The sequence below is a fragment of the Papaver somniferum genome, chromosome 10, assembly GCF_003573695.1.
Source record: "Papaver somniferum cultivar HN1 chromosome 10, ASM357369v1, whole genome shotgun sequence".
NCBI classification, from domain to species: Eukaryota; Viridiplantae; Streptophyta; class Magnoliopsida; order Ranunculales; family Papaveraceae; genus Papaver; species Papaver somniferum.
This window is the reverse complement of record NC_039367.1, coordinates 36,417,990-36,490,078: the sequence shown is the minus strand read 5'-3', so window position 1 is coordinate 36,490,078 and position 72,089 is coordinate 36,417,990. Positions and strand designations below refer to the sequence as shown.

The 72,089-nt window shown below is 36.9% G+C and overlaps 4 protein-coding genes and 1 long non-coding RNA gene across 7 annotated transcripts; 4 read left to right on the top strand and 1 right to left on the bottom strand.

The window, feature by feature from the left end:
* The first annotated feature begins 4,667 nt into the window (after positions 1–4,667).
* On the top strand, positions 4,668–8,793 carry LOC113319093. 2 transcript variants are annotated; one of them, XM_026567380.1, is made up of 2 exons: positions 4,668–4,910; positions 7,872–8,793. In XM_026567380.1, the coding sequence occupies exons 1-2, from the start codon at positions 4,745–4,747 to the stop codon at positions 8,006–8,008; spliced, it is 303 nt and encodes a 100-aa protein (XP_026423165.1). In that variant the 5' UTR covers positions 4,668–4,744; the 3' UTR covers positions 8,009–8,793. The 2 variants fall into 2 exon arrangements, 1 of the variants encoding a protein (XP_026423165.1); XR_003345079.1 differs by lacking the exon at positions 4,668–4,910 and adding an exon at positions 5,553–5,926.
* A 21,037-nt stretch (positions 8,794–29,830) lies between these two features.
* On the top strand, positions 29,831–32,113 carry LOC113317707. Its single transcript, XM_026565853.1, has 4 exons — positions 29,831–29,945; positions 30,277–31,122; positions 31,248–31,323; positions 31,855–32,113. The coding sequence occupies exons 2-4, from the start codon at positions 30,889–30,891 to the stop codon at positions 31,881–31,883; spliced, it is 339 nt and encodes a 112-aa protein (XP_026421638.1). The 5' UTR covers positions 29,831–29,945; positions 30,277–30,888; the 3' UTR covers positions 31,884–32,113.
* A 511-nt stretch (positions 32,114–32,624) lies between these two features.
* Positions 32,625–34,345, top strand: LOC113317704 (F-box protein At1g52495-like). Its single transcript, XM_026565851.1, has 2 exons — positions 32,625–33,950; positions 34,078–34,345. Exon 1 carries the CDS (start codon positions 32,948–32,950, stop codon positions 33,797–33,799), a length of 852 nt encoding a protein of 283 aa, XP_026421636.1. The 5' UTR covers positions 32,625–32,947; the 3' UTR covers positions 33,800–33,950; positions 34,078–34,345.
* A 130-nt stretch (positions 34,346–34,475) lies between these two features.
* Positions 34,476–38,521, top strand: LOC113317706 (probable LRR receptor-like serine/threonine-protein kinase At1g56130). Of its 2 annotated transcripts, XR_003343873.1 has the most exons (5): positions 34,476–36,322; positions 36,908–36,966; positions 37,285–37,453; positions 37,544–37,742; positions 38,383–38,521. XR_003343873.1 is itself a non-coding variant. In XM_026565852.1 (4 exons), exons 1-4 carry the CDS (start codon positions 36,280–36,282, stop codon positions 37,648–37,650), a joined length of 378 nt encoding a protein of 125 aa, XP_026421637.1. In that variant the 5' UTR covers positions 34,476–36,279; the 3' UTR covers positions 37,651–38,360. The 2 variants fall into 2 exon arrangements, 1 of the variants encoding a protein (XP_026421637.1); XM_026565852.1 differs by lacking the exon at positions 38,383–38,521 and having other exon boundaries at positions 37,544–38,360.
* A 52-nt stretch (positions 38,522–38,573) lies between these two features.
* On the bottom strand, positions 38,574–39,665 carry LOC113317708. The gene is made up of 2 exons (XR_003343874.1): positions 38,935–39,665; positions 38,574–38,817 (listed from the first exon to the last, which is right to left on the bottom strand). It is a non-coding gene; the product is annotated as an uncharacterized LOC113317708 (long non-coding RNA).
* Positions 39,666–72,089: the final 32,424 nt, after the last annotated feature.

Below are 72,089 nucleotides of genomic sequence, written 5' to 3'. Positions count from 1 at the left end.
AAAAATCCGGACTTATGCAACCTGAAGTATAACCTAAATTATTATTCACCTCACAAATATAAAACCTGTGGAATCAAAAAATTTTGGGACGAAGAGAACTTTGATGATTTCTATCTATCTTGATCAAGTGAGTAGCTCAACACTCGATCAAGATACAAGACACACGAGTTATCTAGGAAAGATAACTATACATGTCTTCACGAATCCCTATGAAGACTTTGTAGTCGCCAAACCCTAAAAGGGTTAGGAAGAGGACGACTCTAGATACAACTAGGACACACCAAAAAAATAGTGTCGGGATTCAAAGATCCTAGTTGCTTGACGTTCCCCTTTTATAGACATTCAAAGCGCAGGTTTCTTTAGGTTTAAGCTAAGATAGATTTGGAACCAAGCAAACAATATCCACCGTTAGATGAATTTTTGAATTTGATTCACATAAAAAAGATATACACTCTGATTAGGTAAAACCGTAACCGAACCGTGTACAAAGACTATGTTCAACATGGTTAGCCGAAACTAGCCGGTTGAACTTAAAATCTTAATCTTGATTTTCATAAACACATAAGACATTTACTCTGATTCACAAACATGTGATCAAATACGTCTAGTGTTTTTAGAGAATTAATCAAATTCTAATTATCTCGTAGAAACAATTTAAATGCACTTGAAAATATAACAAACATGATTAGTAGATGCACAAGGTACAAATATATAACAGTTGGTGAGTCGGTTCAGTCATAATACGCATACCGGTTTGTAAACATTTAACCAAACCGAGTTCCGGAGTTCACATAACTTTTTAAGTTTGCGTACCAGTTTGGAAACCTTAAGACTGTCATTGGTTCTGGAGTTCACCGAACTAATTGGTTTGCATACCGTTGAGAAACGCTTCCGAGTTCAGGAACACAAAACGGTTTCAATTTGCGTACCGGTTTGGAAACTAAACCCGGTTCTGTAACCACAGTTCAAAAATGGTTTGCATCTGAGTATACATACCGATCCGGTTCACGAGTCAAACAGATTTTCATATGATATTCATAAGAATATGCATACCAGAAATCTTAAGTCGATATGTATAGCTACTCCGCTACGTGTATGAGTACATGTAATACGGGTTCAAACTTGTAACAGTTTTCCCAATAAGACTGATACCACTGTCTTGTATATGAATCTATAGTAGTTATATATTTCTCTCTAAATTGATTCAAAACATTCCTGAATAATATCAATGACACGTATAACTGTTCCAGGCTATTTCCGAATGATAAACTTGAATCATGATTTTGATTGCGAACAATAAATTGTCCTTAACCGAAATTCATCAAGTATGAACAAATGTTTATTAAGTTTAGTCATTATATTTCGAGAAGTAATTACCAACATAAATCTTACCTCGAAATTCTTGTATATGCATAATAGTCTAATTAGTTGTGCGACATCGTCTCAAATGATAGAAAAGTTAGTATAACTTAAGATATCGTTGGTTTAGTCTTCACTTACCTTTTGTTGATGAAGTTCTCCAAAATCTTCGGTTGATGTTCGCCTTTAAACGGTAAAATCAATGATGACTTCCGTGATAGACTGTATCTCAGCTACATTTCCATCCTGATCCGAGACTTAACTAATTGGAGACTAGAAATCAAGATATAGTTTTGACAACTAAATTTGAAAACAAACTTGAGATAGAAACACTTGTGAGTTCCACCGAGCAATGCTCTAACAAGTTTATTACTACTAACATATTTAGAAAAATTATCTCAGGCCCTTGTGTAAAATCTTTTGGAAATGCAGAATCTCAATCAAAGGTCCATCTCTGATTGACGATGATGATAGTATGAGAGATTTCGACTCTAACACAAACAATATGAGGAAATTGATGTTGTCAAATACTCGTTTCAAGATAAAAATTAAAATTTTGAAGGTTGAATCATTTTCGGCAGTCATAACTTCTAGGTTTCTTGTTTGTGAAGGATCTTTGGTAGATTATTGTTCAAAATTTTTGTTTAAGAGTATGTTCAGTTTGCCCCTCCGTGGACAAGATGCTTTTCCTTTTTACTTTTTTTCTTCTTCTTTTCTTTTGTAACTTTGTTGTCACTCTTGGTGACCTGACATTTTTGTTTTTCAATTATATTTGCTCTCTTCTAATAAAAAATAATCTCAAACTCTGAACCTTTATCCTAGAGGTTTGAATTGGGATTATGTTTGCTCTAACATTAGGACAAAAATTCTTCAAAAATTTAAACAAATACTAGGCCGAGCTGTTAGGGCATGTACTGAGCCAGGATATTAAATTTTAGGGAGAACCCGAACCCACCCATTTAAACTAACCAGGCCATGCAATCCGTGACGGGCTGTAACAGGTTTTGGGGTCATTCGGGTACAGGCAAGCGCAGGCGTAGGGTTGCACATGGGTCGGTTTTGGCCTCACCCACCACCCAACCCACTGATAGCGGGTAACAGAAGTTATCACCCGCAACCAACCCAACATCACAATGGGTCGGTTTTCACCCGACCCACATTACGGCGGGTTGGGTGGTAGGTTACCCACCATAACATAAAATGAACATTACATATTTACAATAATACAGTTACAGTTACTGACAAAGTGTTTACTTAAAAGTGTTTACATATTAAAAATCCAGTGAAGTAAGAAATTGATGCAAAGTTGCAAACTCCAAAGTGATAAAGCTAACAATAACAAGAACATAGTTCAATTGTTCAAAGCTCAAAAGATAAAAAAGTGCATTACTATTGAGTATTTCCTACTATACTAAAGCCTAAGATCATATAAAGTGACCAACAAAAAAGATGTGGATGTTTTACCTATGAATGTGCTGAAAGCCTGAAATAAAACGAAGTATGTAAATTAGTTACAATAACAAAGATGAAACAGACAAATAATGAACTCAGAAAGATCAAGCTACTGACAATGACCCTTGGCGTCATTACCTTGTCTAAGCCAATAGGAATCAATCATCTATGACGATGTAAGAAGCAGTAAGGTCACCAAATAGCTCTGCAAGTGAAATGAACAATTAGAATGAATGAAAGGGGAGATGAATTTCTTGAAACAAGTAAAATAGCTCTGCAAGCGAAATGAGCATTTTAGTTTATCCATCAACAACAACAACAAGTACAATCATACGGGATAAAAACCTTTACACATTCAAAGACCTACAAATCTCCATAATCTGGAAGTTTAACTTTTAGTACAGGATGAAATTTTTCCAGAAATGTAAAATTCAGCAAGTCATTGGTTTCTATCATAAGACACACAAGCCTAACTCTACGTATTTCTTAATCAAATTCAGCAAGTCATTGGTTGCTTAGTTAGCACATCTTTCAACAAGGGCATCCATAAACAACAATTGAGCAGCAATTCTAAATAAAAATGTAGAAGTACTAAACCAATTTCGAAGTGGTATCTGATAAAACTCACAATGTCATGGAAAACAATAGAGCCAAGAAAAATTTAGACATACCAAGTTGTGGCTTTATTGCTGTCTTCAAGACTCAAACTTAGAAACCACACCAACCTAAAGTAATCAAAGACATGCCAACACCATCAAAGCCAATGCAGAGGAAACAACAACAATTTATGGAAGCATGCTAACTGAATACAGAGACAAAATCAGAGACATCAATACAGACACAAAATCAAACCAATCTTGAAAGCATCAACACAGGCATGCTAACTGAATCGTTGTTGATGACTGACCTATATCTGTTTCAGTAGACAAATTAATCGATGAACCTTTGTTTTTCAATTCCAAGACTTTCGGTCTTCTTCAATTCTAATCCAACTACCATGCGCACAACAGCTAGCACACGAACATTTCCATATCTGTAACAAAAAAAAAATCAATGAATCAAACAAGAGACTGAAATTGAAATCACCAATACCCTAATTGAAATAAAAAACAAGTAATTCATCACACCCTAATTGAAATAAGCATAGTATAAGCACTCAGATTACATAAAGCAGATAAACCCCAAACTGAAACTAAAAAACAACACCCTAAACAGATAAACCCTAAATTGAAAATCACATAATCAAAAAATTACAAGTTTACAATGGTTCCTGGTCTTACCTTCCGTTATTGGTTTGCTTCTGGTGATCCACAAAGCGAATCTGATTTGACAGTTGAGAGTCTGAGACTGAGCGAAGAAAAAAGAATGGAGTCTGAGAAGGAGAGAAGAGGCGGAAGAGAAGGGTTTCGTGAAATATGCGATTAGGTTAGGTCTTTTACTCATCACTTCAACGGCTGCGATAATTCATTCTAGGTTAGAATTAGATAATCTAAGGGTTAGGAATCCTATGTTAGTTTTGGGCGGGTGGGTCGGTCGGTTCGGGTGACGGAAGTTTCTACCCGCAACCGACCTAACATACGGTGGGTTCTGGCGTGCCTCACCCATAGTCAACCCATGCCTAGGTGGGTTGAATCGGGTGCGCGTATTTTTCGACGGATGCGGGTTGGGTCGGATATGTGCAGCCCTACGCAGGCGAGATACAGACCGGCCGAGTATTTTCGGGTATTATTTACACCCCTTCTAAATCCAAAAATACGGTTACAGATATCAACACGCGACTCGTGTCGGGATCCGTTTTTCAAACATCATTCCGATTTTGTCTCCGCAAACTGCAACAAAAAGAAAAATAGAAAAGAAAAAACTTCCTCCTTCGAACCCTAAACTAGGGTTACTCTGAAAATCCCTTCTCCTCAACACAACGGGGAATTTCAATATGCTCCCATTCGAAATCATTGCAGAAATTTTATCTCGTGTACCAGCAGAATCTATCCTTGAGTGCAAATCAGTATCAAAACCTTGGAGAAATGTTGTTCAGCATCCATCCTTCTCACAAAAGCACTTGAATCATATCAATGATCTCGATTCTGATGATTCTGCAGGTAAGTTGAGTTTGATTTTGTATACAAAATGGTCTGGTGAAGAAGTAGAACCGTTTTACTATACTGAGTATGATGAAAATTTAAACCATTTTACTAGAACAACAAGGATCAATATAAAACCTCTGTTTGGAATATGTGATATCCTTCATTCATGCAATGGTTTAATCTGTTTCAATGCATTCCTTGAGAATTATAACCCGCAACCTGCTTACATCTGTAATCCCATCACCAGAGAGTACATTGCCCTTCCAAAAACTGAAGGGAAAGCCTTGTTAAATGGGTTTGGCTACAGTCCTTCGACCAATGAGTACATAGCTGTTAGAATTTTTAGTGACAGAAGAGACCCAAATTATGGAATTATTCAGGTGTACACTCTTGGCTGTGGCATTGGATGGAGAAATGGTAGAAAGATGGACTATGATGCGATGTCTTTTAGTCCACGTGGTGTTTTTGCGAATGGAGCTATTCATTGGGTGGATGGCAAAGAAACCATTGTTGCCTTTGATTTGGCTGATGAGGAGTTTCGAGAACTTCCATCACTCCCTTTTTTGCCACAACTACAAGCTGGTAATCAGCTAATTGTTGTTGGACTGCAGGCTCTAGGGTTTTTTTTTATGTGCGTGTTGTCACAATGATCAAATTTTTGACATATGGGTTTTAAATAAGAATAAAAATAGTCATGATGCGATTTGGAGTAAAGAGTTCAGTAATATCAATGGCAAACCATTCTCCTTTACAAAGAGTGGTGGGCTTCTATGTTACGATCATCGTGAAAGAAATGTCTATCCTTACGCTCCAAAAGCTTCATCTTCAAGAATGCTTGGGAATGTTGGAAAGAATTTTAAATCTGGAGTCCCTCACAAGAACACCTTAGTGTCACTGAAAGCATTAGGGGAAGAAGATACGAAACTTATGGATTCAAGTGAAAGAGTAACATCTTGTGGGGAACAAGAAACCAGTGATCTTTCTCCAACAGAAAACAAGGAAGAAATAGATCTCTAAACGAAGATATAGCGGTATGTTTCCTTCTGATTTTTAGCTCTTACAGGAATTAGATAACATCAAGTCTTTTCTGAACAAAACTTAATTGCCAATTTGAATTATTGTTAGCTTTTAATTAACCTAAAATGCTGTGTTAATTCCAAATATTTTGTACAAAGATGATGTTGAAGTATATGCAGGAAAAATCATGCAAACTGATAGCTTTCTCTGTGGTTCTTAGACATATAATGTTTGGTTCCTACTTCTTAGCATCACTTCATAAAATGCTATCATTTTGAGATTAGTGCGTGATTTTAAGTTGTTGAATTTGATGAGTATAATAATATATGAAAGCAGCTGTTTGAATTGAAAAGGCATTTTTATCCCCATTCATAAGTGAATGATATAAGATACAAATAACAAACTCTAGCAGGCAGAACCTTGTCATTGTATAGATATGTGGTGATGCTTTTGGATAAAGACAGTAGATTTTTGGAGATAATCCGTAAACATGCTTGGTTTGTCTAATACTGCTGAGTTTAGCTGTTAGTCTTAGATTAGCTTTTTTGGTGTTTAAGGCAAGATACCTCAACTCTGCCTACATAAGGATCTGTGACAGAATTACTTTGGCAGAGAGTAATTGGGATATCTCTTTTGATTGGATAAGTTCACCCGTACCTATTGGATATTCACATATTTTATCTATGCTTTTACCGTTGTATATGCTGTGATATGAGAATCTTACATTCAACAACTTCTATATACTGGTTTGTCAAGATTGTATGTGTACTTGTATGGGCTTATTCTTGCTTTGTGTGGTTGTGATTATTCTGACTAGCGTCTTTTTTCTCATGAACATGTTATTTCTTATAGTAATGTTGTTTGAAGAAATCCACTAACCTTAGAAAATCCGAATTTAAACACCATGACCTGCCTTGCATTACATCATTTAAGAGGATAATGAATACTTCGGGCTATTCACATTCAATGCAGGACTTTACTAGCTCAAATGAAACCTAGTATTCCAACTTCAATGATTGTTTGCATTTCCTTTACACTCTCATAAGTACCTTGCATGCCACCTTAGAATCTTATCCTCTAAGTTGAGCATACAAAACAAATGTGATAACCACTTCTGTTAGTTGTCACCAAGTTGGGTCACCTGTTCATAACCCTTGTTTGGCAAGGTAACAATGATTGTTTTTATGTTAACGTTACATGTTTTTGTTTCATTAAACTAAATGCATTAGAGGATGTGATGCAGACTTAAGTAAATGCAAATTCTCTTATGCAAACAGAAATGGATGAGTAGATGCATGGATTTTCTTTAGAAAAGTAGCATCCATAGTTGCACTATAGAATCTATTTGGTTCCAAATTGTGCTAGGCTACTGAATTTAGTTAAGTACTTCATTCGTGATCAACTATCTGTATGTATAAATGGTGATTGTAGCTTTTAGTAAGTTTAGCTGAATAAGATGCTTCCATGTGTTCTCTGGCTGTTGGTGAAGTACAATGAAGCTTAGTATTGTGTTGGAATACTTTATGTTGATTTTTAGGTAATAAATTTATATGATTTTAGGGAACAATGAAGTTATGGCTTTGTTAGAAAGAATAAGGAAAGAATGGGTTTGTTCGGAGGAGTATTGGATTTATATAGGCAGCTGAAGCAATCTAAGTATGGAATTTTAAAGGAAAGAGCGGTTGCTGGTGATGCATGGAAAGTCTCTTGTGAAAGTGATGGAAGCAGATGAAGTAAACAGGAGAAAGCCAATATGGTCCAATTTTTTATGTTTTTGTATGGAAAGAAGGAAGTTTCCTGCTGATATAAATTTGGAGTTAGTCTCCCGAATTACGTTTTCTTGAGCATGAATAATTGACTGTAGCCTGTAGGAAGAAGAAATTTTATTGGGTTACCTACTTTAGTTTTCTTCTATATTTGGAATTCCACTGATTTGTTTTTTTTTTCTGTTGTGTGTAGGTCTTTGCTGGCTACTTCCAGGAAAGTGGAGTAATATCTTGGTGGAAAGTCAAGCGCAACACTTAGAGATTTCTATGCCACAGTGCAATCAGTCTTACAACCGGGAGAGAGGGGATCCTGGGTTTCTGCACGATTAAAAGGGCCAATTAATATCGATGGTAATGGGAAAACATCCCTTCCGTCAACTTTTCCGTTTTTTCCTTTCAAGGTTTGCAACTTTTGTATATTAGGCTATGTCACCATTAGCAATACTTGCCAATGTATGTCTCCTAAGAGAAGGTTCAGTTTGGGGTCCCCAAGAACACGGCTTATCCCCCTTAATCTTTAGAAAAGTAGCATCCATAGTTGCAGAATCTATTTGGTTCCAAATTGTGCTAGGTTACTGAGTTTAGTCAAGTACTTCTTTCGTGATCAACTATCTGTATGTATAAATGGTGATTGTAGCTTTTAGTAATAGTAACTCAATAAGTTTAGCTGAATAAGATGCTTTCATGTGTTCTCTGGCTGTTGGTGAAATACAATGAAGCTTAGTATTGTGTTGGAATACTTTATGTTGATTTTAAGGGAACAAGGAAGTTAAGTTCTACTACAATGTTCTATGACTGTACAACTGGGATTATGCAGCACAATCAAATATTCAGTAGCTAACTCTAATGGAGGTAATGGAATGAATGGCTTTGTTAGAAAGAATAAGGAAAGAATGGGTTTGTTCAAAGGGGTATTGGGTTTATATAGACAGTGCTGAAGCAATCTAAATATGGAATTTCAAAGGAAAGAGCGGTCCTGGTGATGCATGGAAAGTCTCTTGTGAAAGTGATGGAAGCAAAGAAGTAAACTGGAGAAAGCCAATATTATGTATGCAAAAATAGGGAAGTTTCCTGCAGATGTTTTTGGAGTTATTAGTCTACCAAATTGCGTTTTCTTGAGCACGAATCATTGGCTAGGAAGAAGAATGGTGAACCGCGAAAACCGCCACTATCAATCCCTAATTCGCTGGTCCCACTAAACCCACCCCAGCTGTCCTGCGTGGGGTCCACTGGGATCCATTAAAAAAGATCTATGAGTGCTTATCCGACGTTCGGTTTTTGGATGGTTTTACCCACACAGTCTGTATAGAACCACTGAATTTTTATTCGGTTACCTACTTTCTTCTATAATTTGGAACAAAAGCTCTTGACTAACCTTGTGTTTGAACCACACGAAAACTACCAAGACACGACAACTTCCATAAAATGGGATCCCCTGTTATCCTTTACGGGCCCTACCGGAACCATATCCAAAAATTTGTGAGAGAAAAAAGCTGAACTCGGCTTTGGTGTGGTCCGGTGCGTCGGTATGTCCAGAACCATTCAATTTGGAAATCCACTGGATTTTCACCTGTTATTTTCGGGGAAATTAGGGGGAGACCCAAAATAAATAATATTCTCATTGTCAGGCCCACAATTAATTTTGGATACCGTGACACCCATAATTATTTTCGTGACACCTATAATTATCCGAAATTATTAAAAATATCTACATGACGGTTTATGCATCCGCATGATGGGTTATGGATACTATTTTTTCAGGGATAACACGTTATGCATCCTAAATTTTCAGGGGTATAATTGCCAACGCAACTTGGATATAACATATCTAAAAATCCGCGCCTTAAAATTTTACAAATTTTATTTCGTTGGAAATCATTTTAAGAGAGCTACACAACGAGTACAAACAACAATATCAAGTTTTTGTTTTTCACGAAAAAAATCGAAAATGATCATCATTTTAGGCAAAATTTTCGAAAACTTGATACATAACCATTATGTAGCCACCAAAAAGGATGCATAACGCATTATGCAGACGTATAACGAATTATGCGACATTTTCTCCACTGTATAACAAGTTATGTAACCATTGCTTTAGTGCATACATAAAAAAATAGATGCATAATGCATTGTGCATTTATTTTCTCGATGCATAAAAGATTATGCAACAATTTTCTCGATGCATAATACATTATGCAGCCGTATTTTCGGATGCATAACAGGTTATGCCTCTATTCTCGCGACTGCATGACATGTTACGCTGTATTTGTTTTTGTTGGTTTTAATAGTGACAAAAAAGTTGTTGCATGATGTATTATGCAACTGCTTTCTGGACTGCATAACAGATTATGCAAAAACTTTTGTAGATGCATAACAGGTTATGCAACCGTTTTCAGGCATTTTTACAAACACCCTTTGCACATCTTGTTGGTAATTCAGAGACAACAATTTTTCCGTTGGATGAGTTCTCTTTAACCTGCAATTTTACATTCACTCGTAACCCATCATTCATTTTCTTTATAAACTCCTCACTTCTTTCTTCTTGACTTCAAATCTCTTTATGGCAGCACAAAGCAATCACAGACAACATCTTCATATGTACCACCATATATAGCAACCGAATGTTGTTATCGTCTGCCTTAACATCTCATAAAGAAATCACCATATTTATCGTCTGCCTTAACATCTTTATATTCGATTCCGCCAAAAAGAACGCTTGTAATTTGATATCTCTAATGAGACTCACCAAGATTTTCTTTTTGTTATCGAAGATTCTTACATTTCGTTCTTACCATATGTACCACCATATATAGCAACCGGATGTTGTTCCATATTCGACTAAGTCTCTCATCTCCCCAGTTAAACTTCCAAGCCTTTATAGATGTAGTGACACTTTGGTCCCATGTGCAACGAAAGTGACACCCTCCAACAAAGTAATCTCATATTCTCTGGAATCTCCAACATTTATAGAACAAGTGCGAGCTCGTTTCAATATCACATCAGTACTCGTTAGCAAATAGCAAGCTTCAGACTCCTCGTCCACAGGAAATAAAAAGTCATGCATACGCATCTAATAAAATCTTAAACAAAGTTTTTAATTAACACTTAATGTTTCAAGCTAATGATATTGGATTAATAACATCAATAAGATTTTGGAAGTATCGGGAAGTGAGTTAGTTGCCAAAATTGAAGAGCGTCTGAAAATGAAATTGTGGTTTTAAAATCTGCAAGGCAATTGAAACTATAGAAAACCTGTCTCATTCCGTTAAAGATTCAAAAAAACATTTATTTGAGGAAATTATTGTGGCTTTCGGGCCATTCCATGTTATTTTAACAATGTTGATTGTACATGAGTCTCATATTCGGATAATCTTTAGCATTATGGGATATTGGGCACGAACCGATATATATTTACTATATTCTTTTTTTGAGGCCACTTTATTTTGATTTTCTTTCTTTGCCTCTACAAAATAATGAGAAGGATTCTCCAAATACAGAAACATAAATGAAATTAAGGTTCTAGCTTTGTTCATGATGCTCTCCCTATAAAGGCAAATCTATTTCGAAATATGGATGGTTTTCATAAGACTTGTGTTTTATGTCATTCTAATCAACCTGAGGATGTAGATCATTTATTTCTTTACTGTTTTTTTTCTCAAGCTATCTGAAGAAAGTTTCTTCCTCAACATTTTTCTTCCATAATGCAGCGTACTACTGTTTTTTCTTGGATACAGAATTGGCAGAATCAAGCTTCTACTATTCAGATTCTCACTAATGCCACGACTATTCACATTATAGTTTGCATTATGCATTTCATTTGAAAACATAGATGCAAAGTCATATTTGAGAACATCACCCCTAACCATACTCTGTCAGCTGTCAGGTTAATTTTTATATGAATTATCATCATTTAGATACTGCTTCTGACAATTTTAATCATGCTATTAGAGTTAGGTCTTCAGAGCATCATGTTTGGCATCCTCCTTCTTTGAATGTGTTGAAAATTAATATTGATGCTTCTTTCAAATCTAAAGATTTGGTAGCTGGTATATTGGTATATAGTTAGAAATCATGCAGGGAGATATGTCATGGGAAAGGGATCAATAAAAAGAGCATCCAATGTTCATCAGGCAGAGACTTGGGAACTTGTAGAAGCAATGGAGTTAGAAAAGATTAATAGCTGGTATGAGGTTATCTTTGAGACTGACAACATTAATATTAGTTCTTATATGTGTTGGGATTTGTTCCGTATACAAAACTACATGGCTGAAATTGGACTTTAGGTAGCAGTTTTTGGAGCAGAAAACAGTGATCTAATGCTATCAAAACCGTGGCTAAAGGCCTATTTCGGGATTAAAGTGTCTACGAGGTTTGTTTGGATTAGGAAACTTGTATGACGGTTTGGAGGAGTGTTTTCCAAGTTTAGGGGTTTTCTAATTAATGTCTGAGTCTATTTTTAGGAGTTCTAAGACTTGGGGAGCAAGGATTTGTCTACTATATAAGAGGGCTTATATTGTGAGTAGAAATCTATTCTCTTGGTTAATTCTCTTGTAGAATCCTCTCTATTTATGAGAGTGTTTGGGTCACAACCATTGTGTCCTATAATGATTGGTGATGGGGGAAAATCCATGTGAGAAGAGAGACTTGTAGTGAGAACGGGTATAGGAGAAATCTAGGGTTTCTAGGGTTCATATGGGAGAAACTAGAATTCGTGATGTTCTTCGTGTTCTTGTCTAAAGTCGAAGCAACCATGGCGGTAGAGGTTTATGGAAGAAGAAAAACAAAGGAAGAGGAAAACTCTTCGTAATATGTCTTGTTGTTTCTAACGTTTAGCGCTAGTAGGTTACAGAACTAGTTGATTATATGAAGTGTGTCTATGTAATAACTTGTTATGACAATGAAGATTCTCGGGGTGGTTTTGGCCATGGATGTAGCCTACAAAGGTGAACCACGTAATATTTATGTCGTGTGTGATTGTCTATTATCGTGTTGATTATATATTCGTGCTAGTATTATTCGATCATGCTTATCTAAAGTAGGATGTTTCATGGAATTGACTTCTACGAAAATATGCCGGTTCGAGATGAACGTAATCTCGGTTTCCCGACGATATGAAGAATCACTCTACTCTCCCTCCCTGGCAGAGTGTTCCTCTACTTAGGAAATGTATAAAAATCTATAATCTTAATGTAGTGTGGCAGTGTGTTTTTGTTTATAGAGATTGTAATAAACCATCTGATGCCTTAGCTAAGGTTGCTAGAAAATATAATCTTTGTGAGGAATGGTGGAATGATCCATCTGACTTGTTAATTTTTCACCTGGATCATGATGTAAGATCAGTTTCTACGTAGTAAAGTGTGCTTTGTTTAAAAAAAAGCTGTAGTGGATTTGTGATAGCGGAGGTGATGCTCCAGCTGGTGGTGGCGGGGTGTAAAAATTGGTACCGGTAGATCAAAGCCAATAAACACGTCACACGCTTAGAACGCGGCACATTTTCAAGAATTTAGGACATAAACACGTATATATATGTTCGATGACTATGATATAATTATTTTGTACATATACTGAAAATTTCGATAGTTATGTCATTTATTCGAATCCTAATTAAGACTGTATAGAATAAATAAGGATTAGCACATTCCATATGTGAACACCTTACAGGCTTACACCCATGGCCATGACTATCACAATGATCCATCTATATATATATACACGCGTCTAAGATTCCAGGGGTACTTTTGGTAAGTGGTGAAACAAATCTGTGCCGACAGCTCGGTACTTCAACTTGATTTCATCTCCTCCGTCGTCTTCGCCCAACTCTCTCCTCCTCCTCCACTACCAACAGCTTTCGTCCCTTCCAAATTGAAGGATTAAGCATCCAACATTTTGATTACAAGTCAAAGCAAAGCAAAGTAAAAGAAGGGAAAAACCTTTGGAATTGGGGTTTAAACGAATATTTTCTTTTAATTTTTAAGTGATTTTATCCTAAATTCAAATTATTTTTCCTAATTTGTTTGGATTTTTCTTTGTTAACTCCTCCCTGTTTCGGAAGTTTAAACTTCCATTAGAACATCTTTTTTTCTTTTAATGGGAAAGGAATTTCATTCAACCATTGCTGACTAATACAGAGTTTTCCTCTAACGAGGGCCTCTAAGCTGGGACACCATCATCCCATAATTTAAACTGGACACTAGTACTAGTATTTTTTTTGCTAGTTCATGTGCTATACTATTTGCTTCTTGGAACATGAGAAACAAACCGCTTATTGAATTTTTTTTAAAAGATAACGATAGTCTCTAATTATTGAACTAGTTGTCCAGTTTATGGGTCCTTGAATTCCATTCAACGCACTGATTACATTAAAGCAATCTCCCTCAAGATGCAGATTTAGGAGACCTTTCTTCTTTGCCAATTTTACTACCTCATATGTAGCTAACGCCTCAGCTTGCTCCTCATTTTCAGCTACCAACGGTATACTCCATGCCCCTTGAATTCCACCTGCATCATCAATTATTATTAGTCCAGTTTTCATTCTTTTAGTCAACTTATAAAAAGAGGCATCAAAATTAACTTTATAATATCCAGACTACGGAATAGTCCACAGTATCCCATTAACAGAGGGACTAGTCAGACTTCTATTTGACTCTAATCTTCTTCTATTCTCTTTTTAATTTACAATATCGTTCTTTATTCTTGTCACTAGATTATCTACCTGAATTGGAGCAGAATCCAAAATTACAACACACCTCATCTTCCATGTGTGTTAGAGAGTGTATCATGCAATAAGTATCATATCATACATATTCCCATTAGTATTACCTAAAATTCCAGAATTTATCCAACTTACAATCCAGTCATTCAAAGTATTCGTGTTAAGCTGTGACAAGAATAAAGGGTTCATAGCAGACCAAACATGTTTAGTAACATTACAATTCACAAGTAAGTGATCATGTGTTCCAGGCACACTATCACATAAAACACACATAGAATCTATGTTATTAATAAAATTTGATAATTTATCCCTAAAAGAGTGGCAACCCTGCAACATTTCCACAAAAAATATAAAATTTATGGTGGAAGGTATAACTTCCAAAATTTTTTCATCCTTGATTATTTAGACATGCATTAGTCACCTGGAGATTATAATCTTTATCTGCAGCCTTGTAAGCACACTTAACAGTGAATATACCATCACTGGAAGGTTTCCAAATGACTCTGTCCTCACCGCTAATAAATATTCTAATTTTCATAATTTCTCTAACTAATTCACTATCAAAGAGAGCATTTAATAATTCAATATTCCAGTCAGAACTATTAGGTAATATTAGTTGATAAACAATACTCAGACTAGATGGAGAGAAAGTACTTGATAATAGATTGTCTAACATGGGACCCACTTGTTCTTTCAAATTGAGATTTTAGTACCATTTCTTACCTCCCAATAATAATTCTCCCTAATCAATTTTGGACCTCTACATATTCCCCTCCAAGCCCATGATCCACCTTCCCCGATACAATGAAGTGGGTTATGGTCAAGGAATTATGATCCGAGCCTAAGGAGAACCAGGATCGGTTTCTCGAAGCTAACTTAGCAAGGAGTGCCTCATTTAATACCAAAGTTTTTTCTAATGTTCATACCTCCCTGTTCTTTAGATGTTGTTACGACATCGCACTTCCTAATGAACAAACGTTTTTCATCATGTTTTTTATTCCACCAAAAGTTCCTTTGAATCCTATCTAACCTGTCTGTAAGTTTCTTAGGCATAGGAAGCACATCAAGGTGGTGAGAAGAAAGAGTACCAAGAACAGATTGCACGATGACAGTTCTACAAGGTTGGTTAAGATTCTTACCTTTCCAGCATGCTAGCCTCACTGGAAAAACACCAGATAAGTGGATAAATGTCTCCATTTTGTTCTACTGTATCAACAAAGGAACACCCAAATACTTATCCTTTAAAGATAAAGTTTTGATATTTAGAATCTCAGTTATCCTATGTTTGACTGCACTACCATTTCTGGGATAAAAGCCATCCCAGATTTATCTAGGTTAATGGACTGACCTGAGTATCTACTAAAATTATTTATGATACTATCCAGAGTCTTGGCACCCTTAATGGTTGCTTTAGAAAATAAGATACAATCATCAGCAAAGACAAAATGTGTAACAGGAAAGCAAATCCTACGAGTTTTAACCCCTTGGATTAAGTAATCATTCTCAGATTAATAAAACTGGCCAGATTAGAGCATACCCAAATTAATTGAGGTATACAAATTTTGTTCCTAACCAACACAATGGGGTAAGGGGTGTCTAAAAAGTATAGAGTTACCTTATTGCCCCTTTTTCTTAGATTGTGACACGTGTCTTTCATTTATTTATTTTATTATTATTATTATTATTTTAGAGCATTGCTCGGTTCAACCCGCCAAATCTTAGAAGTCGCTTGATTAGAATTACTAGAGTCAACTTTGTTATGTTAGACTAGGAAGTCTAGAAATATTGAGACATACAAGTATTACTCTGAAGACATGGAATATTCTGAAGACATATCGACATTAGAGAAGACATTATCCTTCTACTTGAGGTTAGTAATACAAGAGTTGACTTTTTTTTCATTTCTATATCATTGCTTCCAAGTCGTTTAGATTGAAAACATAATATGCGAAGTTATATACATGAAACTCTAGTATTAGATACTTGATCATCTTATTATGATCAAAGTGTCAAGGAAGAATATATAGGTTGTTTTACAACTTAGGTATATTGGATTACGAAGTATAATTCTTATCTTTTGAACTTCGTAATTTCGACATAAACATAATTTTTATAACTTGTTTATAAGATTGTGTAATGAACCTAGGATTGGTTTCATGCTTAGAAAATTATGTATGATTACATGAGTTTTAAAAAGTAAACTTACGAACTTGTTTCATAGTTGAAAGTAATCAATATGATTGGTGGTCCGGATTTCATTGGAGATATATGGAAGGACCGATCCATTCTTATGTTGGGAACCCTGTTATTACCGATCCTTACCTATGTTGGGAGTCAAGGTAGTACATATCCTAACCTATATGGGAATCAAGATAGAACCGATACTTACCTACATTGGGAGTCATGGTAGAACCGATCCCCATATGCAAAACTGATTTCTCTAGTCACATACATTTTGGGGTTTGTGTAATTTTGAAATTTGGTTTTGGAAAATAAGGAAAGTCCAATAAATTGACATAGTGAATAATTTAAACATGTGCATAAACCTTATATTTTATTGTTCAAAGATATTCCTTGATACTTAAGGTGATGTGAGGTGCCAAACATGAATGTTTGAGATTCTTTTTGTTAAGATTTTTGAATATATATACGTTGTTTTTCTAGCAAGAAATACATACCTATGGAAGACATATTAGTCAAGAATCTTGTATGCTAGATAATATTGAATGGTATCCAATAGGGATTTCGGTTATCCTGTTGGATATTGGTTGAATTAGACAAAATAGAATCTAGGTGCTTTATTGCATATCTTGAGAATATTTTCGGTTATAAAAATTCCTTATTTCCAAAACTACCTTGGTCTATAAATTGTGATGTTTGTTCTTCTTACAAAATTATCATGAGGAAGATACTTGATGTTGTAGTCACTGTGGTAGCCAAAAAATAGTATTACTTATAATACTATCTTGGATAGAAGAGTAACCTAATTAGGCAAAATATCTTACGTTCCGCTAGTTTAAAGACTTCTTTGGGATCAAAAAGCGTCTACTAGTAGCGTTGGTGGTAAACTAGAATCAACATTATTAAATTAATTTTCAAGTTATTTATTTGATTGACTAATGGTTGTTAACTCTTGACTACACATAGTTTGGTTATTCTTGAGAGACTTCTCTTGTGACATAAGGCCACTCAAACAGGAACAATAAATCGGAGGTAGTTCAAATATGTCTTTGGATCTGATATTGACTTGTCATCATAAATTGTTAATAAACTCCGTTCTACGCGTGATCGATCATAACTTGGAATTAAGTTTGGTTGGGAAGGGACAATAGATATTGGAAAATTGAAGAAAATAATACTTCTTATTGGTTTCGTATCTTTGTGATTTGTTTCGTGCACAAACTTGATTGGTTGGTATTAATGGTAGATTTTTGACGAAGGCTAAGGTTGTAAAATTTTAGTTTTGTATATTTTGACCTAACTTCAGATAAATGTATAAAATTCATATTTTAGAATTTAGATATGAAAGATCATGTCATGATGATCTCTAACTGAGTGTGCAGCCTCTTCAGAGTATGCATGAATATGTAATTATCCAAGTCTCTCAGTTGAGCTTTCAATATTATGCATGTTTTATCGTTTATACTGAGCAATTATAGTATACACTTCTGTGTAGAATCGAGAATGATTGGACGGCTTCTAAATGGATTAACCAATATTATATAGAAATAATGTCTTCATGATGTCGCAAATGTTCTCTGACTATACAGAATAAATGTTCAGAAAAAATATGAATCCTCTACATCTTGTACCTCGACTCTCGAATAAATGTAATGCCCCTATACAGATTGCCTGCTAGTATATGGCCATATATTAATTAATTCTAGTGCATTATTCTTAAACTGAATTCTTAGAAAATATTTTATTCTCACGATAATATTTTATTACTTGAATTCACGGCTTTTCTCAGTTGAATCTCATGGATTAGTAATGGATATTCACCTTTCGAGCATATGGGCCACCACCGAGTAAGCATCGAGAATATGGCGCGGGTGTACTTAGTAATAATGTAAAAGCAGACACTCAAAATATAGGAAAATGAGGTATGGAGGGCTAAGCAGAAAAAAAAAGGAAAATAATAATAATAAAAAAAGGCGCGAAACTAGGCCCATTGGCCGGCTAGCCATGCCGAGGTCGTGGTCGGTCCCACACCTTTCTACTTCTTTTATCTTATATTATTATTTCATATTTCTTGACTCCCTCGTTCGAAAAAACCCTCATATCTCCATATTCTGTTAAATATTGTTCAATTATTCAAAAAATCAAATGATCCCACGACCATTAGATCTTTTTTTACCACTAAAGATTAAAATATTATTATTTTAATATTCCAAAAATGTTAGACGTTCAAGCTAGAATCCTACTTGCTCATTCAAGCAAAATTGATACTTTCAGTCAAGCTTAAACTCTTTTGAAAAACAAAATATTATACAAATGTCCGACAAAAAATACCAAAACTTTCAGGATTGGAAGTTGGTAGGCTGGGGACTGTGTATAAAAATGAGAGCAAGATGGGAATGTATGAGAAGCCTACAGTGATAACCGCAAGTGCACGGTGTCGATTGTGGTGTTGTGCAAATACGGGTCATTCCACAGGGACTTGGGTGTATGTTTGAAGATTTCCTAAGCTAAAACAGTGGCAGTTGAGAACTTTGAGCTGTGTTGAGACACAACTCAGCTGAGGACAGTGAGATGTCAAAATGTGTAGGAGTGAACAATGGTTGTAACTGAACTAGTGAAGGTAGTGAACTAAGGTTGTTGAATCCACAACCTAGATGCTTAGAAATCCCTGTTTTGATACCCTAGTTCTCTTCTTCAATCAAGGAGTATAGAGGTTCCAGCCTCAACTACCTTGAAGGTGTGATAAATCACCAAAATGTCATGAATTAACCTTAAGTTAATAGTCTGTCAAATCCAAGAATTGGCTGTCTGATTAAGGCACAACCAAGCAAATATTGAACTAAAAATGCCAATTCCTAGCATTACCCATCTGTTTAAAGTATGGGCAATCACAAATTGAGCTAAAATCATTTTACTAAGCTTGAATATACATCAAAGTGTTAACCTAACTACCTAGGATGCATGACATACTAGGTGAGAGAAAATCAATGTGTATTCAGGGGTTAAAGCATGCTTTTCCTTCTAAGTTCATGGAGCAACAGTGAATCAAACAGGGGATTCTTATCAACTAGGGTTTCATCTAAACCTTAACACAATGAATTAGAACATGATAAACATAGAGAGTAATTGAAATTGAAATTTAGAATTAGAATGAAACCAGAAAATTACAAAACCTAACAGTGGAGAGCACTGGCTAATCCAGGCCTCCAAATGGTGCTCTGGCTAATCCAGGCCTATCTACAACACCCACACACCCCTCTATTTATACCCAGAAACCCAATTAGGGTTCATACACTATTTCTCCCCAAATCCCCAAATCAGTAAAGTTAGGGTTTTGAAATATCACCAAATTTGATGGGATAACAGCTCCATCTCGTCGACCCACTCTTCTTCTGCCTCTCCTGGTCCATCTCCATGCTTCAATTGCTTCTATAGACTCACCTATTTTATCAATTTCTCACCTAGGGTTTCAGTGAGATGAGAGATGAGAAATTGATGAAATATATGGCTAGAGAGATAGGGGAAATGATGGTTTTCGGTAGGTGATAGCCATGATGGCTTTTGGTGGGGGTTGTGGTGGTTGAGGCAGTGGAGTTGGCGGATTTGGTGGTGAAGGTGAGGCTGTTGCAGACGGAGTGTAGAAGATGGAGTCGATGGAGAAGAGATTAGGTGTTGTTTGGTTTAGGGTATAGGTGTTTGGTACTCAGGTGTTGAGCAGGTGGAGAGAATCTTGATGATCAGCGAAGATAAAGCGTTGGATGCAAAGATGATGGATTGATCCAACGACGAGATGGAAGGAAGCGAGGAGCGACCGTTGGATGCGGAAGTACAACGAAACTGACGGCTCAAGATGGAGTTAGGTGCTATAGTATTTTTCAGGATCTTCAGATTTTGATGCACTATGATGAAGCGACCGTACGATGCTCAGATGATCCAATCCGACGGCTGAATATGAAGGCGGGTATGGATATTGGAAATGGGTTTGGGTGAGGGTTTTGGGCCTTGGGTATGCCAAGCCCATATCTTCTTTAAGAACAATTCTTCCTCTTCAAGCCCATTTCTAGCCTTTTGGTCTTGCGCACAACATTCTTCGCGGCTTCCTTGTGTGATTCCTCTTGGCTTCCACCACTTTTCTGCTCTTTTTGCTCCGCTATTCATCCAAACTTTATTTATTACCTAAAAATGCAAAATTAATTAATAAAAATATTTATTCTTGAAAACAAAGAAAATACAGAATATGGGATAAAATGTAGAATTAATGCACAAAAGATGAGTTAAATGCCAAGAAAAATATATAGAAATATGCACTTTTTAGCACTCATCAGAAGTCGCCGACATGGTTTTTCGTGCAACACCATGGCCGAACTTGGCATGTCCACTTGGCCACCATGGAAACTGGTCCCACGTTCCTTAATCCATATTTTGGATAATCCTCCACATGGGATAATCATCCATATTTTAGATAATCCTTCATATCTTGGATAATCCTCCAATCCAGAATCCTCCATAAACCGCCTAACCGGTCCCTCCACCACCAATGGTTGTTCTTCATACCCATTGGTTGGTCGGTCTCCCTACCAAGGACAGTCCTCCATCTCCTGGACCCATGGTTTCCTAAAATTAGGTTATTAGACTCGATAACAGTTTTGATCGAGTCTGCGTATAAATAATTTTCATATTGATCCAACTATTAATATTTTAATTAATATTTAATGTTCTACCAATATTTTTGTTGCTCGACTGTCCAAGAAGAAACATGACATTGGACGATTGGCCGGCCATCCAATATTTCATTGGACGACCGTTGAGTCCAATACTTACTAGTACTCGAATTCATACTTTGTCATTCGACAACTCATGACATGGTGGATCAAGAATGGGTATTCTATAATAACTCAACAATATTTGATTTTCTATCAAATTCTTGACATATCAGAGTAGGTCATGATCCAACAATCTCATTAGACCAACATTCATCAATCCAAAACATCCGAGTATCAATGATGCCCCAGCTGGCACAATGATATGTCATAAATTAATCAGACTTGACGTGTATGCATTATTGAAACACTTTCAACAGACACCTTATGCTCAATTCATGATTAACTCAACTTAACTTCTATCAGTCGAACTTAACTGAATAGTACTCAATCGATTTGATCAGAATTTACCGACAGTCCACCAAATTTGCAGAAGTATATAACTCGGAGAATTCAACACATCCACAACCCATGAATCACCATTGATCTCACATAATTCTCGGCTTCCCTCCTGTGGATTAAGCCTCATCCCTATTTGTGACCGAATTGACTCTGAAATGGCTATTGTTTTGGTTTAGGACGGAGTTATACAGATTGATCTCTCGAAATCAAAGCACTCTCGTGAAGTGTATTTGTTAAAGGTTTAGGAAATTTTCTTAATTTAGGATCCCTCTGACACACAACTCTCCACTTTCCTCAAAAACAATCAAATCGTGTTTTCCCGTCAACAGCTGGGATCTAACTATATGTCGTTTGTCTTTGATAGACGATTGATTGATTAATCGAAATCGTCAAGCTATCATTTGGTGGTATTTTTCAGTATTTGAATCTGATATCATGTAGATTTAGATCATATTATTTCGGTAATCTAGAGCTTGATTGATCTAAATCGGACAAGGGGGTTTATTAGTTTATACGGAAGAGGCTTTATCGTACTCAACATAAATCTTGAACCGACTTCTTGAGGTTGAAGATCGGTTAAAAAAAGATTATTTCTTTACTGTTTGGAAGGAGATCGAAAGAGTTGAGTGCTTAAAGTCCTTCACAGCAGCTGAAGCAACTTAAGATAGTGGACTCTATCCAAGGATTCACGTGCATTGGCCAGATTGGTTTTAGGCGCAGGGATACTAAGGAAACTAGGTAACTATGGGTAGATTACTTGGTCTCAACTATACAAAGTTGGTAGTATTCTCTATATTGCAGCTCAATTATGAGAGTATTCAAAACTGGACTAGGTCCCGAGGTTTTTATGCATTTGCGGTTTCCTCGTTAACAAAATCTTGTTGTGTGATTTTACTTTGATTTTTGCATTATATTATTCTTTAAGTTATAATTAAATTAATTCCACATGTACGTTACAAAATTTAAACACTTGGGTTGATCTCTATAGTTTAAGGTTTGGTTTCAGACTTGTACTATATACCATGTGTATACCTTGTGGTTTGATATCTTTTTGAAAATCTCTGTCTATATAAGATCACGGTATCAGAGTAATAGGTTGATAACAAAAATATTGTGGTGTACTTTATACCCTCGTCATTTCATTTTTTTTGAACGTTCGTCATGGTCTAAGTAAAAATACCATGGCGACTTTTCACAATTTTTTTTGCAGAAAAAATTTGATACATGAAAAGTCGTCACTATATATTTATTAACTGATATGGCACAAGGGGAAGAGATAAGAGACAAGGAGAATCCACTCCTTAATATGATGATAAAAACTCCAATCCAGGAGTAAAGAATCCAAGAGTTAAAAGAGACAAATAATGGTTTTTAACCAAACAAACTTTAACTGTTTCATTAATCAATAAAGAGATCTAATCCAAGCTACCTAGAATGACAAGAACAATAAATACTTATAGTTTAACTAAACCCTAACAAACCCTTGACTAAAGGGAACTTCACATACTTGTGAAGTTTATCCAAACCATCTAACAAAATAATAGTAAATCCTAACACATGATACGACTAAATGGATAACATGACTGGGTCCAAGACTCATGATAGCGATCCCATACATGTCCCGTATCATGATCCCCTACTGCGATGAAACTTGTCTCGAGTTTATAACAAATAATGCAAACCAGAAGATACAAGTCATTTGACTTCCCTTGCATTGATGATTTAGTGACATAGCTTGATCTTGAATTGTGCATGGGCATAACAAAACGGCTGAAACCAAATGGATGTTGACAGCCCATCCCTTCATGCATACAGAAGTTGAATTGATTCTTTTGAGTAGACCCACAAAAGGAGATTAGAAATTCCATTCCAAACAGAGATCCTACATAAAATATGGGTTGTGTTTCGCAATATGTAGGAAATGGATCTTTATAATAATAGGAAATAGATAATGCATCATCCATTGGAAGTGACTTCTTGGATGCAGAAACGCTAATATTTACCGATTTTGAGACTGATTCACACTCCCCACATGTTTTCCTATGTAAATCTATGTTAACCGATTTTGAGACTGATTCACACTCCCCACATCTCTTATTATTTAATAGTCTGTCATTGCGAATCCTTCTTCTCGGATATTATGCATAAGGTCTTCAACTTCACGTCTTCATCTTCTTCGGAAGGTCTAAGACTTGGTACAAGAATTACCCTTGTCTTTTCCCATAAAAACTCATATATATATTTCTGCTACGACTGCTACATACAGCTCCCACATAAAATAACCACAGTCTACCCAACACAATATCACAAATATTCATGTCAACTACCTCGCAAATGATTGAGTCGGAATAACACTTAGTAAATTAAAATGGAAATCTGCAAACTCCAACACAAGTAATAACTATATTGTTGACACATTGAATTTGATCCAGATATGGGTACCAGTCCATTTCGAGACCCAATGCCTCTACCATCCTTCTCGATACCAAATTATCAATGCACACTCCATCGAATGTAAACTGACAGATACTCGCATTGACGATTCCAGAAAACTTAGGAAACCTGATTTTCTGATCATATGGATTATAACCAATGTCCATACTGAAAATATCTACTTCATATAGCCATGGTGATAAACCTTAGACGTATAGAGTGGATAACTTTGAGGAAAAAGAATAAGAGTGGCATAAAATTTTACAGACTCAAAGGTGAAAGGGGGTTTGGCAGGCGGATTTAAGTATATGGTTTGACTTAAAAAGGAAAACCTTCTAACCAGACAGGACCTTCTCAAACTTTTGGTAATCAGATTCTAGACCTTGGTTTCAAATAATCCAAATCAAAAGGCAACAGAGAAGTTACAGTAGATCTTACCAAACTGTGACGAACGTTTTCGACGAAATTTAATGAATTGCTTATATTCAACTTTCCAAACGAAGATCAAACAACACGATTTTTATATCTTAACCGAACAGATCTCTTTTCATTCCCACTAGTAACGAACTAGGGTTCCTGAAGTATATCAAAAATTGAACAACATAAGTGTGCACGAAATACTTACTGAATAAGCAGCGACCAACGATAAAAAGTGTTTGACAAAGTGATGAACCCCAAACTGGATGAACTCTTCAAACAAGATCAACAATTTATTTATATATATATATATAAGATAAAATATCTATATTGTACCGGAATCCACAACCGATTCTTCTAGACAAAATCTCACAGATGAACAACAATGACAGGAACGAACGGTAGCTCTGAATCCACTTGATATGACACAAACGGAAGCGATAAGAGACAAAGAGAATCCAATCCTTAAGATTATGATAGAAACTCCAATCTAGGAGTAAAGACTCTAATCCAAGAGTTAAAAGAGACAACTAATGGTTTCTAACCAAACAAACTTTAACAGATTCATTAATCAATTAAGTGAGCTAATCCAAGCTATCTAGAATTACAAGAATAATAGATACTTATAATTTAAATAAACCCTAACGAACCCTTTACTGAAGGAAACTTCACATACGTATGAAGTTTATCCTAAGCATCTAACAGAATAATAGTAAATCCTAACACATGATATGACTAAATGTATAACATGGACAGGGTCCAAGACTCATGATAGCGATCCCATATACGTCTGGTATCATTAACCATGACAATTTTTGCAACAGTCGTCATGATCGATATCTTAGGACCATGGCGACCATGTCTATATTTCAACCAGAATTAATCAAATTTTTTCCTTACGAGTCGTCAGGTCCAACTTTTATAATTTGACGACACTTAGTCAGTAGGTATGGTCGATATTCAATACCATGACGACACCTTAGAAAAATATATGGAGTTTTTTCTGTCATCATGGTCTTTAATTGATACCTTGATGACTCTTGTAAATTTTGGAACAAAAAACAAATTTTGCATTAATTTTATAGTCGCCATGGTCTTGAATTTGAACCATAACGACTTTTACAAGTTTTTCTAGAAATATTTAATGCTTAAAAATTTATCATGGCTTGTTATTTAATTTTAACATTAATGACTTTTCATGATGTTTGAAAAGTCGTCATGGTTTGTAGTTTAAACCATGGGGACTTTCATAATAATTATGGTTGAAAATCATTAACCATGATGATTCTGTTGGAAAAAAAAAACTAAAATAATTTAAGAAAATAAAAAATGTTAAGATTTTTTTATATATAAAACAATTACAATTTTTTAATAAAATCATTGATTATGTGTAGTTCTTTGTAACCGCCTTGGTATCCCTTTATTTATTGCAGATATTCAATGTGCCTTTTGTGACCGAGATATAAATTGCTTTGTGAATCATGCTTGCATAGTGCTCACGAGGTGGAGATCGAATTTTGGCACGTTTTGTCTGAGATATTATGGCTAATATGTGCTACCGGTCTGGTATGGCATCTAGGAAGAAGGTTTCTTTGGGATTCTTGTCTAATGATGATACATATGCATCTTTCTTCTTTTAGGAGCTTAGTAGTCCTCAAATTAGATTGCTGGATATAATTGTACTTTAGGAGGGAATGCTGATTTAAGATAATAACCTAGATAAAGAAACATTCCTATAAAGGGAAATATACTTAGAAAATGAACTTTTCCTAGAAGGTTTGAGAAACCAAACCAAAATCTGTAAATAAAGATGTTTAGCTCATAGCTAAGGATATATAGAAAGTATAGTTTGACACCTAAAAAAGGAGATTTAATACACAGACCTAGAGAAAGCTTGTCGACAAATACTTGTGTCATTGTCAAAAGCAAGCTTAGCAAAAAATTTAAGGTTGATCCACTGTTTAGAGAGATTGCGAGCGTAGCAAAGAGACAATTGCAATTGTTTCCTTAGTCATAATCTAAAGAGGATATATTTCTTCGAATTACTTATTTCGGTTATGTTTTCTAAGTTTCTGTCTATTATTTTTATGAATTCCGCCCCTATAATAATAATCACCAAACTATTGAGATCATACGTATCAAATGATGATGGGGCTCTGAGACATGCAGATATTCTAGTTTACAAGTGGGATAATGGTCGCAACGTCTGTTTAGATGTGATTGGGGTGTCACCTTTTACTGGTGGAGGAGTTCGCGCTTTTTACCCAGATTTAGCTTTGAGCAGCAATAAATGCTTGACTTAAGGTTTTGGTTTCGACACTTTAGCCTTTACGACATTCGGGGAACTTGGTGAGGGCACAATTAATATTTACAAGAGACTGCACAATTACTTGTGTAGGTTCGATGTTTATGGAAAGAATTATAATTTATTTTTCACAGATTAGGGATGATCATACAAAAGGATGTTGGTACCCAGATGGTTGCTATGATTCCAACTACTTACTTGTAATCATCTTTTGATTTGATTTTATGAATTATAACATAGATAAAAAAATGATTATTTCCAATTTAGTAGGATTAATTCTAACTTAGTTAAATTTACTAATTAAATAAGGATATTTTAGCCATTTTCTAAAATATTTGGCTAAGTGGCTTTGGGTTTAATTCCTAAGAGTATCACAATCATGGAGTAAAAGCTCAAATTTAAAACTAATCACAGTTGAGCAGAATATACCAAACTTGGTCGGATTTTTTAAGGTTTGAGACTCAAAATGATTTGTAACCCTGTCCAAAACTAAATATGGTCAAGCGTACGTAAACCTATTAGACGGACATATAATTAAAGTCTGGTCCGATTTGAAGGAGCGACTGAGCGCCCCGTCAGATAGCACGCTTGTGTTAATACGTTGTTATTATGTTCGCCCCGTGGGGGCATGGCTTATAAAGGGAGAATTTATAAGCTTCCTTTGAATATGCGCGAATGTAAGCAACGTCTGTCAGTCGGGTGCAGGTATAATCTCCGCCTCACATCAGACACATGTATAATCCCCGTCCCACACCAGACACACAACGCCTTTACAGAAATTCACTATACTGACGCCTAGTTGTTAGATGCAACTTTGACTCGTGCTCATGCTCGAAGGTCTATTATACGAGTGCCTGATCAAATTTTGGTCTTTTCCCGTTACGCTCGAACACAATCATTGCCAAAAAAATAATTAAGGTTTACTTTTGGTACTGGTTTTTGGTCGATTTTATGATCGTGGACGCTCGAATGACCCTTTTTTATTTTATTTGGTATTACCATAATTAATACGTGTATATCCCAATCTCGCGAATTTAATAACGAAGTAACCATTATTTTGTATGAAAAATTAATTTATTAGATTCAAATTAAATTGACGAAGCGAAAATTTCAAGAGCTGAATAGGTAACCAGGTTTTCAATTGAACCTTGTTTTACGGCATACATAAAACTTTCAGGGCATACTGAATAAAGACAAAAACTGATTGGAAATAGTATAATCAAAATCCCCTTAACCAAATATTTTTAGTAATGGAAAATCTATCCTTTTAGTATTAGCGTTAATAATCTTGATCAGTGAATAATTTAGCTATAAAAGTTTGTGTAAATGAAAAATTTTGAGGAAAAAAAAATTAGTTTTTTTTTTAGAAGGAGAGGGTGAGTTTGAGAAAAAAATACATATCATCTAAAACTCATAGGAAAATACATATCATCATCTCGTACTCAAACTCATGATGATGATTTTTATGAGCCAAATCCAGATGATGAATACATAGATGAGGAACTCAGTGCTTCTAATACACATGTGCACTTGTATCTTATGTTTAATCTCACTTTTGTAGCTTGAAATTATCAAAAGTTTGAATTTTTACACCATGGTTCGGCGAACCAGGAATATGTTCGGCTTATATTTATCATCCGAACCCACTTGTTTCTGTACAAATGAAGAACTATTCTGTTGGTTGTAACTTTTTAAGTTAGACGCCGAACCTCTATTTTGTAACTTCGCGCCAATTTGCTAGTTCACGGTTCGGATTATTTGGAAGTTTCATAACAAGACGAACATATTCCTGAGAGTTTTGGAAAAAAAACATGTTAATGGTTCGTCTTATTTAGTGAATATCGTACGTGTTGAACCTCTTTGAAGTATCTGGTTCGGCTTGTTACTTAAGTAGTATACATGCTGAACATTACCATTAATAAACCTGAGAATTGGTAGGTTCAGAATTTGTTCATGGTTCAACACATATTGTGAATATCGTAATAGCTGAACCTTCTAAATGTATTAGGTTCGGCCTGTGTTTTAAATATAAAAATACTTTCAAGCCGAACTCATATACTTATACGATTTATGAAAATGAAACAACATATGTTTGGCGTAAAAAAGTTTTACCGAACACGCCGAACCCCCTATGAATCTCTAACTGTGACTAGGTTCGGCTTAAAATTTCTTGAACTTTCATGACGAACTGTTCATATAAACGTACAAGAAGCTTTTGCGAAGAACAGTTCGGCTCAAAACGCAACTCAATTTCGAGCCGAACCCAGCACTGTTACCATCAAAAACCTTTTTTTTTTTGAATTAAACCCATTTAATCGATGAAAAATAACAAATAAGATATTGGGTTTGTAAAACTTAATTTCTTATCCTCATTTCTGGAGTTGGAGATGCAGTTGGTTCAATTTCTGGTTCGATTAGTGGTTGATTTTGAGTTTCTACACCTTCATCTTCAATTGGTTCTTCTTCTTCAATTGATAGATCAGAAGACGATTTGTTTTGCCTAGTCCCTGCTGTTTTCTTTGTACGAGTCATTATGTAGTTGAGTTTAATCGACGATCAATTTTTTATGAATTGAGATGAATCACGACGATGAAAAAAATTTCACTGGAGAAGAAAAGTTCGGCTAGAGGAGGAAGAAGAAGAGATGTTAGGAAATTGATTTTGATTTTTTAGAAAACTGATTTTAGGTTTTTGATAAGGGTAGTTTAGTTATTGAAACAGTTCAAGGGTATAATTGAACTACCCATAGGGTACCCCTTATAAGATCACCCGAGATGGAATTATTGTTTTGTATGCCCTAAAAGAGGGTTCTTTCAACCGGGTCTGCAAGTAATAGTTACAGTTCTTTATTAGCGCTAATGGGTTGAGCCGGGCTCGCTGACAGCCCAACTTACAAGTTCTAGGAGGTGAATCGGCCAGGAAAAGACACTATATATTCTCAGTAGGATTTGAATTTTCTAGGGATACAATTTTGAGTTTTACGAACACGGGAGAGAAAGAAATCAACCGGCACAGAGACTTGATTTCTGCTCTATAAACCACTTGTTCAGCTCTCGGGTAAATCCGATTTCCTCTTTTCCTTTTTGTAAATCTTGGTTGGGCTTTTGTTTTCATTTAGCCTGGTAATTTTTGCTATTCATCGATCTAGGGATTTGATATTTGATTCAGTTTTCCTATATGATTTCTTCGATAATTAAAAGAGTTTTATGGTTTCTGTTTCGAATTTGCCTCTCTGTATGTATATCATCGATCTAGGGATTTGGTATTTGATTCAGTTTTCATGTATGATATTTTCAATAATTAAAAGAGTTTTAGGGTTTCTGTTTCGAATTTCCCTCTCTGTATGTAAATGATTTGGGTTCATTTCGTGTTTTTGCTCTGTTTGTAGGTGAAGATGATCTCTCGCGAGGAGATGATTAGACGCGGTAAACAGATGGACACTTTGGAGTATAAACCTGTGACCCTTAGAGCATCTACAATGGTGCGATCAAAAACCAAAAATCAAAGACCAAAAACAAGGATCAAATTTGAGTTTAGTCCGTAGTGGTATCTTAGGATAGAAGAGTAAATCTGGTCAGGATCACATATAATATTTGCCCCATCACAATGATCACATATAATGTCGGTCCCATTTGGTCAGGATCACGTATAATGTCCGCCCCATCACAAGGATCACATATAATGTCCGCCTCATCACAAGAATACTTTATACGTTCGTCCCATCACAGGATCACTTTATACGTTCGCCTCATCACATGATCACTTTATACGTTCGCTCGACTATATTTGGTTTTGGTCTTGGTCCCAGACCAAATATAGCATGGGATTTGGTTTTGGTCCAGCTTTTACTCGATAGTCTGTCCCACTGTATCTCGTTCATTGACCAAATATATAGGTTTGATTGTCCACTGCAGTTGCTCTTAAGGAGTATAAGCCTTATTGGGAGCCACTTCCAATCATGATCCCCAATCCTGAGGGTTTTTCTTATAGCCTTATCTAAATGCCCCCCTGTTCTTTACCCTCTTTCTCATTTTTACCCGATGAAAAACCTGTTTCATTTCGTCTCCCAACCAACGATAAGCTCCCTTTTGGATATAAAGAATTTGCTTTATTAGATAGTGGTTATCATCCTCTATCCCAGGAAGTAGGGTACAAAGAAGGTTGGTATGATATGACCTGGGAGGAGGGACCTTGCGACTATTCCAAGTATTATCGTGATCCTAGTAAAGAAAAGGTAGGAATTGTTGGAATCCTCTTGTGCAATTCATCAATCTGCACTCTGCTCTCCAGTTAAGTTTTCTTGGTATCGTTTTTATGTTGTGCAGTAGTTTAACCATAGTGCATACAACTATATTTCAGCCGCATTTTAAGGTTCAAATAGCAGGTCCAGAGGATTATCCAAGTTTGAGGATGGCAGAGGCTTCCATGTCGTCCTGTAAGTTTCTGTCCTCATTGAGTCACTCTACTATATTAAAGACCCACATACAATCATGCTTAAATACCTAAAGAACTACAGGAAGCTTAGACAGCCTTAAGAGAACCTGCTGTGCTTCCCTTTTGTTATTGCTTCTTTTGCAAATTTACCTTTGAAACCTGAAGTTTGGGAGTTGGTTTACTGTCATTTTTACCCTGATAAAGTCTTTGCGATCCGTCCTTCTTTTTATGGGATATATCCCTGTTGATTTGTTTGTTTTTGTCAAATGTTCTGCGTATGATTTGGTATAGCCTGGTTGACCACAGTTGCCTCCCTCTTTGACTTGGGAGTTGCCTTATTGTTCATTCAGAACCAAGAATGTGAAACCTTATTTTGTATTCCAAGAATTATTAAGCTGAAAGAATTTCTAATTGAACATTTTGACCCAAATCCTTGCAACCACCATCATAATTCATAAATTAGCATTGGTTTACTTAAGTATGATTTTCAAAGAATCTTGTGTGTCTGATTCTTTGTTATCTTCTTTTGCAGCGACTTTATCTACTTCTACGAAGGAATGACGGCTTCTGACCAGGGTATGGCAGAAGAAGGGCAGAACTCTCCTCACAGTAGCAGGGTTTGAATGACCCTCTTTCATAGCTTTGTGTGCTAACTCTGAAGTAATATCTTTTGTTTTTGACTCACTCTCTAATTAAGGATTTACTTCTCCGCTGCCCACAAAGATTGTGCTCTAAGGACACTTAAATTTGGGTCTGAAGCCTTCATTTCTTAATGATGTGTTTTTGGTCTAGCCATTAGGCTGTTCTCGGGATGCATCCCTCTGGTTATATATATATATATTTGGATCATGTTGCCGATACATATCCTGCTAAGTAAATAGAGTGAACAGCTTCCACGCAGTTAATTGTCATGCCAAGTTGTGTTTCTCATGTTAAGTCACTCATGGATGGGGAGAATTTCCATGGGCGCAGTAAGGTCCTCATATAAAGCAAAAAAAGAATCTTGAATAACCCTTCAAGAGGGAAATGTACATTTGTGAGAAAAAATGAGCCAGAGATTTTTAGTAATGTGATTCCGCATTCCCCTGTTAAGTGCAACATGTAAGCATAATTATAAGCTGTGTATAGCCTGAACAGGTAGATTCATAAGAACCCGAAGGGGAACACACCATCCAAGCAATTTGATATGACAGGATCCAAACAGAATGTACCATATGGAACATCTCAAGGAATTAGACCTACAGATGAGATTATTTCTTTTTGCCAAAGTTTAGCAAATGTTATTCATCAGCAAATTTATCAGCAAGAAAGATACAGTTTTCATATCTTCTCGCTGCCCATGATACAAAAAAAAATCCAGTTAATGAGGAAATTCCCACTAAGTCCATGAAAGATTCAAAGGATTGTTTAAGGAGAATGCAGATATTTCTCTAAACTTTCATAAAAGATTCAAAGGATTGTTTCAGAGCACGTCTCACATTTGGATATGGCTGCCAAGATACAAAATGCGTGTGTGAAGATAACAATCCATTCTTCATATATGGCTCAGTTTCTGCTTTCCTCTCTCTACTCTATCCATCACTATTTCTCAAACCCTAAAGAAGAAAATTTTCAATTTTTCGTTCATGGATTGTTTCAGGAATCTCCCGGAAGAGATCACACTAGAAATTTTGACTCGCTTACCCTCTCATCATCCATTATTCTCCAAGATGCATTTACATCGTCTCAATCATCCTTCTGCTGATGATGATTCTGGTAAGTTGGGTTTTCTTGTTTTAATTTATCAGAATGGTGCGAATGAAAATTTTCACTATATTGAATACGATGAGAACCATGAGTCAACACCCACTCTGAGAATTACAAGGATTAATTTAACCCCTCCGTTTGAGGATACCACTGTAATGGGTTCTTGTAATGGGTTGATCTGTCTTGCTGAAGGGCTATCTGTTTGTATTTGTAACCCCATCGTCAGGGAATATGTTATGCTTCCAGAAATTAGCAGAGATTCTTGTGATGATGTTGAACGGTATTATGATGGGAAGTGCAGCTTTGGCTATGTTTCTTCAACCAATGAATACAAAGTAGTAGGAATGTATGAGTCGAAGACCAGTGTAGAAGTCCACATATACACTCTAGGCTCTGGAAATGGATGGAGAAACCTTGGAAAGTTCACTTTTAAGTTTGATATCTATACTTGGCATGTAGCTGGTATCTTTGTCAATGGAGCACTTTATTGGCTGTCTGACAAACTAGAAAAGATCATCGTCTTTGATTTGGTTGAGGAGAAGTTCTCTGAACATCTTTCACCACCTCCTTTGCCAGAGAGTGACTGGTGGTATGATAGAATAGGGGTTTTGGATGGATTTTTGTTTCTTGCTATTTGTCCACATAACGGAGGAGACGGATTTAGTGACATATGGCTACTAAAAGACAAGAATAATAGTCGTGACATGAAAGAGCGAGATGAACGGCAGTGATTGGGTTGGAGTAAAGAGTTTCGGGTTGACGTTAGAGACTTATTAGCCATTACGAAGAGCGACTGTGTTTTAAGTTACAGGGATTATTGTCTCCACAGTTACCACAGAAAAACCTCAACCTTGATAAGGCTTATGCAGTTTAAGGATTGGTTTTATCAAATATCCCCTCACAAGAACACATTAGTTTCTTTGAAAGAATTAGGGGTAGAAGATACAAAAACAATGGACCGAGGAGACCAGAAGCCGTGACTATCCTTTCAAGCAGCTAGCTCCAGGAGGATGCGAACCCTGACGACTACATATACTAAATTATTAACTGGTAACCTTCATTGAGTTTTCGAAGTAGTATTCTTATTTCTATAGACTTAGTAAGTATCATTTTGAAAATGAGTCACGAGTAACCATCCTGTGTGAGTATCATTTTGAAAATGAATCACGAGTAACCATTCTGTGAACCTAATGCTTTTGGCACTGTCTTAGCTTGTTATATATTATACGGAACTTTTATTCTGTCTTTATTCATAGATCCAAGTTTACAGTGGTGTTTTTTGTTTGAGTTAACTATTTTGCATTATTGCTTTGTTAATTGTGCATTTTGTTAGTCACTCGACCTTATTTCAATGGTTATGCTCTAGTGACCTTATTTCAAGGATCCAAATTTATATTTTCTAATAGTGTTTTGGTTCTGCTATGTTAGTGTTATGATTACTATCATTTTGCAGAAAGTGGTAGTTTGGATAGGAAACTGTAGTATTAGTTCTCTGTGACAACTTACATGAGTTACGTTTCCTTTCTGTTGCTAACAACAACCAACCTAATTGTAAGGCTAGTTTTCCATCTCTGCGGTATGTCTTCAATTAATGCTAGTTTTCCATCTCTATGAGAACTAGAAGGATCAGTTGGCAAGGTACTGTGTAGACTGCTAGACAGCCAGTGAAATGTTCAGTGATGACTGGAACTAAGAACAGGTTGGTACAAGTCTGTATCGGACCATTCTAGTGCTGGAAATTCAAAGCTGCATGCTTTAGTCCTAGTTTAAAGTCCATGACCTTTTGAGAAGACTGCAGATATTTGCTGCAAGTCTAAAATTGCTGTGGCATGTGAATTTATCTTATATGTTCGGAAGTCCTAATTTCGCTTCCTAATGCATGCGGATGACGGAAAATTACTGAATGAAAGAATGTTAAAATTTTGTGGAAGCCATGAGATCACTATTTGGTGAAAGCTAGCAACTGTCAGTAAATTTCCTCTTCCATACATTAAAGAACACAGATTCTGTTTCGTTTGTTTTGCAGTTAAATTTCAATTCATAATCTGCTAAGAAGTAGTCTATTCTGCTCTTACATACAGTAGCGATCATTGACAAGACAGATAATTGATGTATGCGGTTTTGTATTAACAATAGCTTATGGTATACTGCTCCTCCAGTAAACATCATCAAGTAGAATTCAATTTCCATCTTCATCAAACCCTGCAAAACATGTTTGAAAAATTTAAATCTTCATGAATTGTGGAAATGCATATGATCACCCAACTATGATAAAATAGATCAGTTGAATTGGGCTTTTTTGTCTCTTGTTTTGGAAATCACCCAACTATGATAAAATAGATTTATGGCTGTGTTAGTTTGTGGATTTTCAAACCCTTATTGAAGGATCACCCTGTCAGCATTTTAGTTCTTATATATAATGGCATTAAGCTCAGTCTCAGACTCATAAGGAAATATAGGCGTCAAGTTAAGTCAAAATTCAGGTAAGTGCCTTGGGGTACCTATTCAGAATGGTCATGTTAGTCCGTCTTATTTCCAGATTTTTTAAATAGCATCAACTCTGGCTTGGCACATAGCCTCGAATTTCAACCATGTTTTGACACAATTATCAAAGGCTAAGTATTTCAGAAAGGATGATTTTTGGACCTGTAGCATAAGATCAGGGTTTTCTCATAGTTGGAGAGGCATTCTTCAAGGTCGAGACTTTGTTCAGGATAGTATACAGTGGGCTACTGGTACAGGGGACACTGTCAACTTTTGCACTGACCCTTGGGGTCCAGTCTTACCCTTTAAATGCCTTTATGGATATTCCTTGAACTTGTGATCCTCTTCTTAAAGTTCGCCAAATATGGATAGGTCGAATTGGAATTGGGACTTAAATGATTTGAAACAAGTTATTCCTGCTGAAGTTTGTAATGCTATTTTTGCTATTCCTGTACCTTCTTTTGCTCATCCACAGGATAAATTGGTCTATTTGCGGCATAAATCAGGTAATGCTACTGCTAAAGCAGCCTTTTGGCATAAAGTTTCTCGAATCTGTTGTCCTAAATGCTCTTTTCCAGATTACGGGTACTTTAGACTCGGACCTGTTTCAGACATCCAGTATATCAAGAGGATCACTAAGATACCATGGCCTTGGTCTTGAGAATAGAATGTAATATGTTAATCTGCAATTTGCGAAGATAAATTATGATAATCCCAGCTCACTCACATGGCAGAGTCTTGGAAGACATGCTTTCGATATTTTTCTTCAGGTAGAATTGTGGTTATACAGTCAATTTTTAGGCCATTTTATTTTGGTAAGCATCTTACTGCATCTAATTAAAGCTTTGGTTGTTTGCACTTGATCAGAGTGCTTCTTTCAAGCTTGAATAAAGCCAGGGTTCCTAACTTATAAAGCATGTGTACTAGAAAGTTCACGGAGCACGATATCTTGAATTGTTACAGAACTAGGAGAAGTCTACACCCTGTGATAACTCTGAATATGACTAATCAATGATAACAGATACTGATGGCAGTTCGGGTAGTATCTCCACACTATGTTGTAAAAGGCGAGCGCCAAAGGCGCACTAAGTGTAGGGCCAGCGCCCCGCAAAAAAAAGGCTCCCAGGCGCCAAACCATGATTTTTTTTTGGGGCGCCTAGGGCGCTAGGCGACGGGCTTGGCGCCTCGCCTCGCCCAGCACCCTTTACAACATAGTTAACACATATATGCATGAGTATCTCAAGCTAATGATTTATGCCTGCACCAATTCTGGAGTGTCTGTTGACTGGTTTAATTGTCGGCATTGTAGTTGCGGTTTTGAGCTTTATCGCCATGTTTGTGGTGTCTTATTGCAGAAGGAAAAGGTCAGATATCGATGAAGAAGAAAGTAAATGATACTCTTATCTGGAGTAAGGTTTGAAGTTCAATTATGCTTATATGTAAGTAATGTCTGAATACAGGAATCACAAAGCCCCGTTGAGTTTCTTCCCATATAATACATGATCAGGAAAAAGCATTGTCACAAAAATTAGGAGGGATAAAATTGAAGTTCTTAAAAAGTGTTTTATTTTGTCAAAATTGAGCGATAGAGAGTGGTAGTGTACAGGATACTAATGAGAATGTTAAAAACAATAAAGAATAGGGTTGTATTTTTTTTCAGCAATAATTTTTGTTTTTGATGAAAATCTTAGCAACAAATGTCCAGTTATTTATTAAATTGGGGTACCTGCAGGGCACACTTTCTGATGGAAGAGCAGTTGCTGTTAAACAACTTTGTGTAACTTTTCATCAAGGAAAAAGCCAGTTTATGGCAGAGTTTGCTGCCATATCTTCTGTTTGTAAAATGTATGGGTGCTTCATTGAGTATCCCGAACACAGAAGCCTAAATGAAGCACTCTTTGGTATGACATGATGTTATTATCATTCATATATATGTGGATACTGTGTGGTCTTGATCATTCTTGTTAATAACCATCACCTTGCACTTGCAGGAAAGAGTGGTTTACAGCTCAGTTGGCCAACCTGCTATGGGATTTGCTTGGGACCAGCAAGAGTCGTAGCTTATCTTCATGAAGAGTCGGGACATATTGTTGATTAGATTGCTATATCTTAGCTTGCGATATTGTACCAAGTTATCAAGTGGAACGCCTAAAAATTTCATTTCTTTTGCGCATGGCGGCAAGACCGCATGTAAGTACCAGCTAGACCACTTTTCATCTCACTGAGCACCTTTGTTTATAGGTAGTGTGTTTGGGCGGCAACGGTTTTCGTAAAACAACACACAATACCTTCTAGGGACAAACGGGGAAAGAGATGTTAGACCTCCACTCTAGAGTCTAGAATAGTCGGTCGTGTGTCGTGCTATTCTTTTTCATCTCTCCCACTGTCATATCACGAAAGAAAAAAATGGTGTAATTACCATGACTGCTAATCGAGTAGAGAGCAGCATAATTACTGTAGTACCTAGCTAGCTCACTGCTCATTGATAAAAAGTAAGCAGCATTAAGAGATGTAATGTTAACGGGTTCGCCGTAAATGACAGTGATTGGGGTTTTGATAACTCTATACAGTGAAAGGAACTTGAACGATCCGAGCAATGACGCTTGTATTCTTGAAGTTGAACTATGTTTACACTCAAATCCTAAAGAGGCTGTTGGTAGCTTGTTGTTCCTAAACTAATAGTACTAGTTTTCATCCAAATTAGCCTCAATGTTATGAATAAATGCACGGTTTGGTTTTGTGTTCCAGGAGTTGTTGCACTTACGATTACTACTTTACTAGCTAGCATCGTATGTGGATAGCAATTCACCATGGTGGTGTTTTTTTTTAGGAAGCTTGACTTTTTATTGGCCGTAATGTTTATCTCTGCCTAGTCAACCATGATCGGGACCCAGTATATCAAGGTTGATGATCGGAACCCAGTATATCAAGGTTGATCGTGCTTAATATCCAAAATCACTGGATACCGAACTCGACATTTACTTGATATTATAGTTGTTCGACAAGGGAGTAAGCAAGGAGGAGGGGGGAAAGTAGGCAACTGCATTGCGTTTGGGTTTGATCCAACAAGAAAAGAACATTAAGTCATTTGTGTAGCATCAGGTACATTGAAGAAAACATCTGGTAATATCCCAGTTGCGCCTGAACAGAATGCAGCAGCTGATGCAACAGTTGTTGAAGTCTAGACTACTGACAGAATTATACATATACGTGCAATTGTGGCAGTGTTGTTTCCCATACTTTGTATTCAGATCCATTTACTTGCCTGCAATATGGTTCTGTGTCATATATAGTAGCAGTTTTGTTGTTCCTCAGCAGATAAGTTAATAAAACAATGACAAGTAAATGCTAATTCATACTACTTTGAATCAATAAGCCATACCAATTCTTGAAGACAAATCGGAAAAGAAAGTTGATTAGCATTCATTAAGTTCGTTTTAGATCCCCAAATTCAAACTACTTGATTACCAAACACCTGCCATGGACCTGTGGCAGCAGATCTGAATTTCTGGAAGTTTTTCTTCAATGCATCTCCTCCTCTCCATAACCTTCAGGGTGTCAATCTCTTCGTTTCAACTCAGATTCCAACTCGGAATGCTTCAACTTGTTTGTCTCTCCTCTTTGAAGTAATTTCCTCATAAGTCATACCTTCCCAGTGCTTAGAAGAATTAGTAGTACTTCCGCAGGAAGAGATCACAAAAATTCGGGAATGGCTCACGAAAAATCAAGCTAAACTCAGATTTTCTTCCAGTTGGTGTTCTATTTTCCAATTTTCGAGATCGCTCGTACCAAATCAACCCAACTTCTTTTTCTTCTTCTTCTTCTTCTTCTTGTAATTCTGTGTTTCAATCGATTCTTCTTTATCTAAAGACTGAAACAATTTCTCGGATTCAGTAACAATTTTTCTTCTTCTTCTTCTTCTTCTTCTTATTGCCATATCTTCTTCCTTTCCTTAATCTCAAAATCTATTTAATTTCACAACGTAGAAATCAGATTTGGATCTCACCATCTGGATCTAATATTTTGAAAGGAGATCTTACCAAAACCAAGGTCTCTGGGTGAGGTGTTTGGACTAGTGATGAGGTCCTGAGCGGGGTACTATTGTTGTTGAGGTATTGAATGACGCATTGGGATTTAAAAGTAATTTGCGGAGTCCAGTGCAAGTACAAAGGGTGTTTCGGGAAAAAATGGGGCCTAATTTCAGTCGTAGTAGTTGTTTTCTTATCTCATAGAAGAGGCAAGTCTTGAAACTTCATTAAAGTGCCGATTCAAGATCGGAATTGTTACGTGAGTCATATCTTTTCTCCGTAAACATTAGATATCATATCATCCAGGGAAGCACCGACACGGATAGGGGACACGGATACGACACGATACGGACACAGGGACTTTCAAAACTCAAAATCGTCAGGAGACGAACACGTTAATATATTTCCTCTTTTTTTGAAAGACCGTCCTCTATTTCATTTTGGTCTGTTTCAAAAATGTGTCCAGTTCTGTTTATAGTCATATTTTTCCAATGAAGTCTCTAACATACGCTTAAGTTTTTTATATTCATAAATTCTTTTTTAATGAGACTCAATTTAGAATATTAATGAAAATCTGTATAATTAAGGAGAAAAAATATATCCTTTAAACCTTTTTGAAGACAATATATGTATGGTTCCAAATTAATTTTTTTTTTTAAGGTTATACTCCATAATTTACAATCTTTATTGATATTGTTTCTATAAATCGATATATTTTAGTTTCCTTTTTTTTTATTTCCTATTTACAATTCTAATACAATTTTTGGTAGTTTTTATTATTAACATATTTATTGAAATAAATCAGGCAAGTAACTAAGGGTAGAAATGTAAACTACTATAGCCTCCTTAATATCTTGACAAAGTCAAACCGGACAGTCTTTTAGAAACAGAGGGAGCATATACTAATTAAATAATTTTTATATACTAAAATCAAAATGTTATGGTATATCAAATACGTTAATCACACAATTATACGATAACAACTCAATTTTATGTTGTTAGATTAGTCCACAAGTAGAAAAATTAACTATTATATTAATTTTCATGACACACGAGACTACCCAACTAGTAAAATAGAGTATAGATTTGCGTTGTGTCGGTGTCCCACGGTCCCATCCCGTCCTGCATCCGACGCGCGTCGGACACGGACACGACACCAATACCGACGTGTTGGTGCCTCACAGAATAAAACTTCAAAGACCAAGGTAACAACATTATCATATGATTTTCTCCATAGATATTGATCATAGGAATCAACCTTTTTTTACCAATTTTACCATCTCAGGAAACAAAAATTAGCGTAACAAGAACATGTTAAATGGTCTTACTTGTTTTGTACTAAACAAAAACAAACTACACATAACTACAAAATGAAGTGGTGTAGGTATCATGAAATGATCCAACCATTTCATGGGGTTTTTAATCCAAAATTAAATATCTAAACTACAGTAACGACGGTTGCTGGATTGGTTGGAATCGGCGTGAACATATCAGAATCTGCATTTGAAAGGAGTTTTGGTGGCTGTTGTATCTGCCGGTGTCTTGATGTTTGATATTAAAGACTTGATTTATGTTGTTGTTGTTGCTGCTGACGTATGAGATGTTGCTGGTGATTTTGATTTTGTAGCTGGTGATGATGATGTTACCATTAAAGATAGAGTTATTCAGGAGAGAATCAAAATCCAACTCTTATGTTTCATTATCATGATTCAAAATCCACTAAAGTCAGAAGAAAAAAAAACTATATATAATTCAGCAACGATTCTATACAGACAACGATTCTAGACAAGGGGAGAACCGCCACTCACAAAATTTATGGACCCCACCATCCCAAAAACAAACAGGAAGTCCCATTAGTGTTTTGTGTGAGTGAGTTGTTTTGCCATTGTTCAAAATGGCGGTTCATAAAGAATTTTTGATAATTCAGTCGTGGTAGTGATGGATGCCATTTACAAGTTACGAATTCAAAGTTCGCCATGATAATTCTCAGTATCCGGTGTCCACATTGGTTGCCAAGTGAAATCTGCTCTCACATGTTCCACAAAAAGGCTATAGATACCTGCTTCCGAACCAACTCTATTGCGAACAACCAAGTAAGGAAACGAAAAAAATATGAATTTAGGAATAGTTGCTCAACTTCTGATATGGGGATTGGGGAGGAAGGTATGGATCCCTCGATTTTCGCGTTATAGTTTCCTTTTCCTAGTTGGCAAATGCATGAAGCTGAAATGCATTAACATACAATGTGTTTTTGGTTGGGAGAATCATAAGCCCCGACTGCCCCCCAAATCACCCTAAGTGTACGTCTTTGGTCGTTTTAATTCAACTTTTTTTAAGAATCCTATTATCGGAGCTCCCAAATGCCAAAATAGGCCTTGTAAAGTAGTAAAGTTCATAACCTATTTCTTATAAGGACTAATTTACCCTTTATTAGATCAGTGTTACCTATGACGATTAACTAAACTAGTTATGATTAATGAATGAATTAGGATTTAATCATTCCACTGATTTTCAAAATATCAAAACTTTTTTCTCATCAAATTTTATTTTCTCTTCTAGTTTTTTTTTAATTAAATAGGAAAAATGACTGTTCCAGATTCAATTCGGTTATTTTATTATATTTTATATTATTTTGTTTCTCTTCCTTTTTCTAGTTTGATTAAACTTCCATATCCTTGTTTTTCCATATTTTTGGAGACTCCGTCGAGCATTATTACTAAATAACCCATACCTTTTACTCGAGACTTACTCAGGGGCGTCCTTTATGCCCAAAGGGACAATATCCATTACTATTTCATGGAATTCAGTTGAGAAAAACCATGAATCCGAGCAAGTGCATATTAGGGTTTAATTAGCATATTCTTCTTGGAATTCAACTTATGAATTCAGCACTAAATTCGATTAATTATTTGCTCTATACTGGCATGCAATATGTCTAGGAGCATTTAATCGGTTCAGATATGATGTGATCAGCATCATATTAGTTTCTAAATATTATTCTGAGTAAGTTCAGCCACCAGAGATGAATTCTGAATTCAAATAAAAGTGTTGAATCTTTCAGCTTATCTTTAAAATACGTGAAATATTAAAAGTTCTACTTCAGAAACCCTAATATTGTTGTCATATATTATCACATTCTATATGGCTGCAGAACTAAAATTCATCTTTCTTACAGCAAGAAAAGACATGAACTTCTTATGCTTCTGATTCTGATCAGAGATGTAAGACTTCTGATGGATTTAACGAATATGACCTTCGTCAAAAATCCACCAACAACAACTTATTTCTTGTTATATGTTTTTCCTAGACAAAATGATTTTGTTTCCACGTCTTTAGAGAATTAGGGTGCATTCTATTGAGATGTCACGTCGTCCCAATTGACATTATTGCAAATTTCATAAACGGTAGAAGTGGAACTTAGAAGTTAGTTAAATTGATGGCTGCGCTACTTTTCCTGTAATATTATTTTAATTATAATTGTTATCTAAATATTATTTTGTTAACATTATACTTGTGAATTTATAATACTTAATTTGTATATAAAAAAATTAAATTGTGCTAGGTGAAATAAGATATAAAAATTAGAATTTTTGGTTTTAGTCTCTTTCCGATCTATAACACTTCGAGTTCAAATCTTCATACGGGTTTGACCACGATCTGGAACTCGAGGTGTTATAATTAATGTCAGGTATTAACTCCTTTATTATCTCATATTAGCAACAATGTTATACATAAATCCTTATTACCCAAACCCCCTACTTCAAGTGTAAGACAAAAGAACACTTTAATTGATAATTGATGAGATTATGTTTCTTACGAAGATCATAACTAGACCAAAGAAACCTTTTGAAGATGCATTTTAATTCACTAATGGCCATTTTTGGTAGAATAAAACAAGAAATCAAAAACTCCACCATACGAATTAACACTTCCTTTATAAGTCTAACTCTCCAAGCAAAAGCAAGATATTTAGTTTTCTGAGACTTAACTTTAGCTCTCACTCTGAAGATAAGAAGTATACAACATGTGTAAGACAATCTAGTACAAAGGAGAGGCATTCCAATATATCTAACGGAAAGAGAGTTAAAACACATAATCAAGACAAGCAGTAACATCAGACAGAACAGAATTGATCAATAACAAAAGCAAAGAGAGCAGTCTTTTTCTTATTCACCTCTAAGCTAGAACAGTTGCTAAAGTTATCCAGAATAGCCTTGAGCACAAAAATAGCTGTAACCGTTCCTTTGGAAAACACAAGAACGTCATCAACAAAACATAAATGAGTGAATTTTGTTAGGGAACATCTAAGATGAAATTCATAAGAGGCCTTCTCCATATTTTTCATAAGGATATTTGTTTGTACCATGTATAAAGTACACGGGAGGCCCGCAAATCAATACAAGGAGCCATGCAAGGAAGGTTAATGCCAGGAATTATGCATGGAAGATTAATGCATTAAGTTTCATCCAAAATTAATTTCAGGATGTTTCATGCAAAATTAATTCCAGGAGGCATGCAAGGGAAGTAAATACCATTTATATTTACTCACAATGAGGGTAAGACTGGAATTCTGAATTGTATAAATAGAGGGAATGTAATCCTGATAGGAAGGGAGAAAAATACAGAAAAAGTCATTGTAAATCCATTGTAATCCTAAAGATCAATAAAACATCACTCCTCAAGGGGAGTTCACCCGTGGATATAGGAAAACCATGCCGAACCACGTAAAACCTGTGTCTCTTTTATTTGTTCTTCAATTCGTCTCCTAGCCCTAAATACACACCAAATCATTGATTCAATCGTGTTTCATGCCTGAAAATATTTCTGAGTGCAAATAATATTGTTAAATATTTGCACGACAATAAACATATATAGGGTAAGGGACACCCTGCGAACCTCTATTATCCCCAAATAAATAATATGAAATCCATTGATAAGAATATAATATCTTGCCGTCTACTGATGATGGATTTTCAAATGATGTAGTAATAGTGGTAAGAACGGATTCTTTTCAGACTTGTGAAGGTAATGGATTTTTAGATTTATAAAAATTATATACAAAAATATTAACAATGGGCGAGAGGTACTAGGACTAAGGATTTTTCCGAATTCACAATACAAGGTTCATTCATATATTGTTTAACAATAAAATTACGTGGACTCTGATTTTGCCAAAGTAGATTTTCAAAACATTGATTGTAAGTCCTAAGCATGATGTATCAAAACACCTAAGCTAAGCATACATCATCAAATTAAATAACAACCAATTAATTCAAATCATATTTCAATTTTAAATTAATGCAAAATTCATAAAAAAGAATTAAATGAAATTATCCCAAGTATGAAGTTTGGCCTCCTCCGTCGTCCCAGTGTTTGGTTTTAGCTCATCATAGTAAAAATGCTCTCAAAATAATTTATTATGGCTCAAAAATGGTTCACAATGATGAAATGGAGATAAAATGGTGAAAATCGAGCGTTTGCAACGTTTATAATGTTGCAAAACAATGTTACAAAGAACGATAAATATGAAATGCAGTAGTCTTTGGGAAACTACGACCCACATGAAATTGTAGCTGTCACTGTTGATAAACGACGATTCACTTTGGTCTAATGTTCTTCGTGTTCTTCATCTTCATCAGCAGCAGAAAACAGCAGCAGGAAGCTTGCTGTTCATCTTGATTTCTCGCTCCTCACCTCTCCTCAAGCCCCCAAACTCTTGACCCCCATTCTAGTCGACCCAAAGATCATATTTATACTCAAAGACACGCTGAAATCCCTCGCCAGAACTCCAAATAATTCTTCTTTACTCTGCAGTGAATAACATTATTTTCGAATATTTTCTTACCAGATTTGGAATTTCACACGTAAACTTCCTCCCAGCACGCTCCAAATCGATTTATCACGACCCAAAGTGTTGCTCGAGCCATCAAACATGAGCATAACACTTCCAGAACTCTCCATAATGCGTGATTATCTTATCCCTGTGTGTGTGTGTGTCTGTTTTGAGCTCGTGAATTGTCTAGAAAATTGTAGCCAATTCTGGGCTAAACGAACACTCACGCTAGCTTACTTATGTCATATCACAACTTCCCACCAAATTTCAGCGATTGAATCGCACTAGAACACCTTCATTTTCTCGATCACAAATCTGCCAATTTTGAATATATTTTTCCCGCCAAAAAGCTGCTTTTGAATTTAAAGAGAAGATGGATGCCCCTTAACCAGAGCTTGGGTGCGAATAGCAATTGGTGTGGAAATAGTAATTTTTTGGTGGAAATAGTAATTTTTTTGGGTTCCTCCGGGACATTTCTGGGACGCTTCCGGTGCATTTCTGGTGTGCGCTTAGTAATTTTCTCCGGGGTGTAAAACGCTACTTTTCGAGCCCATTTCGCCGCAAGGGATTATTTCTCTAAAAATTCCTACAAAGACATAAAATAACAAAATAAATACCAAATAGAGCACTAACAATACATACAATTGAGACATATTAGACACATAAATGTGTCTATCAAATACCCCCAAACTTATTATTTGCTAGTCCCGAGCAAATCAAAACTACAAAATAAAATCCTAACTCACTAGGTGTCCCTAGTGACCGAGTTAATCTCGGGAGGGTTTACCAGAGGTGTACCCACAAAACCTTCACTCCAGACCCTAGCCGTCTACGCAAAACCTTGGAAGGAACTAAATAATCTCCTTGGTTGGCATACAATTATTGACTATAAGAGGAAAAACCCTGATGCGAAATTCCAATTGATGTACACGAGTTTGCACTCAAGCATACTAAAATTCATATAAAGTGACAGAGATTTACTCAGATAGTTTCTGGACATCATAAACCGGAGTCAACCAATCATATGGATATATTAAGAAGATGGATGTAGAGAAAAATATGGATGATGTTGACTAAGGTGAACCTATCCTAATGTACTGAGATACTGGTCTGGACTAATATCAACACACTGGCATATACAAGGGAACCGGTGGTCGATAATCCTAACTCTAGGTCAACTCAGCTGGCATATACAAGGGTACCAATGGTCGACTTTATTGTATTTATTCCAGTTGGTATGGTGGTCTGGCCTCAATTTTTTTTTGTGTGTATCTCAGTCACTCTATTTCACCCTAGCAATGGTAAAAATATAACAAAAAGAAGTGATCAGGATTCTTTCGATGTTTCCATCACGAGGATATGGCGAAACTACCATGTTTTTTTTCCCTAACACATGAGCTCTGTGCTTTTATGAATAGACTCTTCTAGATGTTTCCATCTAATCAGATTGGTTCCTCAACTCCTATAACCAAGATGTTCCCATCCACTTAGATTGGTTAGTGCCGACCTTAATAAGCATAATTTTCTAGGCTCTAGAGTTTAATGCAACTAAAAAGTTTATCCCATACCCCCAAACTTAGATCTAACATTGTCCTCAATGTTCTAAAGATAATATTAAAAGCATGAACAAGGAGAAACTGTTACCATTTGAAGCAAAAGAGTTAAGGAAAGATGTTACCGTATTGCATGAGATTGGGTTACCTCACAAGAAGTGCTAAGTTTAAAGTTTTCAGCCAGACTTAGGAAAGGTTAGTCAACTCGAATAGTATAACAGTACTCGGAATAACTGTGGGTCTGTAAAACCAAAATGAGCTGACAAAAGGAAATTGCAGTGAACCAAGAAAATGGAAAAGACTAACATGCCCTTACCTAGTTTCCTGATAACTATCGCTAATTGTGGTTCAGGTTCAGGTTCTATGAAAGGGTCTAAATAGAATATTTTCATTGGATGCGTTTCTTCATAGATGGGATCCGAATCATTAGGTCCTAGAGTCTGTAGAAACTCAAATAAGAACTTAGAATCACGACGTAATAACCTAAATAATTGAGGATCCTCTAAGTCAATTAGATGTGACTTACATAGTTGACCACAGTGAGAGTAGTGGTCATTCTTAAGAAAATGTGTCGATTCTATTAACCTAAAGTACTTAGGCTTAGTCTCAGAACTTAATAAGTGACACATTTGAGATCTACACGTTCCCACAATTGGAAAACTATTTGGTGGGAAAAAAAAGTCAATCTGGGTATCAAAGCCTGGGCAAACTACATCAACCAGAGGATGGGTTTCTAACGACTGAACTTCTTCCAGGACATCATTAGGTTCGGGAAAACGAGTATGAAGGTAATCTTGTAAAATGGTCGAGGCAGAGATATCAAGTCCTAAGTGAAGGGACTTTCTGAGAGTTAAAGGTAAGGCACTAGGAAGGTGATAATCACCCCCAAACTTAGAGTTTTCAGTGTCTCTAGATATACCTCTAATTATTTCTTGAATTTCCGTATCTTCAGAGTCCTTAAAATATTCAAGAGATTCTTCTAAGTTATTATCAGGTAGTGCATCTTTACTCATCTCTACGGGTCTATCTTCTTCGTCTAAGACTATTGTTTCTAAGTCGCTAGACTCTAAAACAGTATTTTCGGTATAAACCCGTTCCTCTAAACCACTATCGGCTTCGTAATCAAAAGGAAAAAGTACATCGTCTAAAACGGTGGTATTCCTAATCAAATCCTCTTCCTTTTGAATAGGTGAATAATCATTAAAATTATTTGGATTTGAACTAGAAATAATATAATCATTACAAGGCTCAATTGGGGTAACAAACTCCTGATCACTATGCCTACATATTTCAGACTCTTCATTACTACTATCCTCATCACAATCATCATTATAATAACATGAAAATGAACGAACCTTATCTAAACAAGTAGTGTTACCAATTATAACCTCGTTATCTTGATTATGTGAATGATTATCCTCATTTTCAAGGGTATTATTGGAAACACTATATCGAGCATTCTGCGCCTCTAACAAACTCTTCTCAATCCACTCACAAGACTTCCTGATGGTATCATGTATAGAAGGTTCACTATTGCTTTCGATTCTTTCGTCCACAACTAAATCATGTATCTCAGTTGACTCATATGTCGACTCAAGTAACCTACGACGTGCTGACTCAATTAGCCTACGCGCCTCATCAATAGGAGAGGAATTATAAGAGTTTTGCTCATAAGAAAAATTCGCGTGTGGATAGTAATTGGGCTCACCATGGTATGAAACATAACCTTGAAAAGGTTGGCGTTCCCAAACACTATTCTCAATATGGTCATAATACTGATGATGTCCATATTCAAATTCAGGTCGATATTCATTGTATTGGCTTCTATCATACCAATTCGACATTCTTAATTGCAAGGGAATTCTACACAATCACAAACAAGGCCGACTCGACCAAATCAAACCTATAAAATCTAGCAAACAAAAAGCATGATGGCTCCACTTAGATTGTTTCTAGACCAGCTTCTATCTTTCGAAAAGGAATTTGTTGCAATTTGAGCACACCCCTCTGGAATCAATCTGAGATAATGTAAGTGAAACAGAGGCGAGGGAAGCTCAATGGAGCTTTGATACCCAAGGCCTCACCGGCATTACAAGGCGGCACGTTTCAACTTACAAGAACCTTCATGAACTTCGAAGAATGCTTAAAGAGCAACCAATATTTTTCGAACGAGTTTCCTATTAAGCTCGTTACCCTATCGGTCTCGTTCTATTCCAAATTTTAAAGCTTAGGTTCGCACTCGGTTTCGTTTTCCTAAGGCGAGCAAGAAGGGAGCGGTGATGAAATCCGAACCCTTATCTTGTATTGGTCAGGCCTTGACCTTTACTAGGAATTTAAAAACAGTCCGATTCAGTCCTCAATCAATTATCACCTTAAGGAAGATAGTAACCCGCTTGCAGGAGATTCGCGGGTGTTTCGATTGGACTTACCTCCCGTACCAGACGGGGGACAAACCGTTGTAGTCGACTCGGGCCACGAGTCCTATGTCATGTGCGAACCCGAGGGGCCGAGGCGATATTGTAATCGCCGTCCTTCCCTGCACACAATTTAATATTTTTTTTTATAACCCTTCCGTAGGGTTTTAAAAATAAATTCCAATGTTCAATGTCCGGAAAAAAAATGTCCAAAAATAAAAGATTACAAAAATAAAAACCTTAATTACAGTTTCTAGAAAAAAAAATTAATAATAATAAAAAAAAATCCTTCGTCTTCTTTCCGTTCTTTTTGCTTTACGCTCTAGCTCCTAGTCTTTACGAAATCGCCAAAATTCTTGACAACTTCTTTTTTTTTTTTCTTTTCGATCCAAGCCTCAAAACCTGTATCACATAGACAAATACCCAAAGAACGTAAAAAAAGAACAAAGAAAAATAAATCTAAAAAAATTCTACCTAAACACAAATCCACGTCGGGGGCGCCAAAATGATTATGGATTTTCAAATGATGTAGTAATAGTGGTAAGAACGGATTCTTTTCATACTTGTGAAGGTAATGGATTTTTAGATTTATAAAAATTATATACAAAAATATTAACAATGGGCTAGAGGTACTAGGACTAAGGATTTGGCCGAATTCACAATACAAGGTTCATTCATATATTCTTTAACAATAAAATTATGTGGACTCTGATTTTGCCAAAGTAGATTTTCAAAACATTGATTGTAAGTTCTAAGCATGATGTATCAAAACACCTAAGCTAAGCATACATCATCAAATTAAATAACAACCAATTAATTCAAATCATATTTCAATTTTAAATTAATGCAAAATTCATAAAAAAGAATTAAATGAAATTACCCCAAGTATGAAGTTTGGCCTCCTCCGTCGTCCCAGTGTTGGGTTTTAGCTCATCATAGTAAAAATGCTCTCAAAATAATTTATTATGGCTCAAAAATGGTTCACAATGATGAAATGGAGAGAAAATGGTGAAAATCGAGCGTTTGCAACGTTTATAATGTTGCAAAACAATGTTACAAAGAACGATAAATATGAAATGCAGTAGTCTTTGGGAAACTACGACCCATATGAAATTGTCGCTGTCACTGTTGATAAACGACGGTTCACTGTGGTCTAATGTTCTTCGTGTTCTTCATCTTCATCAGCAGCAGAAAACATCAGCAGGAAGCTTGTTGTTCATCTTGATTTCTCGCTCCTCAGCTCTCCTCAAGCCCCCAAACTCTCGACCCCCATTCTAGTCGACCCAATGGTCATATTTATTCTCAAAGACACGCTGAAATCCCTCGCCATAACTCCAAATAATTCGTCTTTACTCGGCAGTGAATAACATTATTTTCGAATATTTTCTTACCAGATTTGGAATTTCACACGTAAACTTCCTCCCAGCACGCTCCAAATCGGTTTATCACGACCCAAAGTGTTGCTCGAGCCATCAAAGATGAGCAGAACACTTCAAGAACTCTCCATAATGCGTGATTATCTTATCCCCGTGTGTGTGTCTCTGTTTTGAGCTCGTGAATTGTCTAGAAAATTGTAGCCAATTCTGGGCTAAACGAACACTCACACTAGCTTACTTATGTCATATCACAACTTCCCACCAAATTTCAGCGATTGAATCGCACTAGAACACCTTCATTTTCTCGATCACAAATCTGCCAATTTTGAATATATTTTTCCCGCCAAAAAGCTGCTTTTGAATTTAAAGAGAAGATGGATGCCCCTTAACCAGAGCTTGGGTGCGAATAGCAATTGGGGTGGAAATAGTAATTTTTGAGTGGAAATAGTAATTTTTCTGGGTTCCTCCGGGACATTTCTGGGACGCTTACGGTGCATTTCTGGTGTGCCCTTAGTAATTTTTTCCGGGGTGTAAAACGCTACTTTTCGAGCCCATTTCGCCGTAAGGGATTATTTCTCTAAAAATTCCTACAAAGACATAAAATGACAAAATAAATACCAAATCGAACACTAACAATACATAAAATTGAGACATATTAGACACATAAATGTGTCTATCATATACATGCATAAAAAATTTGTTTCAAAAATTATTAAGGGAATCCCATTTTCTTCATAGTATCCATAACTACTTTCCAACTCACACTTTCATAAGTTATCTTGAGAGTTGGGACGAACTCTTGTGGGAACATCTAACAATATTACATAAGTTATCTTGAGAGTTCATTAACCATGTGAGAGTTCATTAACCATGTGATAGTCCCTAACAGCATCCACAGTGGACGAATAAATCCAAATATTTGGGATGAGTTTCGAACGCAGTGGAGTGAAGTAAAGATCAAATCCCAGACTAAGATCAAATCTGGGACCATATTTGGTCGCGACCAAATCTCAAATCCAAATATAGTCGGGCGTAAATTGAATGTCCGCTTATTACCAGGCATAACTTAATTATCCGCTCTTTGATCGGGCGTAAATAGAAATTACGTTTCTTTCGGGCGGTGATTGAACATTCGTCTGGTGGCAGGCGGTGATTTAAAACACGCCCCATTCAAGCGGACAATTAATTTACGCCCCACTCAAACGGACAACGATTTTACGCCCCATTCATCTTAAACAAACTTCAAACTTCATTTACAATTAAAATTAAGCTTACCTTCATTTGAAACTGTTGGTTGGGCAGTTCACTGTTCGCTTCTGATGCTGTTCTTTGTTGTGAAGTCACCTACTGTTGTTGTTCGAGCGACCAGTGAGAAGTTAACATTACCCAGTTACTACCAATACCAGATTACAGTAAAGAACATTGATGACACTAGACCAGTATAGCTGACTTCAAATTGGTAAACCATTGCCACTTTGCAGAGTGAAACTCAATTTACATATAAGAAGCTAATAAACGATTAGAAGGCAAAAGGCAAAGTTCACCTGCCACCTACCGTTGGTTGAACAGCATCGAGAAATGGTGTTCACCTGGTTTCAAAATTTCAGGCGTAAAAATAAAACACGCCCAACCAACAGGCGTTAAAAAATATTACGCCCCTTTCAGGCGGACAGCAAATTTACGCCCGTCACTACCTACACGTGTTGTCCGCCCATGTTAAACTCAGGCGTAATTTGTTTTTACGCTCCATCAGGCGGTGATTGGAGATACGCCTGATAATCGGACGTGCTTTAAAAACCCGTCCCATATGGAACGTGATTTATACTTACGCCCCACAACAGGCGTTAATATAACGTACGCCCGTCTCAAACGTAATTTAAATGTCCGCCCGGTAATCAAACTTACTTTATATATGCGCCTGTTTTCATGCGGTGATTAAATTTACGCTCGATCAAATTTTGATCTTTCACCGTAGGGTCACAACAGGGACTAAACCAAATTTTTGATCAGTTTTTTGGTATTTGATCTTTGATTTTAGTCGCACCACTGCAGTTGCTCTAACAACCTTATGAGCTACCAAAATATTACCATGCATACCTCTATCTGAGACAATCATTGCAGATTGATTAACACTGATCAAACACTGCGGAACCTTCTTCATTCCAAGAGAAATAACCTTAGAAATGCATTTACAAATGATATTACGAAAAGCAGTGGGTCTGAATCAGTCATTCTTAGGGGTGCACATACCCTATCCATATCCGCCAACCCTACCCTACCCGTCATTTTTTTAACCATATCTTACCCTATCCACTATTTGGCGGGTAGGGTGGCGGGTAAAGATTTTCTTAACCGCCAGTAAACGGGTAGGGTGGCGGGTATAGGCAATATCCTACCCACCCTACTTAGGAGTGCACATACCCTACCCATACCCGCCAACCCTACCCTACCCTACCCGCCAGTTTTTTAATCGTATCCTACCCTATCCATTATTTGGCGGGTAGGATGGCGGGTAAAAATTTTCTTAACCGCCAGTAAACGGGTAGGGTGACGGGTATAGGCCATATCCTACCCACCCTACCCGTTGTGCAGCCCTAGTCATTCTAAAGGGGTTTCCACGTTTAGTAGCAAATTAGGCTACTGAATGTGATAAACAAATAAATTCATTTCTTATCAGAAAAAAAAGGTGGATGTGATAAAGGCAGCCAGTTTGGGGCTGCCACTTAGATTTGTTGTCCTATAAAAAGGAGTTTTAAAAGTAACAAATAACCCGCCATTGTTCCACGAAGAAATCTTCTCTTATTCGTTCCTCTCTCTCTCTTGTCTGTCTCTCATGGCTCAACGAACACCATTTCAGATAACTCAAGAAAGGAGGCGTAGTTACGGGAGTATTTTCAAGTTCTCGAAATGCTTCAGCAGCTCAAGCAAGAGACGATGCTTATGAGGCTAGAGAAAAGCGGAGAGCCTGGCGTGATAGAGTCGAACCAAGATTCAAAGATCACCGAGGAAGGATTATATACATTGAACATATGTAAGTTTATTAAATTCTAGATCTGATTTCTCTTTTAATCTAATCTTTTATATTTGTCAAAATTTAGTCCGATTTGTTTGTTTTCATCTTTTTCGTGTTAATCAATAATCGGTTTGATTGATTTAAGTTGATCAAGATTCGAATTAAGTGTTGTCCTGTTTTAGGAAATCTTTGATGTTAGGAACTTGATTTTGCGACCTAATTTTTGGTTTTTTGTTGGTGGTGGAGTTTGAGAGAGATCTGGATTTCTAATTAGTGAAATTGAGTCGATTAAAGGAGCGGATTAGGTCAATTGAGAATCAAATTAGGCTTATGAAGTGGTGATGGAGAAGTTTAAGAGTGATTTTTGTTATTACTGCTGTAGAAGCAGCAAGCCTTCAAAACAAAAAAAAAAGCTGTAGAAGCAGCACTGGTGTGGTGGTGGAGATGTTTTAGATGGCTGTGGTGGTGGTGGTGTGGTTGGCGGTGCTCGTGTAGGACTTGGTGGTGTTAGTCATTTATTTTTAATAATTTTCATGTTCTTTTGAAATATGACATGGATTCCTTTGTGTTGATGACTTAGTGCTCAAAATTTGTACCAGTAGCTATTGTTCTCTCAAGGTTTATTGTTGTGTTGTTGCTTTTTACTTGAGACGCAGGATCAAGATGATATATTATGACATGTGACTTTAGTTTCCATCATTGTATTGCTTCTGATAGTGAAATGCCTTCGGAGTGACTTAGTGCAATCACAGTTAGTGTGGGCAGCAGCGCAGGTTGCTTAGACTTAGAAGACTGCACTAATAAGTGCCGGCAGGATAAGTGGGTCTTTGTTGATACTTGCGAAAATATTTCTGCTGCAGTATTTTTTATTTTTCATTAGTGTTTGTGTTGGTGGTGGTGTTAGCCGTTCATCTTGTATCACAGCTACAGTGGTTCTACCAGTTATACGACATTTCAACCAGTTGTCGATATAATCTTTATTACTGAAATGTTGTCCCTGTTACTGGTCTATGTGTTTTATTTCTGTTTTCCTCCACTTCAACAAATGACTTCAGTATTTTCTTCTAAGCTGTAAAATAAGGATTCTGAAGTGAGATATAGCATACATGATACATGCTCTCACTCCATGTTTGAGGATTTACAAAAATTGTGACAACTTATGTAGTAGTGGAAGTTCTTTCCTTTAGGTTAGGATATAGTTTCAGCGAATGTGGTTGAATAATGGTGATAATGTTGGTGGTGGCTACACCACTTGTGGTATATTGGTGGTGATTTGCAGTGTGTGTTTGTTGCTGGTGATTGATTTGGGTTCCAAGAATCAAAATGTGCTTTTGGTTCAGCAATTTCTGGTGATATGTGTTTCCCATAGCTTGTTTTCATTGTGTTTTGGTATTCGTGCTTAGTTATGTTGCTGTTGCAGGGTATCTTGGTGCTAAGTGTACTGCTTCCTTAGATGTTGCTTGTTCTTAACATACAGCTTGCTGTTTCCTTGGTTCCTTTGTATTGGTTGTTGCTGGTGTTGGGTAGTGGTGGCGGCCCTATTTTGTTGTTGTTGGTTGTGGTGGGTAATTAGTTGGTAGATGAATACTGAGAACCTGCGGGACTGTGTGCTGATGTAGGAACGCCATTTCTTGCTTATAATGTTTGCGGACAAGGTTTACGCAAGTTTGCAAGATTTGTGAGAGCATATTTGGAAAGTGAGTGCCCGAACATGATTGTGGTCACAATGCCTGTTAAGGTATGTCCCCCCATCTCCTTTTTTCTGAATCAATTTTCTGGCTTTTAATTATTTTCTCTTGTTCAATTTTTTTTCTTCTTTTTCTTCTTTTGTTTATAGCGGACAAGAGGACATGTTTTCCAGGTTCGTGAGTACGAGGGTCGTACTTTTCGAAATCACACGGTAAACTTCTTATGAAGCATAGGATTTTCATTAATATTTTCTGTCCAGTTGACTTGTCTATATTGGTAACTGTGAGGTGCAGAATCAGTATATATTGTTAGTTTACTCTTTTAGTTTCCCTTTTTGTTTTGCTGCAGGAAATGAATGATGCAGTGCGCTCCATAGTGGACAATGAGGGAAGGCGTTTGGATTATGTGATGCACCTTGGAGATGTAGTTGGATTTGCTGGTGGGATCGTTAATGAGTATGCTATACGTACGGACACGTTTGTAGACCAGCTATAGACCCCTCTCACCTTAGACTAAACGTATAGTCACATCAACTGCTGTTACGTATGATGTTATATGGCCGCCTGCTCTAAACTCCTGGTATCTGATTGTAATTTTGTATATTTGCCTTCGTTATCTGATCGAGGAACTAAAAAGGTGCCTATAGCATTCTGTTATTAAAACATAACACAACTTTGGGTTTCATACAAAACAATATATAATATACTACGAGTAGAAATTTCAGACACAACTTCTAGCTAGAACTGTCTCTCTATTATGTATTATTTTTTCTCCAGTCACTCTGCTTTAGTATTTTGCTGCATTAGAGTGTTTAGACTTTAGAGTCTTTATATCTGTGTCATGTATGTGTCCCTGCTTCTTAGCTGAAGGAACAGAACTTGGAAAACGGAACTCCAGTCCAGTGCATTATATAATAGCAGGAGCAGCAGCAGCTATGAAGCGGGGACACATACAGAACTCAGATATAGAAACTCTTTTCCTCAATGATACAGAGGAGAAGCAAAATTAAAACTAGTAGGTAAATATAGAGTAGTTTGTCACACCTAGTCCTCCTCGGTCTTGACAGTTGACCCTCTCTGTCACATTGTTGTTTCTGTTTATGCAAGTTTCCACTTGTTTCGGATTCTCCAAGTTCCTCTTCGAAGGAGAGCACTAAGCTAATCTTCTTCAAAAACCCTCTCAAATGAAAAATCGCTGATTCCTCCGGGTAACCAGTTCGTATAATTTTGTCTATGTAAAGGCCTAACATTGTTTTTGCCAAGATAATAATCAAGTTGATAAGATGGAACGAAGGAAGATTGCCTCCCTCGTGCTACATAGCTCTAATTTGAACTGAGAGGGTGGTGCACTTTTCTAGAGTAAAGTCTCTTTGACTTTGTGTTTCTTGACTTCCAAGTTTCAGGTGGGAATTTGAGGCAAAAATTCTAAACAAACCATCTTTTCCCCGATCTAAAAACCGCCCAGGGCACCACAAAAGCAATACCCCTATAATTTCTCAGAGATAGTGCCCACTGACACCCATTCCCATGAGCGGGAAGTTTTTAGATCATTTAAGCAAGGGTCTGTTTAGAAGGGGACCTAGTTGGGAACTCACGTGAGATCAATTTACAGTTAAATTTTGATAGATTAATTATTTTGGGACCAATTAATTAGAGTGCATCTATGTGAACCCCTACTAAACCAGGGGTGCACCTTCCCCCATCAGTATTCGCTATATGTTTAACCCAAATTGTTATATCTATTTATAATTGGGATTCTGAATTTTAAAATTAGACATCGGGAAGTGGAGAAAGAAATCGTAAATTATCAACTATCCTAATTTCCTAACATCTTTTTCTAGATAATCCATTTTAACCTGTGCTCATTTGTCCTTCTTCATTTTTTTCTACATTCACATACTATGATTAGCAGGGTTGAACTGGGGACCACTCACTAGAGGATAAAAAAGGTCATCCAATCCAAATTTGGATCACCCTTTATCCAAATATTTTGGTAATGTCTAATCTACTCCTTATCTAGTGAGTGGTCATCTCACTTAATTAATGTAAAATTTTAAAATCAAAATCAATTTTTTATCCAAATTTTATGTTTGCAAAAAAAAATCTGCGCAAATTTGTATGAAAAGTCATCATGAAATTTTTTAAAAAATAACGACCCTCAAGAGTCGTCATTGTTTCAGTGACGACTCTAACCAGTCGTTATCATTTAAAAACAACCCTCAAGAGTCGTCATTGTTTTAGTGACGACTCTAGGCAGTCGTTAGTGTTAACTGATAACGACTCTTTGCTTAATGACTGTTTAGAGTCGTCACTGAAACAATGACGGCTTCTGAAGATCGTTTTTGGAACAATAACGGCTGTTTAGAGTCGTCACTGAAACAATGACGACTCTTGAGGGTCGTTGTTTTCTTAAAAAATTCATGACTTTTCATACGAATTTGAACAAAAAAAAATGCAAACGTAAAATTCGAGAAAAATAAATAAATTGATTTTGATTTTAAAATTTTGATTTGAAAAAAAAAGAAAAAGAGATAAAACAGTATTTTTACTTTACTATTGATACGCCCTGAAAATTTGGGGGTGCAAACAAAATTGGTGAGGTCTTTAATTAAAATCCATGGCCCCCAATTCAGCCCTTATGATTAGAGGCACTTGCAGTACTATACTAAAACGGAACTCAAAACTAATTTTATAAGATTTGTGAGGTGGTCTACTTGCTCGTACCCGCGATCCATATTACACATAAAAGAGTTAAAAGAAATTTGTTTGCTTCATAACCTAGTAAGAACCAAATGAGTATGATTTTGATCTAATCCAAGGTATTTGTTCATCCCTTGACGTTTCCCTCTAACTCAAGTTCCTCAACTAATGGTCTAAATGTTTCAACGAATAAAATACTATAGCGACCGTTATTTTTTGTTTGATTTAAGTTAGTCAGTCAAACCAAATTCACATACAAAAACTCCATTGGAAGGTCTCTCAAAATGTTGAGAGCAAAATGCAGTGTAGGTTAAGAATTAACTAATCATGTGGACTTGCAGGTTTCATTTGCTTATTATGAATGGAATATCACCATTAGAGTTTGGAGAGTAAATCAAGATCATGTATGGCTGCTTGCAAATTTTTTGATCTCTTGATTTATTTCAACGTTATAAAAAATAAAACTTCTCAATTTTGAGTTCAAAGTAAAATGTAAGACTACTTTTTCTGCTCTAGAACTCGATTGAACTCAGGACTATAATTTTACAAGACTTTTTTCTTGTTGAGAAAAAAAAAATTGCAGAAGAAAACTGTTTTTCTTTTGTTGGTAAGTAGAAGAAGAAAAAACTTCAAAGAGAAGAAAGAAGAATTTGGATTTTGTACCTCTTTTTTTTATTTGTCTGAATCTCGAATTTCAAAATAAAATAAAATAAGGTAACTAACTAAGGTGGAAAGAATAGATAATAGAGACGGGAGGGATGCACACCCCTGATTTAGTAGGAATGCACATAGATGCACTCAATTAATTATATCGATCTAGTGAAAAATTAATTTATCGATAAAGTAATAAGTTATCAGCATTTTTAATAAATTATTAATATATATATATGTATATATATATATAAGCATACCTAATTTAGATTTCTAAAATAAGTTTGTAGAACATTTTCTCATTACAAGATTTCAAAAATAATTAAGTGTGTAGAACAATTTTTTCCATTAATAACAAGTATGTAGAGATTGTTTATGGGTGAAAACCATTTCTGGTGGTTTTGGTAATTTTGGGTATGTGGATGAGAAACGAATCTAAACCCAAAAAAATGCACTTCACGGGAGTACTTTTGATTCGAGAGATCAATATGTACAATCCTGGCCTAAACCAAGAAATGGTCGTTCCAGGCTTGCTTCGGTCACAAAGTGAAGGAGAAGGATTGGCCTTAGGGAGGGAAGCAAAGAGAGTGTTGAGACCAGAATGGTTAGTTCTGAGGATGTGTCTTGTTTTATGACTTGTATCAGAAAGTGAAACTGGCTTACAGAGTGAAAGCCATCCGTTATTGGTGATTTCTGGATACTGTGTTGTTGCCAACCAAAAACTTGTTGTTTTGTGGTAAATAGGTGAAATATATTTACACAAGTCATATTGAAACGTACCATGATCTTGTAGGAAATGGAAACGATTGAGTGGTGGAAGAATAGAGTAACGTGTAACCGTCAGGCATTATGCTTCCATGATGAAGGAAGTGAATTAGTTTACACCGTTACTTTCATCACCACTAATTATCCCACTTCATGACACTTTATTATAGCGGGCGTATTGCACGCCGCACGCTGTAAACCGCCAGACCAATACCTGATGAGTATCCCCCAGTTTGTGACATGTTTGATGTCTCGAGTGTTTTCGTGGAAAACGTGTATCATGTTGCTATGTGTCGCAAGAGAATTGCCATAGGAAAATAGCATATGATGCTATTAGGCTTTCCATGGTCGGCCTCCTAAAACTTGCCACAAGCCTGTCAGTTTGGTGGCGAACTTGAATGGCTGAGATTGCATCTCATGAAGAAGGGTAGCCGTTATTATGGCTACCTTCTGTTGGCGGCTGGTAATGTCATAATGGCGTTTTTGGTGTACGTCAGTGGAATTGCAGCATGAATGGCATATCTCGTGCATGCCAGTGGCACGGTGGTGTAAGTGGCGCATGGCATAGCCATGGCTACTAGATGGTTGCCTGGAACTTGCCACAAGTCTGTCAGTTCAGTGGCGAACTCTGAGATTGCATCTCATGAGGAAGGGTATCCGTTGATTATGGCCACATCTTTGTTGTGTAGCAAAGTGGCGTCATTAGCATAGTGGCGCCTGGCGTAGCCGTGGCATAGCGACATGCTAGTGGCGTAGCCGTGGCAGCTTTGTTGGCATATTGGTGTTAGACCCAAATATGGCTCTGGCAACATTGGCATTGTTTCCACATCGATCCCAATGCTCTGGGAAACGTTATTTGGCTTGGTTGGCATAGTTTGTTTTTGCCAAATTAGGGTTTGGCATGTCAAAACCCTAATTAGTGCGTGTGGCATGGCCAAAGCTAGGACTTGACTCCGTGGCCAAAGTTAGGGATTGGTGGTGTGGCCAAGGCTATGATTTGGCGCCTCAGCCAAAGTTAGGGCTTGGTGGAGTGGCCAAGGCTAGGATTTGGCGTCATGGCCAAAGTTAGGGCTTGGCAGCGTGGCCAACGCTAGGATTTGGCGTCGTGGCCAAAGTTAGGGCTTGGCAAGGCTAGGATTTGGCGTCGTGGCCAAGACTAGGATTTGGCGCCGTGGAAAAATTTAGGGCTTGGCGGCATGGCGAAGGTTAAAGTGGTTCGTGGCATGTTGGCATGCTGATTAATACGTTGTTGTGGCAGGGCGCGTTTGTCTTGCAAGTTAGTATGGTGGCGCGGCAGGGTGCGTTTGGCCGCTAATGTATGGTGGAGAGTTTAAAGCAACTTGATTGGTCAAGAACAGGGGCCAGCCAAACATGAAGCGCGTCCGCACCTCTAATGCTCGTGGCGCATTTAAAGTGACCTAATTGGTCGGTAGGAATGAGAGGGGTCGGCCAAGCATGGGCGTGGTACACTTCTAGTTGAGTGTGGCGGCTTTAGAGCGACCTGATTGGTCGAGGGAAATAGGGTCGGTTTAGAATGGGGAATGGCCAATGGCAAATGGCGTCGGCTGGCCTAAGGCATGGCCACGCCTCCCTTTGTGCTGCTCCTATCCTATGGCTTGTTGTTTTCTGATTCTGGGCTATATTTCGCGTCTACTAATCCATGGAGGATTAGTTACCTGGTTTGCCTAGGCTTAAATTTCGACAAGCAAGGTCAGATACACTGCGCGAGGCGCAAAAACCTAACTTTTGCAAGTTATAGGGTATTTGATTGAGTTCTATGTTTTGACACAGAGTTCTTTTAAGTTCATTACCAGAGAGAAGCATGCTACTCTGCTGCGAGTGAACAATTGTCATGTTATATCAACATTAAGGGTTCAGCCGGGGAAAATAGCATAGAAAGCATTCAAAGAAACTTATATTAAGTGAATATGGGCAAGGCGCCGAAATTTACAGAACATCTGGGATGGTTGCTACATGCGCCAGTCTGGATAAATTTCATGTAAATATATTGAATGGCTCAATAAATATGCCAGTGGAGAGGTTAACACTCACGGCTCCGTTTTCTCGCAGAGTGACGTCACATCAGATGGAGGTTTTACAATTTTAAACCTGAGCTAAAAACCACCATCAACATTAAGTCCCCTGCTTAGCATGTAACAATGACGTTGTTGCAGGGCAAACGTGAGATGGTGACAGACAAGAGTAAAATCGAAAGGGCAAGACGTGAAGAGATTGCCAGGGAAATTCGACTAACCTTTGGCGGAAAGCATGAGGAATCCGTGATCCCGTATTGGCGGATTGACATACTTCTGGCTTAGACCTGTAGTGCCAGTCTTGGTCTTGCAACCTATTTCATGAACCTCTGATGTTGACGTTTCTACCTTGGTCATGGGACGGCAATGATAACATTATTGGTTGACTCAAACACAGAATGGCAAAGAAGGCGCCAATGGTTTTGGTTCGTGGAACAACGAAAGACGTTGTAACCCTGGCAGAGATGGCATTTCAATCTTGGCTTCTGATCGGCATAGATGGCATTACAACTTGGTTCGCGGAGCTGTCTAAATCACGGGACGTGTGGAGATGGCGCTACTTTGGTCATGGAGTGGCGGGGATGGATGCTGGCGTGGACGCCAAACCCTAATTATCCCGTATATACAAGTATCTAATCCAGCTGGTATTCCGCGTTCAGAGCCTTAATACATGCATGGAAAAAGGGTTTTGTTTCTCAGTCTTCATGAACCTGCCCAATATAAGAGGAGATCTCGAACCTTCCATTTGTATAGATCACTATAGAATTGCGTCCATCCTCTTCACATGTATTATCTCGTATATCTTCTCATAGTTCTCCATTTTGTCTTCCTCGTTATGTAGATTGCCGATGCAGACATAGTGTAAAGAAAAATCTTCTCATTTTTTTAGCATATAATGGGATATTCTGATGATGATCGTACCTCTGGTTCTTTGGAGAAAAGCTTTGAAGTCGACAAACCCAAGTTTTTTTCACATGAGGAGGTATTATACAAAATCGATTCTTTGTTCCGTGAGGCTGGCGGGATCATACAAGGCATGTCCATCACCCATTTACGCATCGTGCGGGTGCGTGTCCAGTATTTCATGGCTTCGATGGACATGGAGGAAAAATGGAGGCATGATGAAGCATCCCAACGCGTCGGGAAATCCCCACGTGATGGAGTTTTTCCACAACCCAGTGCCAGGGCTGAACGATTCGCTTCTCGATTGAAACGACGAAAGACTAAGTCCGAGAAAATTTTAGACAAGAGATAGTTTGATTATCCTATCCATAACGGTATCATAATCCTCGATTCTGAGATGGACGAACGGGAGCATTCTCAAGAGGCTATGGTTTGCGAGACTGAAGCGGCCTTTGAAGTGGATGCCGAAAATGTTGTTGGGGAAGTCGGAGAGATCACTGAGGATGCTGTCAAGGCAGATGGGGATGCGGTGGAAGCATATGTTGGAGTTGTTGGAGAAGCTGTGGAGACATATGCTGGAACTGATGTAGAAACGGGCTCCGACTGGGATGATGAAGTTGCTGCTGAAACGGCTTCTGGATGGGATGTTGAAGCTACGGCTGAAACGGCTTCTGGATGGGATGTCGAAGTTGCTGCTGAGATAGATTTTGGATGGAATGTTTGCTGTCGGAGAAGGTGCTGGAGAAAATGCTTGAAAAATTTATGATGGAGGCATCATTGACCAAGGCGTCTTGTCATTGACAACTGGTTTTCCATTTTGTGATTTCCTTCCACAGGGAAAATAATCTTTTCATAGATCGTAGATGTTTTTGATACTTCAGTTTTTCTTTTTGTTCATGCGACTGGAGCCATGTTTCATTGAGTAATATTATTTCATTTATGCTGCTTTGATAATTTCACATCTTTGATTGAATGAATAAAACCTCCCGGAAGAGACCTAAAACCCCTTTTGCGAAAAACAAGTTCTTCCACCCATCCAAAGCGATTCAGCGGATTGGAAGCTAAATCACATAAATGACGCAGCAATAATTCTAGTAGACGTGTCCCATTCTTTTCGTTTAGCTACTTCCATGGGAACGCCTCGCATGCCGTGGGAAACAGTAACTCAAAACAGGGAAAAACAGTAGCAATGATCAAGGATTTTGACCAACCTTTTATTGGATTTTCCCTCGTAAATTACACAGGACATTTGTGACATGCCGCCTGGGTATGTAGAAGTTTGATCCATCACAAGCTAGGAAATACATTGCAAGAAGTAAAGAATCCTCGTCTGGAAAAAGTTGAAGCCATATGTTCTTGAAGGAAGGTGTTTGTGCCGCCACTCGACGATCTTCTTCCTTGCACGTTCCCTTCTTCAGTATTTTTTTTTTCTTCGAATAAGATATTTTTGTAGGGTTTGATTTTTTCTGGTTTTTTAACTGATGGGTAATGACTTTGTGGTTTTGATGGATACTTTTCCCTTGTGATGATTTAGGAAAACTTATTTTGAAATAAATATGTGTTTAATTAAAATCGAAACCCTAATTATGAACGCAAGCAGTGCAATCATTTTGGAGGGATTACAAATATTGCAGGGAAAAGGGAAATTACTTAAGGAAATACTTAAAAGGAAAACGCTGGAGGAAAAGATAGCACAGAGTTTTAGGTATTGAAGGGCTTGATCCATCGCGAGTGAATTGTCACGCCTTCCATCTTTGGCGTTGATGAGCTTGCAGTAACCACCCAAGATAACATCTGCCACCAGGTATGGCTCGTCTCCCCTTTCTTTAAGAGAATCAGGTTGAGCGGCTAGCTTCACTGTTACATCTCCAACTTGAAACGCAGTCGCCTTGATTACCATATCTCCGATTTGAAATGGGTTTGGGCATTGTGTCACTACTTGATTTTTGAGCTCGTTATCTTTGACTGAGGCAACTTCCAAATTTTTGAAAAAGCATTTGAAAGGCCCATCATCCCATTGACATATCTAATGACGCCCGGGTTGATAAATGGACTGAGTCCCCATGCCTGACCGAGAGGAGAAGTGACTGGGTGCAGAAAGGGTTGTTCAATAAGACTTACTTGTGTTCGGAATCTTCGGATGAACGTCGAAGGGATTTATCCAGGTAATTGAGTTACCTTGGTAAGTTGTTGATACGGGAATATGTGATCTTCAGTGTTGGATGGCTTGTTGGAAATTCTTTCGGGTGTCGACACCGGCAGAAGGGATACTCCTAATTTCGCTTTATTGCTATGTACCCATGAACGCCCCAAAATCATGTCGTAATTTGAGAGTTCAATGAAGATGTGGAATTTTCCATGTGTTAGAGCATCTCCCACCTTAATTTCAAGATCGATGTATCCATATGCGTCTATTGCTTCTCCTTCCAAGTTTTTGACTACAATTGGGGAGAGAGTAGCCTCCTGCTTCTAAATTCTCGAAGCTCTCAGAGTCTTGATTGTAACAATATTGAAGTCAGAGGCCGCGTCGATCAATGTGCTATCAAGAACGGTGTCCCTCAGATAAACCGTGGTCAGCAGTCCCCAATTGCATTTTCCAACTCCACTTCCCTGAGAGAGCTTGGGATTCTGGTGTGGTTTCTTCAATAGGAAAAAGTCGCTTTCCCGACACAACGTGGTTAAGGGATGCGAATATATCTTGACGTTGCGCCTTGGATAAATAAAGAATTTCACATACATGCTGCATCATGGATTTCACGATTTTGTGAACAGAGTCCCCAGAGAGCATGCAACTCCTGAATGGAAGAGGATCTCTGTGAAATACCTAATTTCCCAGTTGAAGTTCCACTGCCTCCACCTTTTCTTTGAAGATACGCTTTAATCTACTGCAGTCACTGGTCGGGTGATGGACAAATCTGTCGTAGCGGCAGTACTTAGGATTTGCCATTTCCTCTTCAGTTGGTGGGCGCCTCCTAGGAGGAAGTTTGATGGCGCCATCTTGGATCCATGCTTCCAAGAGTTCAATTACTTCTTCGATTGGGAACGGGAAATCTAAGGCCTTTTATCTGGCTTCTTGATGCTGCGCAGGAGCCTTAGATGCATCCTTTCATTGTGGAGCCGCCTGATGTGCTGGCATTGCGTGCTTGGATTGTTGTGCTGCCGCTGGAGCCTTCCTTTTTACTCTTTATCTTACCATTCTCACAGAGGGGCCAGTGTTAAATTGCTTGTTTATGTGGCGCCTATTTCCTCGAGTTTCACGTGCGTCTTCAACCTTGGATAGCCTGGTTCTTTCCAACAAGGCTGGTGATGTTGTGGCCGACCGTTTAGCAGCCTCATGAAGTTCAGAGAATGTATGGAATCGCAGATTCTCCAGTAAGGCACGGTAGATGGGAACCATGCCATTGATGCAAGAATCCATTAATTGTTGTTCGTTCACATTTGGGTCGTGACAATCCAGCGCTTGAGTTCTGAATATTTTGACATAATCATTTGGATGCTCATTGTTTCGTTGGAACATCCTTCCTAAATATGAGAAGGTAATTTGCTCAGACACAAAGAAGTACTTCTTGTAGAAAGCCGTAACCATGTTACCCCAGTTGGATATGTTGTTTGGCGCAATGTTGTTGTACCATGTATATGCTCTTCCGGTAAGTGACTTTAAAAACTCCTTCGAACGGAGAACATGATTGTATTCGTGCTCGCCCAAGAATTCCAAAATTCGAGAGACATATTCACGCGCATTACCGGTGTCGTCATACAGGGAGAATTGAGGGGAAGAGTATCCTCTCAGAAGAGTAATACTTTGTACTTCAGGAAGATAGGGGGTTGATGCTGATGCATGTCCTTAGAATTGCTTTTGTCTCGGTTTCGAATAAGTCGTTCCAAATCTTCTCGTGTGAAAAAATTGGATGGTTGATTCCTCTCCGCTGGATCTCCGGAACGAGTCTCTTCATCCACCAAGGTGCGCTCTGCTGAGGTATCGGCGCCTGTGGTAGCCGCTCCGTTTTTGCCTTGAGTAAACTAAGTACCTATTTTTGAGTCGAAACCATGTCCGTATGAGCTCTAGCGAGAACTTCATATCTTTCAATCAAATAAGCAATGGTAATGTGGGATTGGTTTCCTCTAGATCCCCCAGTTTCTCGTCCTGATGGTGGAGTAGCAACGACTCTGGTGACGGTTGGAGGTGTCACACTTGAAGAAACGTTGGAGGTGGCGGCGGCAGCGTCTCTGGCTCTGGTGATTGGAGGTGTAACGCCTGAAGGAACATTTTCCGCGCCGCTGGTGTGGACAGGTGGCGTGTTAATTCCACTGGAAGGAACGTTGCTACCGAGAGTAATTTCATCACTAGTGTTCTCGGGTTTTGTTGTTGACCCAGACCTGAGCTCTACCATCTTGAAATTTGGATTGAAAAATAAAATTGGAAATTAATATTGCAACCGAGAGATTAATATCCCGCTGTGGTTGCCAATTGTTTGTGGGTGAAAACCGTTTCTACTGGTTTTGGTAATTTTGGGTGTGTGGATGAGAAATGAATCTAAACCCTAAACAATGCACTGCACTGGAGTACTTTTGATTCGAGAGATAAATATGTACAATCCTGGCCTAAACCAAGAAATGGTCATTCCAGGCTTGCTTCGGTCACAAAGTGAAGGAGAAGGGTTGGTGAAAAGGCGGGGGAACCCAAATATACCTCAAGCTAAAACTTTTCCTACCTATAATTAATTTCTTCAAAAGTGATTGTTTATGGACTGAGTTGAGACAATACAACTAATTGGTTCACACTTCGTGTGATCATCTATGGATATGAGATCGAGACAATATAATAACGAAGTATGTTTATTTCATACAAAGGTTCGGACTTAACCAAACACAATAGGATTGCTTATCAAGTAAATATGAATTAACGTTTGTGTAATTTACTTTAATTATAATAAAACAATTATAATGCGGAAAATGAAAGTAAATGACACAGCAAGATTAAGAGGAAACCGCAAATGCAGAAAAATCCCGGGACCTTGTCCAGAATTGAATACTCTCATGATTAAGCCGCTACACAAAATCACACATAACTTCGTATAGTTGAGACTAAGTAACTAACCCTATAGATTACCTAGTTCCGTCTGTATTCCCACGCCTCCAACTTATAAATGAGTCACGTACTTGGAACAATTCCTTTGGTTCGTATTCCAAACAGTAAAGAAAAACAAATTTGTTTGGTATCAACACTATTCAACCAAGTGATATGAGTCGGACAAAGGCTCTCCTGTTTATCTTAACATAAACTCCTTCGTCAAGCCCTTAGATCTATCTTATGTTCAATTAACGAAGTAATCGTTTAAGATTAAGATAACAACACCTTTAATCCGAAGAACTGTGTTGATGCCGATCTACTCAATTAATAAATCCAATCTACCACAAGGATAAACCGAATATTAATTGGATCCTCTTTTACCCAAACAAGTATTGTGCAGCCAAAGATTATAAAATCCAAGTCAGATCTTCAATATCTTCTTTGTCTTCAAATCTTCTTAAATATTCAATAAAAACCTTCACACAATCACTTGAATCTCTTGTGATCAATCACACACAGAACAAAGTCTGTTAACAATGTATTATCACAAGATCGTCTTTATAACTAACAACAGCCTAAAGATCCATGTCGAAAATCTGAACTAGTTTGAGTGAATCTTATATCAGAAGAGAAGATTCTGAAGAATAAACAAACTAGGTGCAATCAGATTTCAACCACCGTTAGTCAATCAAATCAATCGAAAACAAAAGATAAACTGTAATTATCTAGTTTCCCGCCAACGGTACACGCTAGAGCTTTTCAATCCCAAAGAAGACTTTAAAATGAGAGGCCGTAAGAGATTTAGAATAATTAGGTTACTCTCCTCTCCAAATAGGAGGCTACACCAGTAATAACAACAAAAGAGGAAGTCTGTTATTACGAAGGATTAGTTTGCCAGAAAGGAAAACTTCAAGTATTTATAGTCAAGGAAGTTTGGACACCAAGGAATTTCCAAAACCGAAAATATTTTTAAGATACTCATTAAAGCACGGATTCGTTTTTCATAATTCCTAGAAATGCTCTGTCCAAAAATAATGATAGAAATCTCTCGGAAAATCTAATTAGTAAATGCACATTACTAATTCTGCAATTTCCCTACAAAATAAAATTAATATCCTTAATTAAAAGATTCTTAACTTACTTATGTTTCGATCCTGGGATTCTCTTCCCTTAGCCGTTAAGGAATATCTTTAAGCAATTAAAGAAATAAACATTCACAACACATGTTCAAAGTTTGTCGATATCTTTACTTTAAGAGTTCTCTTTCACACTTACAACCTTGAAACCAATTTGCCACACTTCCAAACAAGTTTAGAATTGGTTCATATGACTTTCAAGAACTATGTGATTGATCAAACCAACATTCAATCACAATCATGGGTTTAACGGTTCTACCAAAACAAGTTTTGGTTCTACCTCCATGCGAGTACTTTGCATAGTCACACTAGTTTTTCAAAATTCGGTTGACTATGTACTAGGATCGGTTCCCCAGATATATATAGTATCTAACTTATATGTGTTTCACATGTCCATAGGATAGGTTCCCCTTTGCCTAAAAACGTGTTGCACATGTCCATATGACCGGTTCCCCTTTCTGATAAAAACCTTGCTGCACCCCACACAAGGATCGGTTCCCCTTGTGATGTATTGCACCCCTTACTAGGATCGGTTCCCTTTACCATTAATTGGTCAGACACACAAACCCGATCATATCACAGGTGATTACTTAAAATTGTTTTTACTAATAAAAGTTATACCAATACATAAGTCAGGCCTTTGTGAATAGTTCTACCAAGAACACAACAAGTTGTGAGCGGTTATACTCAATCACACATATTGGTTGTTCATAAGATATGCAATGAATATAAAAACCAATAACACCTGGTAATTTCCTTCTCGGTCCACAAACAAGTTTGTGAACTTACTTCCTTAGAACACATGTAAACATTGTTCCCTAGGATGAAATCCTCACCTCATACCCATACATAATCACAATAACATTCAAATGACTATGGCGATGTCTTATCTACAAATTTTAATGGTTAAGAAATAAACCTCGTATTGTATTCCTTAATACTATGTCTATCTATAGTTCAAATATGCTTCACAATTATATTTTCAATACACACAACTTGAAAGATACGTTAGGCAATGAAACAGTTCAAGTCAATATCACTGACCTCAAGTGGAAGGATGATTGTTTTCGTTGTAGCTCCTTGCTTCTTCACATCTTCAAGACTTCGCAATACTTGTAATGTCTCATATCCTAATACTTTCAAGCTAACCTGTACGAAGTTGACTCTAGTAGATAATCAGGCAACTCTTAACATGAGTTTTGATTCACTAAAATATGACAACCAAACTTGACATACCAACGCTTGGTGGGTTTAACCGAGCAATGCTCTAACAATCTCCCCCTTTTTCAATTTTAGTGACAAAACTCTTACATCATATGGATATAAAAATTAAAAAAATTCATTACACATCCGCTTGATTCCTGATTCAACAACACAGTAAAACTGCTTACATTCAATCCTTGAAAATGTCGTTGTTGACATTATAATAACAAAGCTAATACCCCCCCCCCCCCCAAGGAAGATAGATAGATATTCAATCTGCACGTCTTTGTTATACCAGTTCATATGACATGTTACTCCCCCTTAGTTTGTGCTTTTACTCTTTCATTAGATAAATGTTCAAGCACCAATGTTCTTCCCTAGCAATACCAATCAATATAAAATCAAAGCCAGTATCACCTGTTTACTCCATATATTTCTCCCCCTTTTCGTCACAAAAATGACAAAGAAACAAAATAATAAAAGACAACACGTAAAGAATCTTACAAATATCAAAATAGACTTGCAAACCTGTAGATTCCACACATCATGTTCTGATAACCAATATCAAAAATCGAAATTATAAGTAGTTTTATTTTGATATGTTACCAAGGAAACAATTGTCCGAAACAATTTTTCCAATTTAGTTTAGCAAACCAAAAAAAAACAAAAACAAATAAGCACCTTAGTCCTTTGCTAAACCGATTGTTCAAAACCAACCGCTTAATTCGATAAGACCAAAATAAAGATAAACTCTATTTTTCTCACCAGGTTATAATTATCCATAAACTTAGACCTTTAAATTTTAAACAAGACAAGTACTAGGTTAGTTAACTAGCATTTCTTGTTAAGGCATTCAATTAGACTTGAATAACCGAAACCTCACTTCGATAAGTCTAACTAAGATCAGAATTAACTTAGTTTCTCTTATCCGAAATCGAAATGGACTAAACAACCCATCTCATACACAATTTATTTCGTTAAGCCATAAATAATTCATGCAAACCAAAATAAATCAACTTGCATAATTATTCACCTCAACAGTAAGCAACAGAAACAACATAGACATTAATAGCACCACAATTGCACCGAAATTTTGTAAGCCTAAACAATTGATACCATACAAAAGCAAGATAACAATAGTTTTTCTTAACCGGAACCAATTGAATCTCACACAATATCAATTGTACCAAAATTTAGTAAGCCTAAACAATTGATACCACACAATAAAGCAAGATAACAATAGTTTTTCTTAACCTGAATCAATATAATCACACACATCCACACACACATCATGGAATAAACATCAATTGAATCGAAATTTTGTTAAGCAAAAGCAACAAATATATATGATATAAACTCAGGATTTTCTTAAACAGGAAAACAATTAACTAACAAGATTGTTACCTCAAATTTTGCATCCACTTTTCCAATATGATTGCATCTTCGTCCAGGGGGAATTTATATCGAAATATCACCACTTTGTCATCCTTATGCATAAACAAAATAATAAAAACAACCCTCAACCTTTACCAGAGAAAGGTTAAAAACCAGTTTTAACAATTACAAGCAAAAGTTGAAAACCTTCGAAACACATATGTTTTTATGCTAAACCAAAACCGATTCAACATATTGTGACTTTTTCACATATTGTTTCTATCAGAACCCCTCATAATCCTTTGATAAATCCTACCAACATGGGATAGAACTTAATCCTGCTAATTCAAAAAGTTACCCAAACCATAAGGGTTCACAATATATGAGATCAAATATTAAGGTGGTAAATCCGAAATCAAACATCCCATAAACATACATAGCAATAAGATAAAAGCATTCAAGCACAAGTTATGTAAACCGAAAACTATCACAAGAAAAATTACCAATCAAATAATTTTATTCATAATAGACCAATACAATTAATGAAAGAAATCAAAAATTGATGTCTATTACTCTGTCTCTCATTTCTGGTGAAGATTGCTTTCAAAAGCTGAATTCAAATTCCTCCGAGTACTTCCCTTTTCAGTAGATTTGTTCATCTCCAGCAGTTGAGAATGAAGATTTGCTAGTACTTCTTTTGAATCCTTTATCATCAGTTCATGATATCTAATACAACCTTTAACAAAGCGAATCTGTTTTCCTAGAGATCCTTGAGAGTTATCATGAAGAGGAGCAT

What these genes read in the sequence shown, in the direction of transcription:
- LOC113319093 (XM_026567380.1), top strand. Translation starts at nt 4,745, where the DNA reads ATGCTCCCATTCGAAATCATTGCAGAAATTTTATCTCGTGTACCAGCA. An exon ending in CGATTCTGATGATTCTGCAG is followed by an intron (nt 4,911 to 7,871) that starts GTAAGTTGAGTT and finishes TGTTGTGTGTAG; the next exon opens with GTCTTTGCTGGCTACTTCCA.
- LOC113317707 (XM_026565853.1), top strand. Translation starts at nt 30,889, where the DNA reads ATGCCCCCCTGTTCTTTACCCTCTTTCTCATTTTTACCCGATGAAAAA. An exon ending in GTGATCCTAGTAAAGAAAAG is followed by an intron (nt 31,123 to 31,247) that starts GTAGGAATTGTT and finishes ACTATATTTCAG; the next exon opens with CCGCATTTTAAGGTTCAAAT. An exon ending in AGAGGCTTCCATGTCGTCCT is followed by an intron (nt 31,324 to 31,854) that starts GTAAGTTTCTGT and finishes CTTCTTTTGCAG; the next exon opens with CGACTTTATCTACTTCTACG.
- LOC113317704 (XM_026565851.1), top strand. Translation starts at nt 32,948, where the DNA reads ATGGATTGTTTCAGGAATCTCCCGGAAGAGATCACACTAGAAATTTTG.
- LOC113317706 (XM_026565852.1), top strand. Translation starts at nt 36,280, where the DNA reads ATGGCAGAGTCTTGGAAGACATGCTTTCGATATTTTTCTTCAG. An exon ending in ATACTCTTATCTGGAGTAAG is followed by an intron (nt 36,967 to 37,284) that starts GTTTGAAGTTCA and finishes GGGTACCTGCAG; the next exon opens with GGCACACTTTCTGATGGAAG. An exon ending in CCTAAATGAAGCACTCTTTG is followed by an intron (nt 37,454 to 37,543) that starts GTATGACATGAT and finishes TTGCACTTGCAG; the next exon opens with GAAAGAGTGGTTTACAGCTC.